General features: G+C 40.0%; 1 protein-coding gene across 3 annotated transcripts; it reads right to left on the bottom strand.

Annotated features, from left to right (window-relative positions):
• Positions 1-14,367: 14,367 nt before the first annotated feature.
• LOC127635537 (SH3 domain-binding protein 2-like) lies at positions 14,368-36,147 on the bottom strand. Of its 3 annotated transcripts, none has more exons than XM_052115629.1 (13): positions 35,920-36,147; positions 25,152-25,291; positions 24,126-24,228; positions 22,440-22,557; positions 22,248-22,315; positions 21,825-21,898; positions 20,216-20,284; positions 19,557-20,076; positions 18,256-18,367; positions 17,411-17,466; positions 16,274-16,352; positions 15,991-16,050; positions 14,368-15,613 (listed from the first exon to the last, which is right to left on the bottom strand). In XM_052115629.1, exons 1-13 carry the CDS (start codon positions 36,000-36,002, stop codon positions 15,455-15,457), a joined length of 1,641 nt encoding a protein of 546 aa, XP_051971589.1. In that variant the 5' UTR covers positions 36,003-36,147; the 3' UTR covers positions 14,368-15,454. The 3 variants fall into 3 exon arrangements, with proteins under 3 accessions (XP_051971589.1, XP_051971590.1, XP_051971591.1); XM_052115630.1 differs by having other exon boundaries at positions 18,256-18,364; XM_052115631.1 differs by lacking the exon at positions 35,920-36,147 and adding an exon at positions 29,097-29,221.
• Positions 36,148-68,933: the final 32,786 nt, after the last annotated feature.

Raw genomic sequence — 68,933 nt, 5'->3', positions numbered from 1 at the left:
TTTTGACAGTCAGTATAAATGTCACAGATACGACTCCAGTGGTTAAAGTAATGTCTTCTGTTATGTCCATGGATCAGTATTTAAGTACTTTTTAACGATAATCCAACATTTCAGTATAAGCTTGAGGAGAGGGTGGAGTTCACGTGGTCTCTCGTGCGATGTATTACCGTTGCCATGATACAGATGTAATCTCACATTCTCCTCTCCTCTCGGTTGAGACATCCAGGATGAGCACAAACTTTCTTATGAGTAAAGAAACAGATAAATACATATCTAAACCTAAACTAACCAAAATACTGCACAGTGTTCCTCCTTCCCACTTGTAAACAGTGCTGATGTTCGGCTGTGACGTACATGCGTCAGTTCTTGCGTGTTTCAAATGCCTATGCGATTACGTCACACACGCTTAACTCTGCTCACCGGAAGCATGATTTGGAGTTAAAAAAATATATCCTTTTTACACCAAAAGTGATCGTGTCGCTTTAGAAGACATTAACTTAACTGCTGACTTTCTGTGATTTTTGGAGTTTCAAAAGAGAAATCACCATCCACTTGCATTTTAAGGACCTACTGAGCTAAGATAATTTTCACATTTTCTTCAAATGTGTTCTGGTGAAAAAAACAAAAGTCATACACAACTGGGATTTCATGATGGAGAGTAAACGATGAACTGAATTAAAATTTTGGGTGAACTATTTATTAATCTTGGTTAAATCTTGTTTATAAAATACATTTTGAAAACTGTAAATTGTTAATGAAGGATTGGACTCTGTAATATAATGTAATAATGTACATTATTTTTTAATGAATTTGCAAAACAAATATCATAACAATATATGTAAACACATTAATATGGCATGTTATCATATGCCTTTTATACAATATATAACAGGGGGTGCTAGGCCTAAAAAAAAAGAGTTAAAGACGCCTACCTATATATGGCAAATACAAGACAAAAAGTGACTAAGTCACTAAATGTATTTTATGTCCTTCAAACAACTGAGATAGTGTTTTCACTTAATGATCTGAAAAGGCCAAGCATACCAGCTCTATTAGTTCCAATATAACAGTGTTTATTATAGATCATTTAGGGAATTGGGAAGAACCATTTGAAGAAAATAAACATGTTGTACTATTATAAGCAGTGCTTGCTAATTACTATTGCCTATATTTCCCTCTGAACCTAAAAATTATATCATCCCACATATCTCATCCCACACCAATTTATCTATGAACATGAATGATCCTTCAAATTGTACAGCTTGTTGAAGATAAGTTTGTAATACATTTAAATGTAATCAGACTTTCAAAGACTTTTGATGGAGGGTAAACAAAATATAGACTTACGTTGAGTTCTTTAAAGTATTATTTACGTAAAAGAATATCAGGGTTGGGCTCTTTTGACTTGGGCCAGTAAGAAATTACCCAGATCACCTTAGCAACCACATTGCTATGCCCTAGCAACCATCCAAAACACCACTGAGGCAAAGAGTTTTGGATGGCAAAGCACCTCTTACATTTTCTTCAGAATGCTCCCTTGTGTTTCTGGGACAGCACAGTGCAGTGTTTCAGCCGCTTCTGCTAAATGAATAAATGTAAATGTAAACTGAGTCTGAACCTAGAAAGGTTGCCAGCACTTTTAGTGACAGCCTACTTGGTGTCAGAGCCCACAAAATATCATGCAAACAACAACTCTGATTTCCCATTTGATAAAAACTACTAAAGGGCTTGTCTGATTGTCAAATCAGAACATAAGTTCTTCATTTGTGGACCTTTATGTCTCAGGGGTTTATATACTGTATATTAAAAATAACAGATTTCAGCTTATTCATTGTGTTTGACTTGTGTCACTTTCATATAAATATATAAAAGAAAAAGCTAGGTAAATATCACAATTGAACAATTATTTTATTGTGTTTTATTGTGTTCATTTATTTCCAATCAAGCTGTAATATTGTCAAATTATGCAAAAGTGTTAAAATATGAATTCATTGTGCATATTTATTATTCATAAAATGCTAACTGTAAAAAATTATCCTTAAGACAAAAGAGTCTGCCATTTTATTTAAAATGTTTGTTGTTCATCTAATACATTTTGATATGTATTTTTGATATGTTTATGTATATACTGGTACAAAATGTATCAAATTATAATACAAGTCTGTGACATTTGTATATCTGTGAAATCGGAAAATCGTCAACTAGAGGATTTACACTAAACAATTTTGTCTGAGCTATCCTCAGTTCAGCCTGATCTCACAGTAAATTTGAAAACAGTATGTTGACTTTTAATTGGCTAAAATCATTCTGTGCTTACCGAAACGAGAAACACTGCCCCCAGTGGCCAAATCGGTAAGTGTTGTTGGTCGAATGGGCACGTGTGAGCTCCATTTTCTGGGTGTAAGTAACATCCATGGAGGGGCACAGAATGTGAGTTGTGAAGTGAGTTGTTTTCAGCTGTACAGGCTGTAACACAGTAAAGATGAATGCACCCCAAACACTAAACCTAACCATCAGTGGAGTAATAAAAGGAAAAAATGTAACCTTCATATTGCGCTCGTCACTCGAGCTGAACCCAGGTCTGCCACACTGCTGATGCATACACTTGCATTAGCCAGAGATGATAAACACATTGGAGCTGATGCATGGTGTTTGTCAATGAGTCTGCATTATGTGGCCGATCCTAGAGTACCATAACTTTCTAAAACATTATGCTGATTTCCTAGCTTACCACTGGGTTGAGCAACGATGATTCTAAATTGCCACTGGACTGTTTTCCATTTCCGATTTCCATTAGAAGCAATTTAAAAATGACTAAATGAGCATTCCAGATGAAGAACAACAACAATATTTAGTGTTAGTTTGAGTAGTTCTAAAAGTCTGCTGGACCAAAAGTGCCCATATTCAAAGAAACACCCCAACATTTTTCTCACACTGATCAAGAAAATTAAGTGGTCTGTGAGAGTACTTTTAATCTCTTCAACATCATTCAGCAGATTTATTGAGGAATAAATTAAGGGGAAATGAGGTGAACACTCCCTTGGTGTTTTGGATTATAGATTGATCTATACATGCCATGGTATAGGCAGCTACAAAATGTGTTTCTAAGCAGATTGTGAGTAATAGCTCCACCAGGGACTGTACTCTTCCCATTTTTGCTTACCCTCCACAATATCCAACATTAAACACAAGTCAGCAGCAGACCTTTCAGATGACTATGCAGTCGTGGAGTGGAATAGTGAATACAATAAAGAGCACTGCTGAACGTCTCAGTTACTGATGTAACCTCAGTTCCGTGATGGAGGGAACGAGACGTTGTGTCGACGAGCTGACACTAGGGGTCACCCTTGGGAACCCAGACATCTCTGATCTCTGAGAAAAGGTCAGTGGGAATTGGCATGTGGTATTTGCATGCAATCCCCCGGACATACGGGTATAAAAGGAGTGTCACTGCAAACACACATTCAGGTTTTGCACTGAGGAGCCGAGCCAAAGACCCGGCCATTTCAGTGGTTGGTTCAGTGTTGTGGAAAGAGGGACACAACGTCTCATTCCCTCCATCAGGGAACGGAGGTTATATCAGTAACCGAGACTTTCCCTATCTGTCACTCACTCGACTTGCGTCGATGAGTTGACACTAAGGGTCTCAATGGAAAACGCCACAAGAGCTGAACCGGGTTACGCAGACTGAACTCTGTGTACCTCCTAGCCAGTGCAGCAAGCTGTCGCGTAACTACCTCCAACACACTGGCAGGCATGAAGTGGTCCCCTACACCCAGGGGATGGCTAACTGCTCAGAAGGACTGGCTGGCCCAGCCGTAGCTTTGTCTCTATTATTCTCCCCAAGAAAAAGGAACAAATTGTTCATCTGGGGGCCATATAAGGTCCACGTTGGGGGGTGTCCCTCCAAATAGGAGGACACCGTGGTACCACACCAGGCCCGAGAGGGGGGGGGCTTCAAAGTGGAATACAACACATGATCTTTCCATGTGATGCCGCGGGACAATGCCCAAGAATCCGCAACACCCCTGGTAGAGTGGGCTCACAGGCCAGCAGGGAGCGACACATACTGGGCATGGTATGCCATCGATAACCCAGTAAGCGATCCTCTGTTTGGAGACAGCGCTTCTTTTCCGCTGTCCACCAAAGCAGACAAAGAGCTGCTCAGAGCTTCTAAAGCTCTGCGTGCATTACAAGTAGATGCGAAGAGCAAGCACCGGACACAGCAACGCCAAGGCTGGGTCAGCCTCCTCCAGGGGCAGTGCTTGCAGGTTCACCACCTGCATTATATGCTGTTCATATCATATTAATAGCCTAACATATCTGCCTCAGGACATTTTGGAAAAATGTGCTGCCTTGTTTGCGGTAGCTTTGGCACTTGTCAGACAATGAGTTTATGAATAATTTCAGACAATATTCTATTCTATCTTACTATAACAGCCTCACAATCACCCCATCAGCTCCAGCACTCCACCATTCTAATAGCCCCACTAACCAGCTTCTTTATCACTTCAGTTTTTGTCGTTTAGAGGCATTGATTCAACTCTATTATTATTTTGGAGGATACGGAGAGCTGTTTCTGACAATTACATACGTTATTGCTATTTGGATCATTTGTAGATAACTCGTTGCTTGGTCATCAAAGTCAGTCTCCCATGGATTCACATGTCAGCTCTTCAACAGAAAAATGTGTAATTAGCTAGCTGCAGTTATACTTTCTTTTTACTATGATCATCCACATTAATGCTGCTGATCTTATCACCCGTCACTGATGCTATGTCTAACAAACGATGTGTGCAATGACTGAATTAACCAAGGAACAAACTTGTGTAACCGGAATAGTTGTGTCCGTTTGATTTTGCCATGCCCTGCGGGACATGCATAATGTTAATCACCTAATTAGAACCAGGTGAGGTTGTGTGTATATAGGGAAGGTTTCCGTTGGGTCTTTGGAAGCGTGTTGACTGGTGGCCGGCTGATGCAAATTCAGACGCTGGCAGATTTTTCAGGTATGCTCGTGGATAGACAATTGGGACAACGGCCCGGCTTACCCTTCTGCTTTCCCCTTTATTTTTGTTGACGCAGGGTTTTTGTCTTGCCCTGTGGCTTTCGTCCGCTGGACTGACCACAGCATTACTGAGGTTCGGTCTAACACCATTACAGCAGATTCACTGGATGCCCAGGCTGCTTGCCCCATGGCACGAGCGCAGATAGATGTGCTTGATGTGTCTCTGTTACCTAAAGAAGAGCAGAGTAGATTCATTTTTTTTTTGTAGAGGTATCAGTGCATTTCTGCCACAAATGAGAGTGATTTGGGGTGTGCGAATGACATTCCTTTAGTTGACGATGCCCCAGTGAGGCAGCGACACGACGCATCCCCCCACTGAGTACGAGGCTGTTCGGGCTCATATTATCCAGTAACTGGAGTCCCAGGTCATTAGGGAGAGTTGCAGTCCATATGCCTCCCCTATTGTCCTGGTGAAAAAGAAGGATGGTAGCCTGCGCTTATGCGTAGACTACTGCCAGTTGAATGCCAAGACCAGGAGAGATGCTTTTCCCTTGCCTCGTTTAGAGGAGTCACTGGATGCGCTGTCGGGGGCCCGCTGGTTTTTCACCTTAGATCTGGCTAGTGGGTATAATCAGGTTCCCGTCACCGAGGGGGACAAGCCAAAGACTGCTTTTTGCACCCCCTTCGGCCTGTTCGAGTGGAATCGGATGCCGTTCGGGCTCTGCAATGCTCCCTCGACGTTCCAGCGGCTAATGGAACGGGTGACCAATTTCTCCTGTTGTACTTGAATGACATTGTAGTGTTCTCATCCTCAATTAGCCAACACCTGGTTGGTGTTGAATGGTTAGAAGTGGTTTTCGGCCGTTTGAAGAGGGAGAATTTGAAGGTGAAGTTGGAGAAGTGTGCCTTCTTTCAGTCTGAGGTAAAGTACATGGGCCACGTTATTTCGAGCAAGGGTGTTGCCACGACCCTAGCAAGATCGTTGTGGTGATACAGTGGCATCGGGCAACCACAGTCAAAGAGTTGCGTTCTTTCCTTGGATTCACCAGCTACTATCTGTGTTTTGTGGAGGGGTTTGCAAAGTTGGCTTGTGGGAGAATTGACATGAAGTAAGCTTAGGTCAGGGAAGATAGGGGGAGTGATGTTCTCTAGTGCCTGGGGAAGAGAGTGTCAGGACAGTTTTGAGGGGTTAAAGAGTAGGCTTACCACTGCCCCTGTACTGGCATACGCTGATTTTACTAAGCCTTTTGAGGGCTTGGGGCAATCGTCTCACAGGGGCAGGATGGTAAGGTGAGACTGGTCACGTATGCCAGTCGTAGTCTTAGACCCAATGAGCATAATATGTCCAATTATAGCTCCATGAAGCTGGAGTTTTTAGGGCTCAAATGGGCTATGACTGAAAGCGTGTAGAGAATATTTGTTTGGGAACAGGTGTGTAGTGGTTACAGACAACAACCCCCTCAGCCACTGGCCACTGCCAAGTTGGGGGCTATGGAACAGTGATGCTGCCTTCGATTTTGCTATAAGGTATCGGTCAGGCAAGAGTAATACAAATGCTGATGCCTTGTCTAGGCTGAACTCGCCAGTTTCAGTGGGGGAATTGGGTTCTGGCACTGTAATTCCATCTGTGTTGAGGAAATCAATGGGAGTGGATTTTACCGCTGCTGCAACCCAGTGTACAATAGTAATGTTCCCGGGTCACTCTCTTGCAGAGTTGGGTTCTATGCAAGCTGCTGACCCAGTAGTTTGCAAAGTCCTGGGACTTTGGAGAGAAGGGAGGTATCCGGGACCCGAGGAACGATGGGAGCTGTCAAGACAGGCTTCGCCAGTGGAAGCGTCTGGTAGAGCAAGATGGGGTCTTGCACTGAAAGGTGATGCACCCTGATGTAAGGAGGAGGCACTGCAGTTGGTTTTGTCAACCATTTTAAAAGTGGAAGTTTTGACACATTTTCACACCATTGAACTCGTTCGGTAATGATGTTACTGACCTGGGTTAGCAGCTGAGGTGGCCAATTGGTGCCAGCGGTGTGAGCGCTGCCAGGTGGCAAAAGATACGCGGCCACCGGCGCAGGGACCTATGGGCCATCTTCTAGCTATATGTTTGTCCTAATGAGATCCTAGCTATTGATTTTACAGTCTTGGAACAATCTAGCTTAGGAGTGGAGAATGTACTGGTGATGACTGATGTCTTCAGCAAGTTTACAGTTGCTATCCCTACTCGGGATCAGCGGGCAGAGACAGTGGATTGAGTATTAGTAGTGGAGTGGTTCTGTAAGTTTGGCATCCCGGGCCGACTTCATTCGGACCAGGGTCAAAACTTTGAGTCTGGGTTGATTTGCCAGTTATGCATTCTCTATGGGATTGTGAAGTCACGCACTACTCCATATCTTTCCCTTGAAGTAAAGATTGGAGCTATACGGGTCTAGTGTTTGGCTGTGGCTGCATTTGGGGCACCCAACACTGTGTTTTTATGGATTGACCAACATGCTGACGATCAGCTGAAGTGGCACGGGTCGTACGATGTCCGGGTGTGCTCGCGGATAGACAATTGGGGCCACGGCCCGGCTTCCCCGTCTGCTTTCCCCTTTATTTTTGTTGACGCTGGGTTTTTGTCTTGCCCTGTGGCTTCTGTCCGCTGGACTGACCACACCCCAATTGAGCGCTGCATTGGGAGATTGTGGAATTTGAGTATCAACTGTGCATCGGCGCCACCATATCGTCTTGTTTCAACTGGGCTGTGACTGCTATGTGAGTCTGTGTTTTGTTTGTGTCATTATTAGTCTTTGTTTTTGATTCATTGGGGAATTTTGATTTTGTCTTCAGTCTAGTGTGTGTGTGTGTGTGTGTGTGTGTGTGTGTGTGTGATCTGTTAACTGTGTGCACGTGTGTGTGTGCATGTGGAATTATCCCATTGTAAAGTAAATTTGTTTTGTTTATGTAAAGTGAGTGGATGTGTAAGTTGATTTACATAAAATTGATTGTATTTTGTGTAGATTATATGTTGTAGTTAAAAGTAATTTATTTGTATTTTTAGTGTTTTGGGTAATTTGATGTGTTTTGAATTTGGTGGTAATTGTGAATAATTTTTTTTTATATTCTTCCCTGTCGATCTGAGGCACTAGTTTTTAATTCTATTAGGGGCCGGAGCTGTGGTGGGAGAGAGAGCACTAACTGCTCTGGGATAACGGGTACCCTTGTCACTGAGTGTTGTCACTGAGTGTTGACACTCTATTTTTGTGTGTTACCTGCATATGTGCGTGGTGCACGAGTGTACATGTGAAATTATAGGGAAGTGGAAACTGAGCAAGTTGTTAGTTCTCTCTGCCATTGACTGTGTGCTATGTGAATTGTATTTGAATGTGTGTTATTTCTTTAAGCTACCAGACCCGGTTCTTATGTCAATGACTTGTGTAGGGTTGGTATGTTTTAGATATTGTTAAATCTTTAAAAATAAAGTATTTTCTATCTCTGCTCTATCACTGTGGGAACGGAACTGTGTGCTTTATTGGGTTATTTCCTTGGGTGAAACTCCCAAGGTGGCGTAATCTGTGCTTAACAGGGTTTTTTAGATCTTTATTAATTACTGGGGTATTTGGGTTGGGCCCACGTCTCCTGACGGTGCTGGGAGACATCTGCGCTTAACCTTCGTAGCTTTTACCCTCTTTATCATTAATAATATCCCCTTCCCCACTTCTTGGTGCCACACTCGCTATATACAAGCTAGCCATAATGGAGCTAGCTACCATTCATTGAAATTAGGTGTACTAATAAGGTACCGTTTACTAAGTGTTGCTACTAAATGTTGCTAAATTTAACAACAAATCTAATCACCGAAGTTAAACTTTGTATATCACGAATGCCAATAACTGCAATTAATTTGAGATAAATGTAGGCCAACTGACACCTGGTTATGTTAGCTAGTGAAGTATTGCTCACGTTAGCTAACTACAATTAGAATCTAACTGGCTATTATCTAATGATAAACATTAACTACAGCTTGCTACATAAAATGCCACTATTGACTAGATTCATGAGAGGTCAGCTAATGTGTTAAAATGTAAAAAAAAAAGAAAGAAAAAAATTCCAGTAATTTCATCAACTTACCAACGAGTGTGCTTGAGAAACACTGAAATGAATGGGGTTCGGTGCTGGAACTATTCAGTGTTTGGAACTATAAGTTGCCCCACGACACACGTCACTTACACATTCTCCGATTACAACAGAAGTCTATGGCAGTGTTGCAACTCTCTTTTTCAATGGCACTGGCCTTCAAGTATTACTTAAGTAAATGTTGCTTCAAGCCTCAAGCAATTATTCAAGACAAACAGTAATAAAAAACTAAGAACAAAGAAATATATAAAAGCAAAAAATTAAAAGTTCTTACAGTCTTGCAGGTGTCTAACAACAGTATTAAAGTAAATAATATATTAACACTTAAAGATTCTAAAGTTATCCAGCCAAGGGCAAACTGTAATTTTCTCTTTTTCTTGAGAATATTGTTGTCTTAGTAAAAACATCTCAGAAAGTGGCAGGTCTGTAATGCTGCATTTACACTGCACAATCTAAAGCATTCTGATTTTTGACACATCTGAATTTTTCCAGTGCATTATACAAACCAACTTTGTTCACTATAACACCTCACCAAGACTGACATTTTGACCAGTGATAGAAGTGGACCGGTATGCGCCAGTACACTGTACCGTCAATAATGCAATTGTGATGTCACCAGCAGCTTTTCTTATGTACCCGCAGCTGATAAGGACAGTGAACGATGTCCTGTTCCAAATCAGATGTTGAAACATTTAGGGCTAATCCCATTTGTCATCCCTACTGTGCACTAACCTGTCTAATTTGAGCGAGGTCAGCGAGTTGGGCAGTGAGGTCAAGGTGGCCAAGGTGGAGGACTCTGGTATGACGGCAAGGTTTTGTAAAAAATTTAAGTAATGTGAAAGTAGCATTGGCAGATTTTAAATTTGATCAGCTGTTGTTTAGCCGGTCTTCTACACACCAAGAGGCAGATGCAAGAGACAAGGAATGAGCAGATGATAAGAAATAAGCAGAGTGTAAAACAGTTAAAGGATGGGTAAGGAGGAGGCGAGAACCGGCTTGTCAATATAAATAATAATTTAATGAAAACTCAAAAACACATAAACAAACACACGGACATGTCCGTAATTCTCGCTCTCTCTAACAATCGTCACCGGCCGCCTTTATCCCTCGCGCGCCTCATCAGGCCGATTGGGGACCGGACGCGCGATATTCCGACCCGGCCCCGGCCCCCTCCGCTCCACATTCCTCCCGGCGTTATCTCAGGCCGGGATGCCACCGGCATGACGTACACCCCTATCCCTTGGGCGGGTGTATCTCGCGTCCCGGTGGTCATCCCCGCCTTCCTCGCCCTGGGAGGAGACAGGAGGGAAAAACAACAACAAAATAGGCGAGGAAAAGGCCAACACGGTGCGAAAGGGAGAGAGAGAGGAGAGAGAGAAAAGCTCACTCACCGGTTCTCTGATGTACCGTCGCGTGGTCCTCGAACACTCCTCCACACTCAGGCGGACGACAGCCGCTCCAACCCCGGGCGAACCGGAGTGAAACCTTCGACCCCCAGCGGGTAGAATGCGCCTCCGCTTTTCTGGCGGCAAATGGGGACCCTCCTCCGCCCCTGGCAGCGGCTCTACCGCTCCGGGCGGTCGGAGAGTTTCTTCCCTCCTCCCCTCGCGGACAGCGGTCTTCCCTCGACCCCTCCGCGTCTCTGGGGACGGCAGGGCACTCCTCCGCCCCCGGCAGCGGCTCCCTCACTCCAGGCAGTCGGGGTATCCCGTCCCCACTTGCCCCGCGGACGACGGCCGTTCCCCGCATCCGGGCGGTAGGGCTACTCCGTCACCCGGCAAATGGCAGTGGCGCTCCCCAGGGTGGACGGCAGTGTCGAGGACTCTGCGACGGGCATCCCTCCTCCTTCCCGGCTTTCGGCACCAATGTAAAACAGTTAAAGGATGGGCAAGGAGGAGGCGAGAACCGGCTTGTCAATATAAATAATAATTTAATGAAAACTCAAAAACACATAAACAAACACACATGACGGACATGTCCGTAATTCTCTCTCTCTCTAACAATCGTCACTGGCCACCTTTGTCCCTCGCGCGCCTCATCAGGCCGATTGGGGACCGGGCGCGTGATATTTCCGGCCCCTCTCCGCTCCACACAGAGTTTATTATATAATTTGTTGCGTCACTATTTAGGCGGCAAAAGCAGCCTCTATGGTGCCACCATATTAGCATTATATACAGTGACATCATTACGTGATGATGTAAATTAACTGGTGAATCGTTTTTTGAACCAGTTGAATTGAAAAGAATTGGACTTTCCACCATTAGTCTCTAGTGTCTTTTTACCAATGCGGCATGTAAGCCTAAGGCAGTTCATAAAGGAGGTGTCAATGTCAGTCTTTGTAAATTATCACATGTTTAACCGCAGTGCGTATTATATATTTATAAATATATTAGTCTAGTTAAATTATACGTTCGTATCAATATTTTACATTTCCTAATCCCTAAACCTAACCACTTCTCAACAATATAATAGATGTACATTTACACACACACACACACATATATATATATATATAAATTAAAGGTGCAATATGTAAACATTTTTATGTAGTATTTTCTTTTTACGAAATTGTAAACGGCTTGTAACGCAGCTTAAAAAATGTGCCCTTTCCGAACTTCCTAGGTTGCCTATTAAAGCCTGTAGACTGATTTTCATGTGAAGGGAGCGGGTCGCTTTTGCCGGGAAAATCCAAAGGATGTGACTTTTATGCACGCTCCCGAGAGCCTTGCCTCAGTGATTCTCTTCCGCTATTCAACAGCGACAACAAACCGCAACACTAGGTAACGTTATCTTAGAGATGGAATCCAGCAAATGTCTGGCTACCAGCACAAAACAAACTCCTACACAAACTCAGAGCAAGCCAAAAAAAATGTCTACTGAATCCCATCTGGCTAAGTGGGAACGTGATCGTGGTCGGAATCTAGAGTGAACATCGGCGGGCATTTGATTCCTGGAGGGAACTCCGTTCAGTTTTGCGAATCAAAACAGACCCTGAATTGGCATTATTCTTATTGGACAGGTAAGCTTACATAAATGCAAAGCATGTGAAATATAGTGCCATAAGGATTGATCTGTGTAATATTAGCTAACTTGATCTTGCCTGCTAACTCTGACAAATTGCAAGCTACCTTGCTTCGTATCTTTCAAATAATTTCAACAATCTTCTCTTTATACTAAAAGTCAGGTATGCTTATTCACAGTAACTTCAAACTACAGTCTCGCATATTCAGACCTATATCCACACTTTGCATCAGCCCTGTTCCAGCACTGGAGAGTCAAATATAATATACAGTCTCAAAGTTTGTAGTAAAACAATCATAACTGTGTAATTTTAATTATGCTACCTCATCTGTCAGCATGATGTCTGTGAATCACGTTCAGTCTCTTTGTACATTACGTCATTGGCTGTGTCTCGTTTGGAATGCTGCGCCCTCCAGAGGTTGCATTTGTCGGCCACATATGTCATTTCTCATTTCAGCGAGTAGGACACTTCGAATGCAGCCTTCGAATGCAACCTTCTTTCATAGGAATTCGGAGGATGCATGAGGTGTATCTTACATGGGGAACTCACAAAACACAATTTTTTGCTTCAACGGGAATGTCCAAAAAAAAAAAAACAATGCCAATTTCCCGTAAATATGATGTTCAAATGCAAGTAATGTTAATTCCCAAGTTGAAGTACCTCAGTAGACGGGTGCAGAGTATATAATATGTATAATTATATTAATATATTATTAAAATAAAGTATTAGACTAAATGAACACCTGTAAAGTCTATTTTCTTTTCTCTTTACATTATTATAACTCTCCTAAAATGTACCTCATACATTCCCTTCCAGAGGGACTTTGTTCCCTTCTCACTCAAAGCGCTCGCGCAAGTTAAAGTGTGGCATGCTGTCATAGCAACCATGTTACGTTCCGTTTCCATTTGTCCTACGAAGGCTGTCTCATTTAAACAAGGCTTGTTTAAAGGAGGACACTTCAAAGGATGCATCCTTCCTAGCATGCAGCCTTCGAAACGAGACACAGCCATTGTTTTGGTCGATGCTCAAGTCCCTATGGAGTGTGTGCACGAGCTCTAGCAACTGGTAGCTGGCTGCAGTTCATTTAACGGCCACAGGTGTCATTAATAACAAGGGTTTCTGAATCTTACATGCTGCACCTTTACACACACACACACACACACACACACACACACACTATAAAGGTATTCCAAATCATGTTTGTAAGCGGAACAGAGTGATTTTAATTGCTCTGAAAAAATATTTCCCTCTCATAAAGACTGTCACATCTCTTTCAAAAGATACATCCGAACTTGAACATGTGGTAACAAGCCTTGCAAGAGCCAATGGCAGTTGACATAACTGACGTCAAACCTGTCATAGCGCTTCTTGAAACAAAGATTTTTCAATTGTTTAAATGAAAAATTTGTAATAATGATACAATTATGATGCCCTTCGTGTCAGTCTGTTGATGCCAAATGTTTCTTATTGAAAACTATGAGCTCATCAGCCACCTCACAATGCAGATGTAGTGGCTAGTTTGGCATCTGCATTAGTGACACACAGTGCTCATGCATAAGCATCAGTATTTATCACACATCCTGCAATATTTAGATTTAATTTGGTCTAATAAATATGATCTTCTTTTGAGACAGACATTTGACAGATAATTTGGAGATGTTAATCTACTGGGTTGTTTCATTCCTTAAATGTACTTATAAAATATCCTTGGTCATTTACACTAGTGGATATTGTCACTGTGATCACAATAAAGACATCAGGGACTATGTATCCGATATCTGAGAACAAGAGCAGTGATTGAAGATCCGGGTTTTTTCTTCTTCTACTAAAATAGGATTACATGAACAAAGGGGATCTGTTCCTAGATCAGTACTTACTCTGAGACTCTTCATGCATATTGATCCCTTATCCAGAGGAAATCACAGCTCAGTGTCGCCATGCTTCAGAAGAAATCTAACACTAAATTTGAATCACTTTCCATTATTATGATTTATTCGACAGACTTACTTTAATATAGTCACATGTATTATGTTGCAAAGAGGCTGTGGCTGAATCCAAAAGTACTTGCTGGATGTAAAAGCTAAAATTAATGAAGAATTGCATATATTTAAAACAGTCACATAAATCATATAACCTGTAAAAGAGGCATTTATGAAACCTTTTATGCATAGTATTGCTACTGTTTTGTTCATTGCTGTAAGGACTGGCAGAAGTGAATAGTGCAATGCTTTGGTGTCCTGGGTGGTTGCTAAGGCATTGCTGGTGGTTGCTACTGTGTTTTGTGTGTTTGCTCAGTTGTTATAATTCAAAGAGTCCACTGCAAGTATTTGTAATATTCTGGTCTCTAAAGCACACATCTTCTCAACAAGTTTTAGCAAGCACCACTGAAAAAACTAAATCTCTATGACATATGAATGAAGTAAATGTTCATAAAAAATTACCAGAAGTCTTATACAATATACAATAGCTATACAATAGTTTATTTTATTTTCAATGTGCTATGAAAGTTTGTAATTTCTCTCAAAGGAGTGCACAGTGTTGAAAGTAGAAAAGTGACATGACATCCAGTTATTAAATTATGTATAATATACAATATAATACACTCTATACAACATCAGCAATATAAAGGATTGAAATATTGCAGTCACATTCATGAGGCTTTTTTATGTTGGTAATAATCCTTAATCATAAGAATATTAACAATGCAATTCGAAAATAAAATTTTCAGTGATGTAGCGTTCTGTGGGTCCTATTATTTAGATCACATTTATAAAGATGACTGACAAAACAAGTTCTCACTCTGTTATGCACAACAAGTTCTCATATAGTCAGGTGAATATCTCAGAATCATGTCTTAGTAATATTTCACTCCAAATGTTTTGAACTGTCTTCCAAATTTAGCATGAAAAGAAATGATCTAATTGATTATTTCTTCTGATTTTGTGGTAAAATATGACCTGCAAATGATATTCACCCAGTCTACAGTATGTACACATCTGTGTACTGACTCAATGCAGTAAATGTAGTCTGAACTCAAACGAAAACATGAAGGCTCCTGAATATCCATAAGCCTTTCAATCAATGTGTTATGACCTCACTCTGATTTCCATATGTATGTAGCTGTTACAAACAAGTGACTCATCCTCATGTGATGTATTGAGTTTATTCGTCATCCACTCGCGTGTATTACGTTTTTATGACCAGCAGAGGGAGCTGTCTGCAGCAGTCTGAAGCAGATCAAAGCACCGAAGTTTAGTTTGTGCATGGATTGCACAGAGCAGGTAAGTGTTTCAGCATAGGTAAGGGGGCCGATGTCACCTGGGTGTGTTGTAGCCATAAAAAGGCACATTTAAACACAGGGAGTAGTTGGGCAGAATGTTGGTGCTGCTGGGCAGTGGGTGAATATAGTAGTGCTCTACCAGTGCGGCTAAAGTAGGAAATGTGATATCTGTCTCCAGGTAAATCCTCTGGTCCTACATGTGAAAAAGAAAGGGCAAAAAACATTAGAAAGGATAAGATCTGTACTAACATTTTGGTCAACATTGTAACATTCGAATATTACAATGGAAATAATTGGAAAATATTAATATTGGAAATAATTATTTCTACATTTACTGCTCATTTTTGGTGAATCAGACTACACTGTTTGTGCTGTATTTTTCACTCTATAGATTAACAGATCAGGCCCATTAGAGTCATTCATTAGGGAATCTGGCTACACTGGTCATACTGTATATTTCGCACTGTTGATTGTGAACAAGAACCCCAAGTATGATCAATTGTAAAAGTGATACTTGTCTTAGAGGTTGTGCATTTAATGTATGTCCCTGCAAAAAAGGCTTATACTGACCTCCTCAAAGAGCCTGTAGTTTCTGGCTTTGTTTATACCTGTGTCCCAAACAACCAGCACCTGCGTCAAAGATGAGAAATGTAATTATATGCAACATACACATACTGTTCACACCCACCACATTTGACAATTGCTAATGCACACAATCTGATTTTAGGGTTATGAATGGTCCCAAAAGTGTTTTGCTCCCGGGACAACAAAGGATGTAATCTGTCGTACTTGGAGAAATGACAGTGTTCCACTATGCATCCACCCTTAATATGTCAAGATGGTTTGGCTGTACCTGGGATGTCTTCCCAGTTCCTGATTTTCGGATGCAGTAGAGACCATTCTGAGGGAAGTTGTATATCTCCTTAAATAATCTGTAATCAGAGAGTAGAAGAATAGTTCATAAAATAATCTGAATCAAAATTGGGATGCAGTGCTTTTCTGATAGGGTGGAAAACAATGCTAAATGGCAAAAATAATGAGCAACTAACTATATATAAAATAAACACGTTTATTGAGTTTAAAAAGGGGTAGAATAAACTTCCGATATATTTTGTAGTTGATGTCAAAGGCTGTGTGTCCAATCAAATTCTACAGTTGTTTGGTGTATATTCATCTATCAGTTGGAAGAAGCGGGCCAAATAAGGCAGGTGCCAATATGGACAGATTGCGTGACATGTCCTCATCCTCAAAAACCATGAACAAAACCATGCAAGGTAAAAGACCCACCGTACATTAAATACTGCAACAACGATAAAAAATCTCGACCACAATGTATTAAAACACCAAAAAAGTACATTCAGCTTGAATGGGAAATGTCATGTGAATTATTTTGCATATTGAATAGAATCCTTTATTTTGGTCACACATTATACAGTGTGTGCATATATACAGTGAAATGTATTAGTTTTTTCACACATCCCAGATAAACTGGGGTCAGAGTGCAGGGTCAGCCATGATACAGCACCCCTGGAGCAGATAGGGTTAAGGGCCTTGCTCAAGGGCCCAACAGTGGCATATTGGTGGTGCTGGGGCTTGAACCCTTGACCTTCTGGTCAGTAACCACTGAGCCACCACTGCGCCTATGCAGCTATGTTTGACGTTACAGATATTTTTATTTAATTTTGTATGATTAACAATTATTGTGTTGGGTTGCCACTTGATGTCCAATGTAAAATCTGGGCCCTGATGCAAAACCAGTTGAGAACCACTTATAGAGGGGAGTCTACTGATACAAAACATGTAGTGTAATTACAACTCTTTTCCACTAGAGAAGAGTACTACAAAGGAAAAATAACTTCATCATTCCTCATGCTCCTGCTAAAACATTCACTTTCTTTAAATGTAAACATTATCCCTTCACAAACAATGCATTTAACAACATATTCTAGTAACGAAATCTTGCAAAAAACATACAAAGTGCTTAATTTACCTTTCAACACTATTTGTCTCTGTCATGTCCACAAAAACTGAGGGAGGCAGTTGCATCTGATGTTGAAAACAAATGAAAAAAGGGAAACGTGTTATTTTTGTAATGCTCATAACAGTTTGCATGCATTCTTGAGATAGACAGCATGACATTATGACAAAATTAGCTTTAATGTCCGGTGACCTGCTTTGCATTTAAATATGACTTATCTTGATGTCTGTTGCAATGGCAAAACATAAGCTAGTTCGAGAAATGTCAATCCCACACAGTCTATTTTAGCTCAGTGTGTCAATGAGGAAGTGACTCATAACATACAGGTTTGACCATTTTTTTTTTAAAGCTGTTCAGTGTCTTACTTTTCTCACAGTGCAAATTAGACTCTCTTACTAAAGATAACCGTGAGCTTGTGTTATGCAACATGCTTTCTATGGTATCTTTAGCTAGTCAAACTAACTGTTAGACACAGTCTTAAGTTAATGGCTATGTTTATGCAAGCAACCTATGGTTCTGCTCTACTGCAGCAGCTGCTGTATGCAACCAACAGTTTAAAGTTCATGGAAAGTGAACATCTTCTCAAAGAACTAGGATGACCAACTGCTCAAGTACAATCCACCAGTGTCAGCGTCACTTAAACATATCTGAATGTCATTATATCAGATAACAAATGATGCTAGAGCTTTTCTTAGAACAGGTGGAGTTCATATTAAGTGTGGAAATATTCCACTGATGGTGTCCACATTTTAAAATCGAACTACTGTTTGTGAAATGTTTCTCAAATAAGTGCCTTTGGATTTCATATTTTGGTATCTAATGCAATGACAGACACTTTTTAAATGAGGAAAACTTACATTTTCATAGTCCTCATCATCTGAGTCTTCGCTATTTCTCCCCTGCGCTCGTTTCTTCAAAGGGTTTTCTTCTACAGAGGAGCGAAAACTCTGTCCATCTGGTGTTGCTCTTCTTAGAAGAAATGATTGATATTTTGTATAAATAATTTCCCACAGTCTTATTGTTACTCAACAGTTAACATATGCAAGAGTTCTGAGGTAAAAATATTTTTTTGCAGTGTGGGTTTTATAGTCAAATTCATCCAGAGCATTTAAATCAGAGATCATGATAAGTTTAGGATTGTTTTCCCTCAAAGAAAATACAAATGGAAAAACACATTTTCTTTATACAAACGCACATGTATCGAATATCACACATTTTTAGCAACACAACTGGCTCAAATTCTAATTGGTATAAAAATCACAAATGAGATCTCTAAAGGGACACTCAGTAATTTTTTAATGCATGTGGTTTTGAACCTCCACTGACACCTAGTGGTGTGGATGCAGAATCATACAAACGCAATAGTTTTCATTTACTGATGCAATTGCAGAAATTCAAAGGGCCTGGGCCTACCCAAATTAGACCCAAGCCCACCTGAATATTAGAGATTATTCTTTGTACATCAAATATACATTTATAAAATAGTTTAAAAAATACATAAAGTCCGATTTCCGAAAGTGTTAAAGAACTGTCTTAATGTGCTGGTTCTCTGTTGTTTTGGGCGAAAAAATTGGGCAAAAACTTTTTCCATCCATTTTTATTGAAGCCCACCCAAAATAAATTTCCTGGCTATGCCCTTGATTCACAGTGAGCCATAATTAATTTAATCCCTGAGTGAAAGTGCACAATTACAGGGCGGTTACTGAGATTAAGCGAGAAATATTTGGCTAGTCATGTCATCATAACATGGCCACCCCCATGAGGGCACCCTCTCCATGTTGAGTAAAACAGCTTTTATAAGGTTACTAATATGAATATAGTCTTCATCTCATGCGAGTGCTCTTGGTTTTATATATACATATGTTTCAAAATTATTATTAATTTCTTTAGAAGTAAATCGAATGAGTATACATTTAAATGGAGAGCAAAACATCTAATAATCTTGTGTCTACTCTAAATTTTCAGAAGAGATCTCAGCATGTCTCAAACTGTGTTCAGTTTGTTGCAAATCTGTAAAGTCTCCTATCTAAAAAAAAGAGCAACATTTCAGCAAAAACATTTTTCCCTGGTTATAGTTATCTGCATTACTTTTAGACTGAACAAAACTCAAACCAGACATGGAAGTTCCTGATGATTACATGGGAATGTAGACACTTACTGGAGTGAGGGTCTACTGGGTTGGGTTGGTATTGGTGGCTTCAGTATCTTGCCAGGAGTTTTGTGACTCAAAGCAGTAGACAGGTGTGGTGAAACTGGCCTGTGATCTGGGGTGGACCTGCCCCCCAGGTGGTGAATAGGAATGGGTGGCTTATTTCCAGTGTTCAAGCGCGCTTTCTGCAAGTTCTCAACGATGGGTAACTTATTCCCCATGATAGATGTATTGGGCTTCTCGCAAATGAGCCTTGTGGAAAAGGATCCCAATGAAGGTTTTGTGCCAGCCAGTGGAGGTGGAGGGGGCATTGGACTCATGGGGCATCTGGTTGGCTGGTGCATATCTGGTTTCTGTAGATGTGGGGCAGGTGGTAGCGGTGGAGGACCATTGTTTTTGGTTGAGCAGGTAGAAGGTTTTTTGAATGGAGGAGGAATTGGAGGTAGCGGGCCCTTAGTTTGGCGGCTGTATCTAGGCAGATCAGGGACAGGGGGTGGTGGGTAAGGTGGAGGTGTAACTGGCGGTCGATCTGGAAAAACATCAAAGAAAAATCTTTGTTCCACTCTGTGGGTCTTCATTGAGGAGAATCAGAATACAGCGAAAATACTGTTCCAAAATGTGTCAATCAAAAATCAAATTAAAGAGATGGCAAAGAAAAAAGCAGTTACCGGGTAACTCTGGGGATCCATTGTGCTCTACGTCCTCTTCATCACTGTCTTCATCTTGCAACACATAATCTAAATTAAATAAAATTATTTTTACTAAATTATATCACACACACGCACATGCACACACACACACTCTCTGTGTTTATAGACAGTATCCAAAATATATATAATTACATTTTATTAGACAATTTGTTCCATAAATGATTATTGTTAAAATATTTTTTATACTTTACTATAAAAATTTTATAGACATATTTGTTAACAATTGAAATGGAAATGAAATTAAAATGAAAGACTAAATATTTGTATTATTATTTATTTATTTTTATTATTAATGTTAAAAGTTTATTTACATATAAATATTTTTTATATGTAATATCAATATAAAATTGTATAATACATTTTAAAGTTTTACATAAGCACATTTTAATAGACAATTTGTAAATAATACATTATTGTTAAATAAATTATTTTATACTTTCAAATAACACATTTTATTGACATATATAATTAGTTACAATTTTAAACTAAATTAAAGTATATATATTTTTTTTAATTAAAAGTTAAAGAATTTAATTTATTATTTTTACATGTAATAAATGTTTAAATAAAATTGTATATAATACATTTTACATAAACATATTTTAATAGACAATTTGTCACATAATTATAAATAAAGTATTTTTATACTTTTCTATAAACATATTTTAACATTATTAAATGAAATGAATTGAAAGATTTTTAAGTGAAATGTTAAATAATTACTTACATTGTTTTTATATGGAATATCTATGTAAAATTATAAAATATACACTACCGTTTTAAAACACTTGACTGAAATGATTCTCATGATCTTAAAAATCTTATGATCTTAAGATTAAGCATAAGGCTTTTGCTTACATTTTTTATATTACCTTTGAAGACAAAAATATAATTGTGCTACCATAACTAATTTATTTCATTATAAAACTAAAATTGAATTAAAAAAAGTTTTTGAAATTGATGACTTGGACCAAATAATAAAGAACAGCAGCCAATAAGTGCTCAACATAGATGGGATCTCCTTCAATACTGTTTAAAAATCATCCCAGCGTGATATCTCAAGAAATTGGTTGAGAAAATGTCAAGAGTTCATTCTAGGCAAAGGGTGACTACATTGAAGATGCTAAAATATGCTAAAAAACACAGGTTTTATTTATTTTGGATTTAGTTTAGTCACAACATTTATAACACAATTAAATATATAAAATAAAGAATGAGTGTGTTTCAAAACTTTTGACCAGTAGTGTACATAAAACATGTTATACTTTTACATAAGCACATTTTAATGGACAATTTGTGATATAATACTACTGTTAAAATAAAATACTACTGTTAAAATGATTAAAATTGCAATTTGTTACTGTTAAATAAAATATTTTGAAATCAAATGTAAAGAATATATATGTAATATCTATGTAAATTATATTTGTTTTACTATTATACAAGCACATACTGTATGCAAATAAACATATTTATATAATTTGTTAAATTGTTACATGAGAATGTTGTCTGTCTAAACCCACAACTGGAGACAACTCTTTTCAAATCCCTGTCTCTCATTTTATACCTGGTTCATCTTCAATATCAGATTCATTGATGTCCAGAGTTTCTTCAGTTGGATTGTAGTCATCCAAGTCATTACTATAAAATACACAAGCAATTCATGAGAAAAGTGACACATAGTTAAAAACTGCAGATGTAGAATTTCTTTAACAAACCCGTTATTATTAGAAAAAGGAAGTGGTGACTTCTGTTATGTGAGAAATTCCAGAGAAAAAGAAGGTAAAAATGGAAGAGAGGTAAAACCCATATTGTGTTTAAATACACTATGTACTAATACAGGCCTACATAATGTACATTGCATTAAAGTAGATCATTTTAGTAGCAAACAGATGAAAGTAAAAGAAAATGTGTGTTTTTTTTTCAGTCATGCTGACATCACAAACTGAGCAATTCATTTGATGCGAGTTGACAGAATGGCAGATGTTACCTTGGAATGTCAGATTTCTTTTTACCATTATAATGGTCTATTTCTTTTCTTAAGTTTCGCATCCATTTCTGTCAGAGATCAAACAAAACAGGTTAAAATTTCACACTCATGTGTTAATGCAATTTAATTGTATTTTTCATATATACACAGTCATCAAAAGGTTGTTCAAATTTGCCTATAGCGAGATATCACCTTTCTCTCATCCTCACTCGCCGCTGAGAAATACCACGTTCTGTGTCTCTTACTGAAGTGGACAATCTTGAAAGGGAAAACATTGCCAGATGTGGTCTCCTCTGCTGCCCGTAAGACTCTAACAATCAATAAAACCATTCTGGTCAGCTGAAAGGGTGGCAATTAATACAATCATTTATAAAATAAATAAACAAACAAATAAAGGTGTATGTGGAAACTGTTCCTATAGAATTTTCACACTGATCTTTTCCATACAATGAAAGATGACAGTGACCAGGGACTGCAATGTTCCAAAAAACGGCTCTTTTATTAAATGTAATGAGGTACTTGGATGCCTTATGTCTGGGAGTGAAAGCATGTCAGACAGTTCTGGGAGGTAGTGGGCAATCAGAATCTGAATATCCTGAGCAACATTTCACGTGATTTGTGTATTCACAAGGTTTGTTGAGGCAAAGCCACAATACTTTTTGATGCACACCTACATAACTAAATAAAAATTATAGTAATATATTCAGTAAATGTGTTTCCACTGTAGTTTATGTGCATGTCTTCTTATTAATTAAAAATGTTCTTATGCACATTTTGGAGAGTTAATTTGCATCTTGTTCTTTCCATTCAACATTTTTTTGCCTAATATCCCAAAATTCATATACAAGTACATGAATGGAAACCCAGCAATTGACATCAAACCTGTTGATACTCCAAATTTGAATATGTGCAATCATAAATCTCATTTGAGAGCTACGTGAGGGGAAGATTTTAAGTTAATAACAACTTAAATTTTGTTCTGTGTAACTCTGTTCCCTAAACAAAGTATAACATACCTTCAGTAGACTTGGACTAAAATGCATATATCGCGTCAGCTACTATTATGGTATTTTTATGGAGCTTTTTTGTCCTTTGTATTGCATTTGTTTTCATTGTATGTGAAAAAAGATATAAGAACGACATCAGGGGGAATAAATGATGACAGTATTTTCATTTCTGGGTGATCTATCTCTTTAAGAAAAAGAACCATATCACTAGTGTCTCAATAAGGCTTATTAGCTCAATATAGGTCTGTCTAATCTAAGAATAGTCTCTGTGCTCTGCTGTATTAATTTAGAGGGCATTTATACCCAACCACAGCAGGAAAAAGTCAGACGCAATAATTACACGTTCAGCCCATGGCACATTGGTCCTGCTCAGGAGGGAACTCAGAGAACTACACCAGGCCCCTAAACAATTTCCATTGCTTTAACTCCATGGAATATACAGCAGCACATTTTTTTTTTTCAGTGAATAGTGACAGATTTTGTCAGCCCCTAACACTAGAAAGTCATGTGGGTTTAGAAGAACATGAGGGTTTTAAATGATGACGGAACTTTTCTTTTTGGGTGAATCTATTTACAGGAAATAGCGATTATGGCCAATTCTTTGCAGAATCGAAACTCAAGCTAAAAATGCCACATTGAAGAATGCACAACTGTCTGTGGACAGGAAGTGGCCAAGGATAATGCAGAGATGGCCACTGGTGAATGTAACATAAATGCTGAAGAGAGGTGGTGTACTCAAACTTTCCACCTATATGAATGACCACAGACACATTAAAACAACATATGAGCAAATGCAGTCGAAGCAGCAAAGGAAACTGATATACACAGTGTGACAGTTTGGTGACTTGGAAAATGCAGTTGTATAACCAACCTGTTATAGCCACTGAGTGAGAATGCACCTTGTGGCACAGCAGAAGTACTGCTCTTGAAATAGTAGATGCAGCCTTTGTGGATTATAATGAATCGAAGAGGCCCTGTCGGATTAGAAGACAGTCAAAATTTATCTCAGCAAGCCACATAAAACATCCCAATAAAAGATTGGTACTATGGTAGAACTTTTATTTTATTATCACTTGAATATTGTGGGCAAAATACAACTTAGTTAGGCCACGTCCACATTAATACGTATGCATTGATTTTGCTACATTTACACTTCTTATCTAAACTAGAATGTCATATTTCTCCAGCAGTTTCAATAACACTCTACATTCACGAAAATTATGATGTTTTCAAATGAAAAAGGATTAGTCTGGATGGGGCCATCCAACCACCCACAATCTCCACCTTCCCACCCCCATAGGCCTCCATTATAAGTGCATTATTGTACAGTAAATGTGTTTTTTGTTTGTTTTTACAAACTGATGGACAATGTTATTTTGAGCTTAAAGTTGCACTCAGTAACTTTTTGCTCATGTCATCTTGGACTTACAGTGACACCTAGTGGTGTGGATGCAGCATCATTCAAAATCAATAGTTTTCAGTTACAGATGCCATTGTAGAAATTCACTATTCACAATCAGCCATGATTAATTTAATACAAGTGTCCAATAACAAGACAGATCCTGAGAATAGGCGAGTAGTATTCAGCTGGTCATGTGATTCTAAAATGGCCTGCCCCATGTAGAATAAAACAGCTTTTATAAGGTTTCTGATATGACTGGAGTGTTCATCTCATGTGAGTGGTCTTGATTTTATACATATGTTTCAAAATTTCAATTAAATTCTTTAGGAGTAAAACTTTTTAATGGGGAAAACATTACTGAGTGCACCTTTAAGTTGTTTTTATACCGGAGTATTATATTAACGCCAGCCAGAAAAGAGTGCTAATTCTTCTCTTTCTTTATCTGAGATAATGTACTGTAAGTTTGAAGTTTCTCTATCACTATGCATCACTCACATTTCATTAGGCTGATCTGGCTGCCTCCTTTTTTGTGAAGGTATCCAGATGTGGTCACTCCTCCTGGCATGGTGAGCAGATTCTGAGCTCCAATAGCCATCATGGGAATGGGCCAGGAGACTGGTGAATCAGACATGTTTCTATAATCAAGAGGAAAGATTTAATAAATATAACTATATATTATTATAGCTCATATTGGCTAATGTGAAAATACCAAACAGTTTGCTGCATATATGAAACAAGTACTACTTGAATTAAAGTGCTATTGTGCTAAATTTCACAATTAGGAACAAAAAGAGAGTGGTATTTCCATGTGTAAAACTTGCCACCAGGATGCTAGGATGTTGCTGTGTGGATGCTAAGATTTGTTTGAGTGGTTAGCATGTTGCTATTCCATTGATAGGGTGTATGTATATTTATATATATATATATATATGATATACTTGCGCAAATGTGAAATATTCCGACTAATGTTATACTTATTTTGTGCAATCTGCCAACCATGCACGCTCTCGCTTTCCCCTTTGAACAAATTTAGCTATCTCTAGTGCAATATTCTGCTTAAGGAAAAGTGTTATACGGACACACTGTGTCCATTCTTGAGGATGCTTGTGATGTTTGGTGCTACTAATTTTAAAGGTAAACCAACTCAGTGATTAAATTACATTTAAAAGTAGATCTCGGCATCATTGACGCACGGAGGGGTAATCACTGACATGCGAGCAAAAGCAAGCGAGAGATGAATATGCATATGCATTTTTTATTTGTGCAATTTATAAATGCTGAAGTCCCCTCGCACCTGTATGTTAATCTAACTCTTGCGGTAATCATTTATCATAGTCATGTAGCCTGTTTTATTCAGTTGTATGCTGAATGGAAAGTCAAACCATTGATGAGACCCGCATCATGACACTTTTAGTGTGTAAATTGGTAATGTTTTGAGAATAAAATAAGTAAACTCGCCTGCTTTGCTTCAAACGTTAAAAGTTCTAGAATTTACAATGTATTTATTTTTATTATTAAAACAGAACCCTGATGTAGAGAGTGTTAAATTGAATAATAAATTAACAGGAAAGTAGAGATGGTAAATAAATAGTTTATAATAAGCTCAACTTTTATTCAGTTTTTTAATGCCTGATAGAAAATTATCCACCTTTGTAGAGCAATACAGTACTTTAGGCAATTGCAGAATTGTCCCATTAGTCACATATACATGTCAGAAAATAGAGTCCTATTTCTGGGCTTAAAAGACACAAAAATCAAATTAATATAGAACATTGTATCTCAAAAGGAATACAATGTGGCCTATGCACTACTTAAAGGGTTCACCCAAAAATCATTTTTCAACAATTTACTCACCCTCAAGCCATCATAGTTGTAAATTACTTTCTTCTTTCAGCCAAACACAATCGGAGATATATAAAAAAATATCCTGGCTCTTCCAAGCTTTATAATGGGAGTGAATGGTGCCTTAGATTTTGAAGCCCAAAAAAGCGCATCCATCCATCAAAAAAGTAATCCATATGGCTCCAGAGGGTTAATAAAGGCCTTCTGAAGTGAAGCAATGCTTTTTTTGTAAGAAAGATATCCATATTTATAACTTTATTAACTATAATCACTGGCTTCCATAACGGCCGTCTGTGCATTCAAAAGAGAGTAGAGTTCTGGCGTATGATGTAGGCGTATTATGATTGAAAAGTGATGACTGCGGAAGCGTGCATTGTTTACAGCAAATGAAAATGGCAAAAAGAAGTGAGTTGTTTGAGCTACACTGTAGATTTGCATTAGTCTTAAAATGGTGCGTTCGTGGGTCTATCCAGTCATTCCAATTGTCCATTCATTGCAGCAAACACACTCAGCCTCTGTTGGCATTACCTCACATTTCCTGCATGAGCACCACCATGTCTCCTGTGCTCTCAGTCTAACAGATTATTTTGTTTGTGCCGTTGCTGCAGCCTCCTCCATCTCCCAGAGTTCCTGGTTTGTGTACTCCGGTTCAAACAAATAGGTCTGGGTAAAAAACTCAATCTTCTCTTCTCTTATATCAAAATCCTGTGACATTTTTTTTTTTTTAAATCATCATTGTTGTCTTCTAATTCATGACCGGTGTTTTGTTTTGCTCTATCCTCTGCACTTCCGCATTCGTCACTTCTCACCGGAGCTTACACTATCCCTACGTCATATGCCAGAACTCGATTCTCTTGTGAACATGCGAACGGCCATTAACGGAAGCCAGTGATTATAGTTTATAATGTTAGAAATATGGATATTTTTCTTACAAAAACGCATCATTTCACAAGTCCTTAGTTAACCCCATGGAGGATGAATTAACCACTCATATGGATTACTTTTTTGATGGATGGATGCGCTTCTTTGGGCTTCAAAATCTAAGGTACCATATACTCCCAGTATAAAGCTTGGAAGTAATAATATGATTATTAATTCATGTCACTTTTTGCCCTCTTCCTCACACAATATGACATCAAAACTATTTTACTATAGCACATCACTTGTAATGGAGGTCGGTTTTGTTCATTTAAAACTCACTAGAGCATTAACCTTCAAAACCTAATCTGTTAGGGAGAGCATTTAATCGCATTTAGCACACACAGTGAACATTTTACCTAGAAAATGCCTTGATAAGTGCAATTAAAGGGATAGTTCTCCCAAAAAGCAGTTAAATTAATGTCTTCTAAAGCAATACGATTGCTTTTGGTTTGAAAAAGATCAATATTTAAGTACTTTTTAACTAGAATCTATTGCTTCTGGTAAACTTCACGAGAGCTCTGAGTCTCTTGTCTTCTCTCGGTTGAGAAATCCAGGATACGCACACAAACAATCCATTGTGAGTTAAGAAACAGATACAAATACATCTAAACCAAAACCAACAAATCTTCTGAACAATGTTCCTCCTACTCAATTGTAAACAGTGCTGCTCTTCCAGGTGTGTCGCATTAGCATTGGTATTCACAAGAAAATGCCAACGCGATTACGTCACACATGCATACCACTGCTGACCGGAAGCAAAGCTTTTAGGTTAAAAAGTACTTAATTACTTATCTTTTTCACACCAAAAGCAATCATGTCACTTTAGAAGATTTAAATTTAGCTGGAGTAGTATGGATGACTTTTATGTTGACTGCCTGTTCTTTTTGGAGCTTTAAGAATTGGATCACCATCCACTTGCATTTTAAGGACCTACTGAGTTAAGATATTGTTCTATTTTTATTCAAACGTGTTCTGCTTAACACAGAAAGTCATACACACCTGGGATTTCATGTAGGTTATGAGAGAATTTTCGTTTTTGGGTGAACTAACCCTTTAACCACATAATGTCATTTTGCAAATATTTCACCACAGTCACGTAATTTTCATCAGATCAGGCTGAATGCTGTGGGACGAGTTACAGTGCTGATGGTATATAAGTAGGGTTAGGGGTTTTTCACAACCTAAGTAATATTAGTAATAGTGCTTGCCAAGCACCATTAATAATCAAACGACATCTAGACAAGTACAAAGGGAAAATATTGAAATCATAATTACAGACATAACAAATTTCAAGGACATTATTCTGCTTAAATCAACAATATGCTCAGTCAAAACACAGAGATGAGACAGTCTATAATAATAAAAAATGAGAAGAAAAAAAAAAAAACTTTAAACTGTGATCCAAGGAGCAATAACAGGAACCAGAACAAAATTCCATCTGAATCTCCACCATTTCCACACAGCATATTAGTAAAGTCAATTCTCTGGCATATCACAACATACAGTAATCAAATAATAGTGTGTAATCATGAACAGCTTTTCTTTATACTACATCCATGATAATAATAACACAACTACACACAAACTTCCTCAATATCCCACCCACACACATAATTCCATATAAGAATGACCCGTTCCAAAAAAAAACACTCCTCCTTTCCTGGTGTTAAAGCTTACCTATTGCTGACACATCTTCTAATGTTCTGCACTGTTCTACTCTCTTTAAACATACTCCTAGACGTAGAAGAGACTTGAGATCACCACAACTTTGAGAACATATTGTTCCCCACCACAGCATTTACAGCTATCTCCAAACCTCCAAGAAAACCCTTGAATCTAGCCAGGACAGGAAACTCCACATATCCTCTGGAAAGTTCAAGCCCCTCCTGGGTGGATGAGTCTACTGCAAGTTTTCAAATGAGTTTGATCTTCCCTTCCGGCACATAACACTTCATGTCTGAGTCAATTTTAGATGGTAAAAGAAGAAAAGTCTATCTGATTTCCTTCGTATTACTCTAAACCTGGGTGGAGTGCAGATAAGACTTATCCCAAGAGACATTTACAACCTAAAAGCTAAACAAAATGACATACAGTTGTGCATCCAACATCTATGATGGTGATTTGACAAGGGAAATCCCATATAAATATATGCAACCAAAGAATTATAGTCTGTGAGCATGCTTGTGGCAAAGAGGATGCTATCTTGGAGATAAGTAGACGTTTACTGGGGCACAGTATTGTGGAGTCAGCAAAATGTACTCCTGACCTTCATACAGACTTGACCTAGGAAATTAAAAGACTAGCAGCAGCATTTTATCTGCATTGTTGTGTACAATCTGCAACTGATTACAGTTATTTTCCTTTTGCCAGCTGTTGTCAATGAGCCCATTTACATGCACACCAATATGCTGATAATTTGCAAAAATTTGCTTATTAAAAAAAACACAAATAAAAACAGACAAAGCAAGAAATCCATGTTTACATGAGATTTGAAATAATCGAGTTATTCTCTGCTTTAGATGCCAAACCGTGAAGAGGTATGCACACAACACTTTGCACATTGAATAAGCTGGTATGAAAGCCATGAACATGAAATCGGTGTAATGGGCAAAAATGTACCATTGTTAATTGGTTTACTCTTACGGTGTTTTTGACATTACACCGATAAAGTAACGCTGTTAAATGCGTTTACATGACCACACATGTTGTCGGCTTATTAAGCATAATCAGTGTAAGATCTTCCATGGAAACATGCTTAATGATAAACCTTTTAAACAAAGATTAGTATTGCAACAAACAGATTCAAATAAACATCTAAACATGTTAATTACATTTTGCTAAATGATTTTTACATGGCTCGTTGTATGTATCACAGGAGTTTCCGGGTGTAACGGTAACCAGCTGGTCCATGATGGCTGTGCAGTGTGTAAACCTCACTCTCCTGGCCAAACAGATGCACTAGCGACCGAGGCAAGAGGCCATATGGCTTTTCTAGGTTTGAAATGAACATCAGCCAAATGCGGATTTTTCATGCAGAGTATTTTGCTGATGTACCAGCCACTGTGGAAGGTGACCTGTAAGACTTCTCGGAGTTATATATTACAAGAAATTAGACACAAAGATTCCTGCACAAAGATAAACAAATTCGATAAGAACACACATTTGGCAGCATTTTTGGTGAACACAGGGGAATTTTTTTAGACTTATTTATTATGATGATTATTGTAATCATCTTTATTATATTTATAATTGTCTTTAGTTCTTAATTTGCACGTCTTTCCGTATACTGATGCTTGCGTGATGGCAAATGGGGCCATTGAAGATGGTAAATGTTTGGATTTGGAAAGGTGGTTATATAGAAGATTTTTTAATCACTTCTATTTTCTTTTAATTTAAAGTGCAATTTTAATTTAGAAATACCTTTTGTTTAAGTTTTTTGTGTTTCAATAAATGTATTTAATTTTTAAAGCAAAATCAATAAAGCAAAAATATTCAACGACCTTGGGGGTTGACCATGTAATCAGATATCACAATATTTTAAATACGATTAATATTAAAATAGTTTTTACATATTACTCAGCCAAAAAGGTAAGTCAAATGTTTCATGAACAATTGTAAAATAAATAAAAAAAAATGTATGTTATGGAGACCCGCACAAACGCATGTGCTCAATTCCATATTGCAACGTTACATATGCGTTGCATATTTGTTTGTTTTTGACTAGTCTATGGGCAATATAAACCTTTTATTGTATTGAAAAACTTTGTTTTTGAAAATAGTAAATTATTTGTTTGTGGTATGTCTCTTTCGAAAAAATGTATCAACCAAAAATAAAAACAAATGGCTCAAAAATGGTTGCATTATAATACATGCCATAAATGATTTCTGTTACCAATCATTTTATTTATTTTACATGAAAATAAGTACATTTAATGCTAAGAAATTGAGAAATCAAACAGTTCTGCATGATATCATAATAATCAGGGCCGGAGTGGCAATCGGGAAGATCGGGAGAATTCCTGCTGGGCTGGTCAAAAATTGGGCCGGTAAGATCCACATATTGATTGACAAACTTTCATCATATGTCGAATAACAATTGCAAGCAGTCTGTAACATCCGGCATTTAAAGGATCAGAATTGCGTTCCGTATTATAGTGGACACAGTCTGTATTTTATCATCTCACACCCAAACAAATGAGAGAGTATCCTGTGAGAGACAAAACTGATGTTGCTGATGTTGCTCCACTTCATCACAGGGAAGGATCATGGAAGATCTATCGAGAACAGGTAAACTACTAATAGCTGAATGGATGAATGTGCTTCAGGAACAAGATCATCACAAAAATTTAAATTATTAAATTAAATGCCTTATTTAGCAACAAGACAACTGTAATTGATAAATGTCACAAAAATGGTTTGGTGGTAATATTACAGGCCAATCATCCATCAGCTATCTAACTCATATATCCATGCTTCACTAAAACCAGTTTGCCTTGACAATGTAAATGGAGCATCCCATTGGTGTTATCAGTATTTAATATAAGTTCTCACAATTTTGGAAGAAAATGTTCTTAGTGCAATATATGAATATAAGAATATACTGTATTTATTCTGAGAGTAAAAACCGATAAAGAAGTTGCCAAATTCAGTTTCAGGACGTTTTAACATATTCAGGAATGTTATGTGGACCTTTAAATATTGCCCTACTTACATTGTGAAAACTGAACATTTCATTGTCCCACAACCACTATGCAACATTTGGAAAGCATTTTCAAAACATTAATTTATTAGCTGGGTTGCTAGTAAAAAGATGTCATAATAACAACTAGTGACCAACTGGGACATGAACGGGTTACTAAAAATCGAATTATGAGTCGAGGTGGAAGCCCCCTGTAAAAACTAGAGCAAGGTTTTAAATATTAAGCAACCAGACACTGCAAGCCATTACTGTTCAATTGATATTTGCAAAGCTTATTAACAAGTTACAGTATGTTGGTGTACATATCTGTACCCCACACCCTCTATCTCAGATTTAGTCTATATGTAGTCAAGCAGGCCTCCATATCTGTTTATCCATAATCTGTATTTTACCATATCGTTTTTCCTAAACTTTCTCCAATTGCTCCAGGATCATGTAATTTCAAATATCTGACAGTTGACTTCATCTTAGGTTGATTTATTGTAAAACGACAATAGAAGTTTGCTAACTGTTTTAAAACCATGGTGCACAGTCATGTATATTTTTCAGCACTTTGTTTTTCAGAAATTTCAGTTCAGTGTCTACAAATCTGTTGATTGCTCAGAGGTTTTATGTACTGTTGTCTGAGGTACATTTTCCACTTATCCTTAGATGGCATGCCCCCGAACCGCCCACAGTCCATTCACTGACCATATTGCACACATAATGAGAAGTACTTGCCAGAATCACAAGCTCTGATTTACCTAGCTGGCTTTATGCAATTCCACACCAAGGCCACCTGCAAACAAAGTTGTTTTTAAAAAGGTATCAGGCTACTACAGTACTAGATTTCAGTAGATTTGCCAAAGTTTACAAGGTTAGTGGCCTCAACATTTACGAAAGATACTTAGAGTTTTGTTTGAGCAGGTAAACTATATGTATATATTCACAAGCAGAGCTTTATATTCTGCTTGATTTCCAGAAATAATTGGTACATATTCGTTTTGGAAGACATTTCTCATTTGTCTGTGTTTTCCTTTCAGCCATTCATGGACTAAGACTGTTGTGCTGTTATTCAGATTACATGTTTCCATGTTTGTCTATTATTGTAGCATCAACGATTTCAGATGCACCGCCCCTAAAAGCCAAATAAAAACTAAACAAGCTGGTTTTTGACTTGGTGTATTGGTTGCTATATTCGGTTGTCCATGTTGCTGATTGCACAGTATGCGTGAATCCAAATTTCATTTGTGTGGACTGTCCGTGTGCAGTCCAGATTTTCTTGACACACGCACAGTCCTCTTCTGTATGTACAGTCGGCGCAGCCTCCTCCGGTTGACTGTACTAAAAGAGAATCACAAAGCAGTCCTTGTGTACATGGGCCAAACACCTTTGTATTCGCTCGAGTGTACATTTAAAGGCAACACATTCAATCAGGTGCAATCCCATTTGGAATGCAGAAAAACAAAGTATACCAGGGCCTTTACATGTGACATTTTGTGGTCCAAGTACATGGTTCTTGGCCAGTATAAGATGCAAAGTTGACCAGACTTCATGCTGATAGTCAAAACATCTGGCTACGTGATACAAATCTTACACTTACTCTCAGTGTGCAGTCTACAATGTTTCTGAAAAGCATCAATCACACATAAGTTTTATAAAACATATAAAAGCATATTTCTTTTTTTATTTCGTAATCTCAGGTTCACAGTCTTACTGAGATGACAGTTCCCTATTATGTTAACTGTTATAAACCACAGGTAAGAGAAGAGGCTGTGGGCAGCAGTTACAGTTATTATTCTTGGAATTTGTCTCTTTCTTCCTCTATTTCCTGTCTCCTAATATGTGCAGATCACTTATAAAACGGATGTCCTTGTAAGTGCAGCTTGAGCAATGATTTAAATAAAACTTGTGATGATGTACGCATGTATCAAAATCCATCAATGACAGATTAAGTTCCTTTCAAAAATCTACCCACACAGGTTAGTGAATGCATCATAGTTTCACACTCAGTGGCATGTGCCCCCACATTATAATGTATACAAAAGTGTATCCTGTTTAAAAAGGTCATGTAAACACCTTTTTTGCTTTCAGGGGGTGGGAGTCTAGAGGTCAAGGTGTGATGATGAGTAATATCCATATTGTGCCACTGAGTACAGAACTTAACCATTGGTTTCTGTGCTGGGGCTGTAACTTCAACTTCCTTTAAATAACATTGGATTAAAAACACTTGCTAAAGGATTGTTTTCTTAAAGCTGAAGTGTGCAATATTTTTAAAGTTAAAATATCTCCCCTATCTCAGCTTAACATTCTGTGACATCTATAAGTACACCATTTGTTAATTTTCTTGAAAAGTGTGACAACGTTGTCTCTGTGGCGCTTTCCAAAAAATGACTCTGTTTGTGTACACATTCCAATCAGTCTGACACAGTTTGGGGTTGGATTGTCTGTTATCTGACCAATGGCAGACAGAGGAGAAAGGTTTGGGAAACTTTTTAAAAAACAATCATTATTTTTGTAATTCAGATTGGTGACATTAACGGTACAGAAATTAGCTCAAATTAAATTCTGCCACAAAGCCACATGAGTTCAACTGTTTACATTTTGAAAATCCAACTAAATATGCTACACTAATAGGAGAGTTGGAGGGGTGCAAGGGGTTTTGTTACTTACTTGACTTTTGTTGACATTAAACTGAGCCGTTGTCATGAAAATCTTCACACACGTCAGTCTGATCACACTGTGAGTTCGACAACTAGAAGTCAAAATTCTGCTGCTAAACTTGGTCTATGCTTCCCAATATTCAAACCATGGCTTCCAGGGACCGAAGGTGGAAGTACCATTGAGCCTTTTCAGGGTGAAATGTCCACAGTGTGGCACCTGAGGTGAGTTGTATTTTTAGTTGTACAGTAAATTATGTCATAAAATCAATAGGAATGCATATTTTATTAACTCAACCCCCAACTCCAACCCTAAACCTAACCACAAATGAAATAATGAGTGAAAACATAATTTGAGAGAGAAAATTCAACCTCCGAATCATGCTCACCATTGTTTAAGCAAAGGCTTTAATTTACTGTTTCCATGGGACTAGAACCCATGTCTCGAAGATTGTTTTCACAATCACTAGCACCACAGGGAACACGTTTGAATTGATGCTAAAATAGTCAGTAAGTCAGCAGAATGAGGTAGATCTCAGGGTAAAAGAACATTCAGAAGCAGCGTTTCGAATTCCCATGTGATCATATTGCACATCTTATTGTCTACAGGCAGTATACAAGCAACATCTACCAACTTTCAAGGGTGTGATACATTGTTTTCTACAATTGTGATTGCTGGATAAACATTCATTCCACCTTTGTGCATTGAAAAGACAGTGTAAACACTGTAAACACGGCTTTTCTTACGATTCACCCAGCCCCACACATTTTTGACCCCAAAAGCAGAGAAGCCAAACTCTACCTATATGGCTACACAGTAGCCAACGATTAAAGAAGTTATTTTCAGTCAAACACTGGACTTTAGATTGACACTTTTGTCAGAAAAGCTTCACACTCCTGCAACCATCCTGACACTAGCCCACAATTTTGACCCCCAAAATTGTGGGACACATTTTTCTGTTAATCTGAAACTAGTTTCACTTTGATTTATATTGACATTTTTATATTTTAAGGACTAGTGAAATTCTCAAGAAGTCAAGAAATTGACAGAAAATAATTTGTGACATAATGCACTTGGTTCGTTCATCAATGTAGCTGTAGACAAACAGATGGTGTTCCAGCAAGATAAAGGTAGCAAGGTAAAAAAAAACCTCATACTTACTTGATATTTTGATTTTGAATGCACATCTTTGCACAAGACTGTTGTGAATGAGCAAAGGATCGCTTTTTTTTCATCAAATTCATTCGTGAAGGCTGTTGTTTGTCACCATGTTCTCTGGTTGATGCTAAGCATACGGTCGGAAGTTAAACGAGTCTGTTTAGGCTTCAGGCACAACTGAAAGAGTGCTGAGAAGCAGAGAAAGCCTATGATCTTAGCATCATGCACACTGCAAGTCATTTCCTCTAAGAGCCCATATTGGTGCACTCTTTGTCTATGTTCGAATGTCACTTCCTTATGGTTGCTGTACTGACAAACTGATTGGCCAGTGAAGGACTGTTCTTGGGATTTGAGGACTTGGGACTTTCCACATCCTTTAACATGAAATTACGTAATCTGATAGACTACTAGTCTAACAAACTTGTGACAGTGTTAGTTGCAGTGCAACAGTGTACGATTCCTTGAAATGTCCTTGAACCGTATACAACTTCTAGAAATATTTTAGAACAGTGTGCAACCTCTAGAAATTTCCAAGAATGGTGGACTAAAATAAATCTTCAAAGGTCAAATGTATGCCTCTTCATATATTCAAGTTCTATAAGACTGCCAAAACCAGAAAATGCTGGCTAAAATGTGTCCAAGCTTGTAATTCTATATGTTTATATTTCTAAAGAAATCTCTATTTGATGATTACCATTTAATTAGATGCATTTAATCAGCTGTTCCTGTATCTTAAGTAGGATAGATGATACCTACTTAAAACTGATTGGCCAGTGAAGAAAATTTTCATTTTGAACTCAACGACATTTATTAGTTCTCTGTTTAATGTCTACCGGTAATCTGTTATTTTCTGTAGAGGTTCAGGTGGTGATACTTTTGTATTTTTGGCCAGCTAAAATATGAACCTCACCTATATCAATTTTCATCAAAGATATGTCCTGTTGTTACTGTTAAACTGGAAGCACCACTCTGGGTTCTGTTTTAGTTGGCCAACAAAAAATAAAACCAGGATGAAACAGATCACTTTGGGGGTATTTACACTTGGTCACTTCATGCTTTTTTACTGATTGGATTGCTATCTGATTGAATAAGCAAATGCCGTTTACACTTGGCAACATAAATATGTCTCCACCAAAGGAATATAAATCCGATCTTCAATTTCTACCACTACATTCAAATAAAACAGAGCTCACTTCAGTGAATATGCTAATGCTAGGCAGCGAGTAAAAAAAAAAAAAGATTTATTACAGCAAAGAATGCAAAAGAAGTGCTGCACAGGGTGTGAAATCTCTTTGGTTGCTTGGGATAATTAAGCTCAAAAACAAAAATTTTCCAAGGCACTCAAATTGTGTAGAAAAAAAGTTAAAAAGCCTTTATTTATTAAATCATGGCTTTTAGCAGTAAAATTGGTGACAGATACACCTAAGCGTTGCGGCTTAAGCCTTCGTCAGGGTGTGTGTAACAAACAAAGTCACAGGTACTTTTTAAGTAGCAGTTAATTAATCAAATAGCAAACACCTGGTCACACTATGCAAGGCAACCTGAAGGGAGAAAAGTTCAAAAATGGAATCATGTATCACACTATATGAAGTTAAATTAATTAAATAAATAAATAAATAAATAAAATCACAAAAATGGTACAAAATCCAATTCACCATTTAAGCCTGGAAATGTAGTAGCTTTCAGTGTATAGATCCAAAAAGACTCTCTTAGTAATAGCTTGTTAACCCTATCTCCTCCTCTTATGGACTTGGGGACATGTTCAATGCCAATTATCTTCAATGTACTTGGGCTACCATGATTTGTATCTCTATAATGTATGGCCATAGGGTATAGAGGGTTACCGACTCGAATAGCATTTTTATGTTCTGATAATCTTATCTTTAATTTTCTAGTAGTCATTCCTATGTAAAAGCATCCACATGGACACTCCAACCTATATATCACAAATTGCAATTAATAAAAGATCTTATTATCAATTCGGAGCCCGAGGTTACATCTCTAAACAGTTTAGTCTTAATCATATTATCACAGTGATTACAGTTGCCACACCTGTAATTTGCTGCACTTAAACTTAACCAGGTATTTGATTTCTTAGAGGGAAGATGGCTTCTCACTAATTTGTCTTTAATTGTTGGTGCTTTCCGGAATGCAATGGAAGGAGATTCAGGCATGACTTCCCTGAGATAAGGATCACTCATAACTATTTCCCAATTACTCTTTATAATTTTCTTAATTCTGTTTGCCTCTGTGCTGTACTGTGTCACAAAATAAACAGAGTTGTCTGAATCCTGTGATTCACGTTTTTGTTGTAATAGTTCCTCTGTACTGATGTTTTCTACTTTATTATATGCTTTGTTAATCACGTTGTTTTTGTACCCTCGTTCCTTAAATCTATGAGTCATGTCTTGTGCCCTGATGATAAAATCTTCTTTCTTATCACATATTCGTTTCAGCCTCTGGAACTGGCCAAAAGGAATATTCTCGGTCATCCATAAAGGGTGAAAGCTGTCTGCTCTTAATATGGTATTTCTGTCAGTTTCTTTCCTAAAAATAGTGGTATGCATCTCACCATTACTCTCTTTAAAGATTTTTAAGTCCAAAAAATTAATCTGAGTATGTGAAAAATGAAGACTCAACTTCAAATTGACATTGGTATTATTTGAATAAGTGTGAAAAGCTAATAAATCTGCCTCCGATCCGGTCCAAATCAATATAATGTCATCTATATATCTGCCCCACCACTCCACATGTTTTAAATATGGGTTTAAGTCAGAAAATACAAAATTCTTTTCCCAAAATCCCCAAAAAACAAATTTGCATAATCAGGGGCAAAACAAGCACCCATAGCTGTACCTTTAATTTGTTTATAGAATTCATCTTGAAACAAAAATATGTTATTTTTCAATGTCCATTCTGCTAATTGCACAATAAAACATGCAGGTGTCCTTTCAGTAGATGATCTCATATCTAGATAGTATGTTAATGCTTCCAGCCCATTTTTATGGTCTATGTTTGTATACAATAATTCAACATCCATAGTCACCAATATAGATGATTCAATAGTTTTTATCGTTTTAATGGTATTTAATACCTGGGTTGTATCCTGAATAAATGAAGGAAGTTTACCAACCAATGGTTTGATAAAACTATCCACAAATTTTGAAGCTGGCTCTGTAATAATTCATTTCCACTGATTATAGGTCTCCCTGGTAGATTTTCAAGATTTTTATGTATTTTAGGAAGCATATAAAAAGTGGGAATCCTTGGATTTTTACAAAAAAGAAAATCACACTCATTTTTTGAAATCCATCCCTCCTCTTTAGCATGTAATAAAATATCAATCAGTTCATTTTTGATTCCTTCTATTGGATTGGATTTCAGGCGCTGGTAGTACTCACGGTTTTGTAATTGTCTCAAAGCTTCTTCAATATACTGATCTCTGCCCCATACCACAACTGCACCTCCCTTGTCCACTCTTTTTACTACTAGATCATCGTTATTGGAAATCCAGTACAAAGCTTCTTCTTCTTTTGAAAGATTATATTGTTTTTTTGAAGTGAAGATCTTGTCAATATCATACATTACTTTCTTGTAGAAGGAATTCAAAGTTGGATTAGATGAACCTGGCATAAATGTTGACTTGGGTTTAAAAGTTGTTACCTTCTTGTCATAAGTACGAGTAGCTGCTTCAGAAGTATAGTACCAAACTTTCAGTTGGAGACTCCGATGAAACTTGAATAGGTCTTTAGTATGGAATTCTTGTTCTAGTCCAGAACAAACCAGAGATTCAGAAGACAGGACAGCGGAAGACGAGACGAGGAAGAAAGAGATCGACCAAGATTCCCATTTCAAGGCAGACACACCAGGAGCCGAACAAAGGAGATGAAGTGATAAACATTTCAAAGGTTACTCTACCGACAAGTTGTATTTCTGTTCTGTCAAAAGGTTTGTCTTTTGCCCCAATAAATACAGCTAAAGAATTCCATACTAAAGTAGACCTATTCAAGTTTCATAATTTTCAGAATTAAGAAAATTATAAAGAGTAATTGGGAAATAGTTATGAGCGATCCTTATCTCAGGGAAGTCATGCCTGAATCTCCTTCCATTGCATTCCGGAAAGCACCAACAATTAAAGACAAATTAGTGAGAAGCCATCTTCCCTCTAAGAAATCAAATACCTGGTTAAGTTTAAGTGCAGCAAATTACAGGTGTGGCAACTGTAATCACTGTGATAATATGATTAAGACTAAAATGTTTAGAGATGTAACCTCGGGCTCCGAATTGATAATAAGATCTTTTATTAATTGCAATACCTCATTTGTGATATATAGGTTGGAGTGTCCATGTGGATGCTTTTACATAGGAATGACTACTAGAAAATTAAAGATAAGATTATCAGAACATAAAAATGCTATTCGAGTCGGTAACCCTCTATACCCTATGGCCATACATTATAGAGATACAAATCATGGTAGCCCAAGTACATTGAAGATAATTGGCATTGAACATGTCCCCAAGTCCATAAGAGGAGGAGATAGGGTTAACAAGCTATTACTAAGAGAGTCTTTTTGGATCTATACACTGAAAGCTACTACATTTCCAGGCTTAAATGGTGAATTGGATTTTGTACCATTTTTGTGATTTTTATTTATTTATTTATTTTTTAATTAATTTAACTTCATATAGTGTGATACATGATTCCATTTTTGAACTTTTCTCCCTTCAGGTTGCCTTGCATAGTGTGACCAGGTGTTTGCTATTTGATTAATTAACTGCTACTTAAAATGTACCTGTGACTTTGTTTGTTACACACACCCTGACGAAGGCTTTAGCCGCAACGCGTAGGTGTGTCTGTCACCAATTTTACTGCTAAAAGCCATGATTTAATAAAGGCTTTTTAACTTTTTTGTACACAATTCGAGTGCCTTGGAAAATTTTTGTTTTTGAAAAAAAGATTTATTATTTGATTCCAAGTGACTTTACACGTGTGTGTCTGTGTGTGTGAGCTGTGTACCCCCCCCCCACACCCCCACGATCTGGAGTTGTCGCTAACTGCTGCAAATTCGCCACTCATTATTTTATAATGGAAATAAGCTTTGAGGCAAAACTCTTCATTGTCACCAAAGGTTTGCTGCAGGTTCACCAATACCAGTAAAAAACTGCAAACGTCTGGCAAATATATGTGGCAAACAGCAAGCTCATTTGCATGAGAAAATAAATTAATGGCGAATTTGCAGCAAATTTGCCAGAACTCTCTATTTTTTCAAAGGGATGTCCATGTGCTTCAGCTGCGCTTATTGTATGTGTTTAGGTTCAGATTCAAAAGCAATCTGCTTCAAATAAATAAACAAAAATGTTTTGTTTCTTCTACAAAGTGCATCAGTTTGTTAATTTGTTATTATTTATTGCGCATCATGAGCCCTATGCAGATACTCAGTAGCACCTGTTATGTTTCAAATTTTCTCTACGGTGACGTAGCACTGTTTAGGCAGTGTAAAGAATACATATGTGGCTTGAACAGCCAGATGCATTTACACTTGACAAAGTTTTGTCTGAAAGCCGGAGGTGGTTTGATTGACCAGATTATATCCATCTCGAATCTGCCTTGGATGGCATTTACACTTGTTCTTTTCTATCCGACCAGAAAAAAACACAAGAAGTGACCAAGTGTTAATACCACCTTTAGCAGAGCAGAAGGTTTACAGCAAATAAATGATTTAACATTAACCACAATCTAATAAATGTATACCCCAATATATACTTTTTATGATAACATTCTGATGCACTATGCGTTAATCCAGTGGTTTTCAACCTGTGGGCCCAAATGTATTGAAATAATAATTTTGTTAATATATGTAAAAATGTCTAAATAATTAAATAAAGAAAAATAAATATTAAACTGTTATTGTGCGTTCACTATTCAAGCTCGCTGATTGGTTTGTTTAAGAATAACACGCCAATTTGTCATATTTTTGCTGCATACAGTAACTGTGTGCTATAACAGATTTAAAAATCAATAGAGTCACTGAAAAGATCAAATATAGATGTTTCTTCATCTACAAGTAAGGATAAATCTTCAGAAATGCCTGACACTGAAAAGACTAAAAATAAAGCTAAACGAAGAAAATACAGTAGTGACCACCTAGCGCTAGGCTTCACTTGCGTGGGAGCGGAGAACGAGCAGCTACCGCTCTGTGTTGTATGCTCAGAGGTCTTGTCAAATTAAGCTTTGAAACCAAACAAACTATGACAGCACATGGAGACAAAACATAGCAAAAATGTGTCCAAGCCTATTGAGTTTTTTGAGAACAAACTTAAAGAGTACCTGTTGTGTTCTCTCAAGTGGGGTTACTAATGCATTGAGTTAGTGTTCAGTGATGCTTAGAGTTTGATTGTGCTGAATCATTCGGTTATGCCTGATGAATCGATGTGTTGATTTACTTGGGTCTGGACAGACAGTTGTGATGAAGTAAAAGTGAAGATAAGTTGATGCTACTCTCTGTGTCAGTGTGATCATTATCAAACATAACATTTGGCGATGAGGATGGCTGATATCGCACTACCACCGCCTGCTCCTTTCCTCACGCTGCCTGGTGAGCCTCCGATTCCCTGGACTCGCTGGTTACAGTCCTTCGAGACTTTCATCTTGGCAGTGGGGCTGACTGACGTGAGCACAGCCCGCAAAAAGGCGCTGTTACTGCATTGTTTGGGAGCCGAGGGTCAGCGTGTGCTGGGAACGTTTGAGTCAGGCGCCACAAGCGATTATGACGGCGACGTTGAACTACTGACCGCACACTTTGCGCCCCCACAGAGCGCGCTCTTGCGCCGTTTTCTGTTCCGCCAAAGACAACAGCTGCCCGGTGAGCCAGTGCAACAGTATGTAGCCAACTTGCGTGGATTGGCCAGCACATGCAAGTTCGGTGCGTTGCAGGACGAAATGATTCACGACCAGTTAATTGAACATACCAACAACGCAAAAGTACGTGAAACTCTGCTATTAGAACCGGACGATTTATCACTGTCCCGAGCAATCACGATTGCATTACAAATAGAGAGTGCAGCTGCATGTGCGTCGGCACTGACTAAACAGCAAACAATCACGGACTACCCAGCCCCCTCCCCCATGCCTACATCAATATTACAGCCTAGTCAGAACGACACATTGCCAGCAGCAGACTCCTCTGCAGTTATGCTACTGAGACGCCCGCAGCGGTCTCGGCCACGCCCACAAACACTAGCGTCACGGTCCTGTGATAACTGTGGATCCTCATCTTATCCGTCTAGAGCGCAGAACTGCCCAGCCCGTGGTCAAACGTGTCGCAACTGTGGCAAACGCTACCATTTTGCTTCAGTCTGCCGCTCTGCTCCAGCTGAGTCACCCACTATCATTCACAATGTCTACTCTGGGCCAGTCTCATTTAAAGCATGCTCAGTGCACCTAAATGATGTATGTATCCCACTGCTGTTGGACACTGGTGCCAGTGTGTCCCTCTTGAACATGCACACATACAGTTGTTTTTTCAGTGCACTGCTACTTTCGCCACCCTCTGCTTCACTCTGTGGCTATGGCGACTCAAAGATTGACCTAGTGGGTTCCCTGAAAGTGACTGTTAGGTATGGCAACAAATTGGTACCCGGCTTTACCTTCCATGTTGCCCGTCGCGGGGCCAATCTGATGGGTCTGGATTTGTTCTCGGCTCTGGGATTCTCCCTGGTGGACACAAAGGGAGCTGCGATCCTGACAGTCTCCATGCCTTGGCAGCAAAAATGGCCGTCCCTGTTTGAAGGCTTGGGGTGCCTCACTGCTTTTGCCCACCAACCTCTCCTGAACCCTGCCGTTAAACCAGTCATTCAACCGCTTCGCCGCATTCCTCTGGCCTTCCGTGATGGTGTCTCAGCTGAACTTAAGCAGCTGCTGGACGCTGGCATTATCGAACCAGTGGATGCATCGCCCTGGGTCTCAAACCTGGTGGTAGCTCAGAAGAAATCAGGGGCCCTACGAGTGTGTGTCGACCTGCGAGCAGTGAATAAGGCAGTGATCCCGGACAGGTTCCCACTGCCTACCTCTGAAGAGCTCACTGCTCAGTTCCATGGCTCAACCGTGTTCTCTAAACTGGATCTCAGACAGGGCTACCTACAAGTGCCTCTCCACCCGAGCAGCAGAAACCTCACAGCCTTTGTGACCCATGCAGGTGTGTTTCATTACACGCGCATGCTGTTTGGACTTAGCTCCGCCCCCAGCTGCTTTCAAAAAATCATGGTGTCCGTATTGGCTGGTATACCGGGGGTGGCCATTTACCTGGATGATGTGGTTATCCATGGGCCTTCTCCGGTGAGTCATGATGAACGCCTCAGCAGAGTTTTTGCAGCCCTAGCTGAACACAAACTAACCCTCAATGCTGAAAAATGTGTTTTCTCTGCACCGACCATTGAGTATGTGGGTTTCCGACTGTCGGCGGATGGCATCACACCACTTCAGTCAAATGTAGACGCTATACTAGCAATTCCCGAACCCAGCTCGGCTGCACAGGTCGCCTCCTTCTTGGGCATGACAGGTTACTATCTGAAGTTCCTCCCACATTATTCTGCTTCCACTGCCCCACTACGGCGTCTGCTGCGTAAGGATGAGCCTTGGATATGGTCACGGGCATGCTCTGAGGCGGTGCAGGCGCTCAAGGTTGGCTCATTTTGATATCTCTAGCCCCACCTTGGTGACCTGCGATGCGTTGGCTACAGCCATAGGAGCAGTGCTGTCACAGATTCAGCGGGGCGTGGAGAAGCCCATCGCCTTTGCGTCGCGGGCCCTCAGTCAGACGGAGCAGCGGTACTCGGTGGGGGAACGTGAAGCATTAGCCTGCATCTGGGCCTGCGAGAGGTGGCACTTGTATCTCTATGGCCGCGCTTTCACCCTGAGGACTGATCACCAGGCCCTGACTGCACTGCTTTCTACATCGGGGACAGGCCACAGACCACTGCGGCTACACTGTTGGTCCGACCGTCTTCGCCAGTATAACTTTGACCTGAAGTTCTCCCCTGTCAGAGACAATGTTGTGGCTGATCTACTGTCCCGCGCTACTCCACCCCACCCTGCCATACACACACACACCGACACGGACCAAGGGGAACGAGACATTGTTCAGATGTTACACACACCCCTCCAGGCCGTCGTATCGTTACAAGAACTGAAGGACGCATCCGAACAGGACCTGATTCTTTCTCAACTCCGTGTCTATATTCTGAACGGCTGGCCTCATGAGATATCGGAGGGGCTTGCAGCATTTTCCAGAATAAAGCAGGAGTTGTCCTGCTGGAACGACACTTGTGTGGCACGCGGCCTCTGCACAGTCATCCCCAGCACCCTACGTGCACGTGTCTTGGCAATGGCTCACGAGGGCCACCTTGGTATTGTGAAGCTGAAACAGCGCTGCAGAGACCGGGTTTGGTGGCCAGGGATAGATAAAGACATTGAGGCCCTGGTGAAAGACTGTGCCGCCTGTCTCTTGAGCGGGAAGATGGGTCACCAGGCCCCCCCACCCTTACAACCTCTTGCTTGGCCATCACAGCCTTGGGATCACCTGCAGCTGGACATATGTGGTGAGATACATGGAGTTCCTCATCACCAACGGTTCCTAGTGGTTGTCTATGACCTGCACTCCAAATGGCCCGAGCTCATTACCACCGGCTCTGTGACCTCTCTGGTCATAATCAACTTTCTGGACTCTCTGTACTCCCGCTGGGGCCTCCCAAATACTATCACTATGGACAATGGCCCGCAGCTGATCTCGGCTGAGTTCATCACATACCTCAAAAAAAAGGGTATTCGCCACATCCGCATGGCATACTATCATCCCCAGGCTAACGGTGACGTTGAACGCTTTCACCAGTCGCTGAAAAACAGCCTCAGAGCACGCCTGTTCCAGGGATGGACCTTCGAACAGGCCATCTGACACACACTGCTGCACTACAGGGCCACCCACCACTCTACAACAGGGGGTTTCTCCAGCTTTCCTCATGCTTGGCCATGAGCTCCACCTTCCCCTCGACAGGCTCAGTCCAGCAATGCCTCAGGGCCTACTACCAAAGGTCAGGGCCTCAGTCAAACGCCAGCAGAGGCGGATGAAGCAGAAATTCGATCTCTCAGCACACGCAAAGGTCCCAGACATACAGGCTGCAGATTTGGTCAGGGTTCGCAGGCCCCACAGAGACCACAAACTCGCTTCGTATCGGTCTTCGCCTCTCAAAGTTAGTCATCAGCTGGGCCCAGCCACCTTCTTGCTCAGTGATGGCACGCGGTGGCATGCAAGCCGTCTACGCAAAGTACCGGCCCCGGCACATACAACAGGTGTCACATCTCAAGCCACTCCCGCAGCTTGGCAGGACAATCCGGCGATTCAGCCGAGACCTCAGATAGCTCCTGCACAGGCCCCAGACATCCCTGTCAACCTGCCAGCTGAGATGTGTGCTTGTCCATCACAGACTGCCCAGCCTCATCCTTGTCTTTCACCACGGCCTGTTCGCACTCGTTCTCAGCCAGGGCACCTACAGGACTTTGTGTCAACATTTCATGTTTGAAAACCTGTAGGAGGGGGGAAATGTTGTGTTCTCTCAAGTGGGGTTACTAATGCATTGAGTTAGTGTTCAGTGATGCTTAGAGTTTGATTGTGCTGAATCATTCGGTTATGCCTGATGAATCGATGTGTTGATTTACTTGGGTCTGGACAGACAGTTGTGATGAAGTAAAAGTGAAGATAAGTTGATGCTACTCCCTGTGTCAGTGTGATCATTATCAAACATAACAGTACCAAAGTAGGAAAAAAACACTTGAAACTGCGTGCTTTGGCAACAACAACAGTAAAGCAGTGGAGGCATCTTATCGTGTAGCAAAGCTCATCGCAAAGGCTGGAAAACCTCACACAATTGGTGAAAATTTTATTTTACTCAAATGCTGAAGCCATATTTATATTTTGAATGCATTTATTATGTCAAATGGAATAGATTGGTCTAAATGTGTGGGTCTGAGCACAGACAGAGCAAGAGCGATGGTGGGGCATCGCAACGGAGTTATTGTGTGCCTGAGAACGGTTGTGCCGCTCATGAGCTCCATCCACTGCAGTTTACATTGGGAAGCACTAGCTACCAAAAAGATGCCCATAGATCTCAAATGAGTATTGGATGAGGCTGTTAAAATAGTAAATTTCATAAAGACTAGGCCCCTTCTGTCACGTTTGTTTCGACTTCTTTGTGAAGAAATGGGCAGTGACCATGTTCAGCTTCTTTTACAAACTGAGGTACGATGGCTTTCACGGGGCAGGGTGCTTACCTCTTCGAATTACGCAACGAAGCATGGATTTTTTTATCCGGCTCAAAATTTCACCTTTCGGTCATTTTCACCTCATTCAAATCACCTCAGTGATTTTTAGTGGCTTGGAAATTTGTCCTACCCTTCTGATATTTTCAATCACTTAAAAGGTCTGAACTTGAGTCGTCAAGGCAAATCAGTGACAGCGTTTCAAGTCCAAAATATAATCAAAGCCACAATAAAGAAACTGGACATGTGGGCATATTTGCAAATAAATCTCTGAATCATTTGAGTATTTGTCAATTTTTTTGACAGAAGAAACCATGAGTCTACCCGCCTCGGTTGCAAAGCTGATTGAAGAGCATCTCCAAGGTCTGAAGAGCCAGTTGCGCAACTACTTTCCATATCCAGATGTTCAGGTTACCTGGATTGAAAATCCTTTTGTAAACTTTAAGCGCAAAGGAGCACGACAGCCTTATTGACTTATCTTGTGACAGTGCTTTGAAATGAATGTTTTCACAAACATCTTTGATGAATTTTTGGATTCATACTCTCTCTGAGTATCCTGATCTTTTTGACAAAGCTCTGAGTTTTTTTATGCCATTTCCAACAACATACTTATGCGAAGCTGGATTTTCTATATTGGTGGAACTAAAGACAAAATACGAATAAAAAATATAAGCTTCACGTCGAGCCTGATCTTCGTTTGCAACTTTCTTCATTTCAGCCCGACATACAGCGCTTAGTAAATGCTAAACAACACCAACTTTCGCATTAGGTGAGTCACTATGATTGTAGTTTATGTGGTTTAATTGTCATGTGAACAAGTCGAGAAGTTTTTTTTTATGTTATCCATTTAGCAAAGTTTGTTTCATGGTTGTTGTTTTCAAAATATTCACACATTGCAAATTACAAATGGTCAGGACTCGGGTTTGATCGCTGTCTTCTCAGTTCTGTTTCCCCTGTGTATTTGTTTTTTTTTATTCTTTTCAACGCTGTTTTCTCTCTATTGATTGTTCGCTGTATATCTGCTCTCGCTTTGCACATGTAACTCGAGCCTGACTCTAGTCTTGGTTTGCATTGTCCAGTGCTCCATGCCTCTGCCGGATTTGACTCTGCTCATCTCGACCCTGCTCTGCCTGTACCCTCTGACTGATTGCTCTGCTGCTGGTCTTCCCGCTGCCAACCTATGCCTGGATCTGGTTTTCTCATTTTCCTGAGCACTGCCAGGAAAATGCCACTGACCCATTATCTGCATTTTCTGTTCATTGCCAGTTTATTCAATAAAGACTGTTAATAATCCGCATCTGAGTCTTCAGTTACCAACCTGACACAAATAATCTGGTCCGTTGAAATATTTTCAGTGGGCTGCGAAACGTATGTGTTTGGTTGTGTGGGCCGCGAGTTGAAAAAGGTTGGGAACAATAGAGGTTTTCGTGGTTCTCAAGAGCGACCCCTAGTGTCACTACATCGACACAACGTCTTGTTCCCTCCATCAGGGAATGGAGGTTACGACAGTAACCAAGACTTATTTTTCCATGGTAAAATTATGCTTTCCGTTTCAAACTGGATGTAAATGATTTGACCAGTTTTAACAGATTTTTATCTTTAATTTATACAATTTGAGAGTGTGCATGTTCATATGTTTAATTTCAGTAACGAAAACAATAAAAAAAAACATTTCTTTCTTTTTGTGTGTGTTTGGAGTCTGTGAAAGAATAATTATTTCTGTATAGAATTTGTTTTTGTCAAAAATAAAACAGTAATGGATATAGCAAATACATCACAGTGCATGATTTTGTAAGCATGGGTCCCAGGTAAACATAAAATGTCATATTTGGGTGCTGGGCTGAGAAAGTTTAAGAACCTCCATATTAGACACCCAACCCCATGCTGCTATGATCTTCATCTTGATCCTCTTCAAACTGTGGTCAAATAGTTAGTAATGGATCAACCTGACCAGAGCAAATATTTCTAAATGAAACAGCAAACCTAAAGACAAAATTATTTGTATACATTAAAACATACGTAACAATACATTTTCTTTAGTTTCATTTAAGAAAGCATGCCTTCACAAACATCCTCTTACAATTAAATTGAGCTGAAATGCCCTACAAAAGGTTCCTTCTCCTTTTTTTTTGTAGAATGCACACAATGTTGCATTGCCTCTTCAGATTTCTAAGATTAACCCACTATAGTTTAAATTAAACCAAGTGTGTTAATTAGCAGAATGACATCCAGACATCATGGAGTAGAATTTCATCCAAATAAATATAATAAAAAAAGAAATACCCACTGAGCTTATCTAATGTAGGCCGAGTTTGTACACTTAAACTGTGTGGATAGTAATGAGCACAAGACCACTTCCTCTCTGCTGCACTTGAATATGCTATTTATGTGTTCCTCCCATTGACAGCTCTACCTCTGATCTATTGCTCATTTAGGCCAACAGCTGAAAGCATTTCAATCTGCCCACTGAATATCTTAACACCTTTCTCAATTGCTCATTATTTGCCAGTTTCACCGGCCAGTATTTCATGCAGTCAAAGCAATGCTGTTGTCCTGCGGGTAAAAAAGGTTGAATAAAGCTTACAGACTTAAGACTAAAAATGGAGCAGAGGGCTCATATCTCTAGCATAGAAATCATAAGAACATGAGGGTGGCTTCTTTTAATTTGAGGCAGCAAGGCAAGTTTACATATTCCAGCAATTGCCCACAACACACTAGCAATCATCTAGCAATGTCCTAGCAACCACAGAGAACACAATAACTCGGCACCAGAACATGGCAGAGATATGGTGGTGGGCTATTTTGACTCGGGGCAGTGTACGGAGGCCCTATTTGGTCCATATGAGGCCCTTGGACACCTGTCATATCTCTGCACCAAAATATTGTACAGACATTTAGGTGGGATCTACTCTGGGAAATGTACTGAGCCCCTTGGTGTGACATTGTGTAGTTTTGCCACAGCAAGCACCACTTGCATTTTAGAAATCTGGTTATTAATCTAGTTTGGTGACACAAGTCAGGGCCGTAACCAGGATTTAAAAATTAGTGAGGTCCATGGTGAGGTGTCAAGATTTTACCAAAATTACACATAAAAATGCAACATATTCTATACATAATTTATTAATTTTTTATTGCAAATGCAGTTAACAATATTAATACTGAATTTTTGTCACATTGAAATACACATTTGACAATAAAGCATTGATTTTGAGTTGGGCAGCAAAATGTACTCATATTAAGCACAGAAAAAACAGTTAACATGTTACATATTAATATTATCCAAAACAATCAATTATTTTCCTTTTGCCGGACTATTATTTATTTAAAAGGTGCACTTAGTAATTTTTTCCCCTTTAAAAAGTTTTACTCCTTAATAAATGAATGGTAATTTTGAAACAGGTGTATAAAATCATGACCCCTCACCTGAGATGAGGACTCAGTCGTATCAGTAACCTTATAAAAGCGGTTTTATTCTACATGGGGCAGGGGCACCCTCATGGGGGCTGCCATTTTAGAATCACATGACTAGCTGAATACTACTCGCCTAATCTCAATAACTGTCTTGTTATTGGACACTTTCACACTTGAATTAAATTAATCATGGCTAATTGTGAATAGTGCATTTCTACAATGACATCTGTAACTGTAAGCCCAAGATTACATGAGCAAAAAGTTACAGAGTGTAGCTACCTTTAATTCACATTTTTCAATTGAAGTTCATTAGAACTAAACATATTTACAAAGGAGAAAAAGTCATAACTTCATCCTTAATTCATGAGTGTCCAGGCTTTAAAGCTTTTTTTATTTATTTTTTTAAAGGCCTTTTAGTTGCCTTCATGACAATTTACCACTGTTCGTGCATAGTATCAAGAGTATAATTATGGTATTAGTAAGATCATGATAATCATAGGTAAAAAAAAAAAATAATTACAATGGTTAGATGTAATTATGATTTGTAAAAAAAAAAAAAACATTAATAATAAAATAAAATCTATGGAATTTGTAATGAAAAACAATATCCTAAACATATGTAGAAATAATAAAAATAACCTCCATAAAAGTGACTTTTATTGCCCTAATATAGGCTACCATATTATATATTTGTAGGCTAATAATGTAAACATTTATTATAAATATATACACTATTTCTGGCAAAATACCATAGTTATTACTACAGTTAATGTCACTACAGTAACTCTATAAGGGTGCTGAGTTATGGAATGAAAAGCCTGTAATTACCATTGTGAATTGAACAATGTTTTAAGTGTCTCATATCAGATGGGTTTACAACAGATGATTCTGTGTCAAATTCAAATGGGTCGCACTGTGTTAACCTTGGGACAGCAGGACGCAAGCGCAGAGCATGCTCGTCAGATTAGTGGGACCGGTCCCGCGTTCACCCTGCTCTGCCCAGCAAATGCGTTGCGCAGCTTCAGGTAGTGCCATGGGGACACTAAATAATCCATCTAACTGTCTAAACTAAATTATACATGCATGAAGACACTCAAAGGAGGTTTCAACTGCTTATTTTTTTATTCAGTCGTACTTACCATCATGAATATGAAACATTTACAGAGGACCCAGCCACAGCGACCTCATTATGGCCAAGCCACTAGCGGAGCAGATATACGCTAGTGGCTTCACCTTTAAATTTTTGTTAGTGTTAAATTTCATGTATCTTGCTGAGAACTTTGACTACATTTGTATCTATACAAATCTTAAAAGTTGAATTGTGTTGTTAACATTACAGACACATTTAATTGTGTCATCAACGTTACATCATATTGCAGCAACTCGGTCAAGAGTTTTGAATTCCCTCACATGTGAAAACATTTTCTATGAATCCAACTTGACATCTAAAGACATTTTAAACACATTTATGCTGAAAATAAATGTAATAAATAATATGAAGATAAAAAAGCTGCAGCTGACTGAGAACAGCTATTTACAGTAGATACAATCCCACAAACAGAGGAAGTACTAATGACGTTGTGTAGTTGTGAGTCTTCCAGCAAGTGGCATGTAATTGAGCACAGTTGAATGAGAACTGACTGTGAGCACCTCATTGTCTAATTGTCTTCCTGGTACTTACCACCATCTTCCACCCACAAGGGACATTCAAGCATATTTACATAAAGAACAGACATGAACATTTCCAAAAGAGAGAGAATTAGATACAAAAACAAACAAACAAAAATGCAGATTAGTAGCTAAACTTTTCCATGCACATTTTATTCAAATGTGTTAAATTAAAATATTCAAATTATTGAATTTAAAATAACACATTTTAGTGTAAAGTTCTATACATTACCACACAACAATCATGTTATACAGCATTTGTCAAAGGAATATTCTGGGTTCAAGTAAGTGCCTTAGTGTAACCTCAATATGGCTTTTTTTTTAAGAAAAGGAGGAACGAGTCAAAATAAATTTTGTGGTATTAAACATTTTATGCCACAAATGCTGTCGACTGAGCTTAACTTATATTGCACCTGGAACATTCCTTACAATGATAGTGTTAATTATTTGAAAGTATGTGATTAATGTAACATTGAAACCAAAATCTAAAAATATGTTAGTATAAACTAGTATGTAGATATTATCATTAATCAAGATTAATAAATGCTGTAAAATACTGTTTATTGTTAGTTCATGTTGACTATCATTAATAGATACAACCTTATTATAAAGTGAAAAATGTGAATATGCTTACTAGATCTATGTGTTTTCCAAAACAGACCTTAAATAAGAGTGAATGGAAAACAATGAGTCAAGACCAATGACACACATTTTCCACTTGAAGATTTACAAGAACTGTAAACATTAATTGTGGAGGAAATGCTACAGAACACAGAATCAGCAAAGTGTCATTTGTTGTAAGACGTCAACAAAGATATTTTCATCGCTGATCATCACTCTAGTCAAAGTTAAACTAAAATATCAAAGATTATTCCACACTAATATGTAGCAGCAACTTCATTTGTAGAACTGTCTGACTGATAAGGTTGTGTGCCAGGATCAACATTCACTCTAAAGTTGAGTAAACTTTAAAAAAAGGATGATTGTGTGTTCCATGAACTCAATACAACAAGTTCAGCAAACTCAAAATATTGAATAAATTAAGTTCATAAGTGCATTTTTAAGTACAGCTATCCATAATTTTTTATATTCTTTAAAATAATACGAAAAGACAATCTTTATTAAGCAGATCAATGTTTCTGCATAAGATTATGATTCAGCACCTGTCAGGTACCAAACTTTTAAAATCAAAGTTAACTTAATAATAACTGAAGAAACTTATTGAACACTAATCACCCAGATGTTAGCTTAACCCTTTCTGTGCCAGAATATTATATTCATATCAAAATTGATATTATAGTCATAGTCATATAACATCACACACCTGAACTCTATAAACTATTTTGAAGAGAATAACTAGGGCTTTCAAATGATATAAATATATTTATGATTATTTAAGGCTAATCATCCTTTATCAATAAGATTTCAGACAGCCATTTTTACAAAAATCTTCTCTGGCCACCATACTTCATCAGACAACTGCATTTTCAACATTTTAATTACAAGCTAGAGGGAAATTTAAGGGTTTGAAATATACTTAATGTTGTGGGCAATGTAGAATAGCTGACAGTTTAGAAATATAATCTATTGTTTAAAGGTTATGATCATTCTAGTGATTAGTGGGAAAACTGAATAAAACAAACATTTAGAATGTTAAGATACATTTCACGACCACTCCTCAAATACTCCTTTTGAACACCTATAATAATACATTGAGATTGCATCTGAAATTGAAGGACACAAACACTGAAATATAAATTTTATGTGTTCAATAAAACATACACTTTATTTAATTTGAACATTAGAATTACACACAAATTACACAGCAAAAAATACAAAATCAAACTTTTAAACTATCTACAGTAAATACATTTTTATTAAAGAGTGCAGGAACAGAATATATATAAATTCATAAATACTCAACAACTGCAATACCTGTGCTGAGAAGAGAGGGAGAAAAGAGGGGAGGATGACAACACCAGTAAACACTGCCCAACCTAGGCTTCTTCACGAAACTGGTCACACTCAGCTGAGTGCCAAGTCTGAAAACAGTTCCTATCACAAACCAAACAAAGTCTTTTGCCATTACATTCCAGCGTGCCACAAGCTACTTTAGTTTTATTTTCAGTCCTACTTTTCCAATAGCATAGCCAATGTCTCTTAGAGGACTCTTAAAATTTAGGGACATGGGCTGCATGGAGTGATGCAAAGGAGACACTACAGGCTTTAGTGTATGCTAAAGGAAACTTGCGTGAATATCGATACCTCCCAGCTGAAGAGCCAGGCTTTCTCTGAAATCTATCTGGGTTAAGTTCACCGGTCTACGCTCATCCCTTGGTGCTGCGTGCTTAGTGTTGCCATTCCTTAAACAATATGACACTATTGATGATGGCAATGTCTATGAAGTGGAAAAAAAGAGTCTTCCACCACTTCTGAGTTTCTTGTAGGACAACGTAAGATTTTATCATTTGGTCTGACTTATCAACACCACCCATGTTTTTGTTATAATCGCTGATGACAGTATGCTGGAGGGCTACTTCTTTGGTCCAGTCGCCGTAATGTAAGGAATTATCTTCAATTATAGAATTACGATGAGTTTTCTTATTGGAGTCATTTTATTCTCATGGCTTATTGAAAATAATATCACACGTAATTATGTACAGCTTTGAAGCAAAACCTTTTAGAAACAGGGATGAGATTATTTATCAAAATATACCACAGTCAAATCATCTTTGAATACAAACAAAGTTTATTGCTATTCTAAACATAAATCTAATCTAACACATACAGTATATACATGAGACAGGTTAATGAGAAGAGTGACAGAATGTGAAATAAATGATCAATACAGTGAAAGTGAACTTTATAGAGTCTGTTGACAATACCTTTAGAACCATTTAGCCTTATTTGAGTCTACATCGATTTTCTATCGGATTACCCAAAGTATTTAACTAATACATCAGCACTTTGAGCACAATATTGGAGATGTACTTGCATGTCGTGGTGTTTCCTTGCAATTCTTTGTGTTGCTTGGTTCTTGGCTCTTGGTCGAAAGTTCATTTTCGTCAATGATTTGGACCTCTGTAAGATTGGATAGTTCTATCGGGAAGACACGCAGGCTTGAGTGAAGTTTGAGATGCCATTTACTTTATAGATGTAAAACGGGAGGTGATGCATCTCTGTCTTTGGCGTAGGCCCCGTCTGGCAGTCCGAGGTAGTTGTACCCGGAACCATCATGTCCTGCCGGAGATAGGAGGCAGGGGCGAGGAGCCTACCCCCCTGTGGGACAGGGCTCAACTGGTGGTGGTGGGGAGGTGGCGGTTGCAGTGTTAGCACACCGAAACAACAATGTGATAGATTGTGAGCGGACTTCTAAAGCATTAGTTTACGTGCGATTGGCTAGGAGTTACCCAGCTAATGATGTGATGATGTGCACCTGCTGGTCTTTCCGCTAGAACTCTTCCACTTCCATTTATTGTCTGTATGAATGATGAAGTTGGCTTTAGCAAGACTAGGTATTGTATAAATCGTAGATTTAAATGCATTCTATACATTTTAGAAGGCTAAATCGGCAGTACTGTTACTTTGTGTAAAATGTTCCTGGATTAAGATGAAATACTCTAGCACTAGAGTCGTACAAATCGTCTAGGTTATGTATGTAAACTCCGTTCCCCGATGGAGGGAATGAGATGATGTGTCGGAGAAGCGACAAGTCTCTCTTGAGCGCCGATATATACCTCTGTTCTATGAAAAAAGGCCAATGAGAAATTGGCAGACGATATTTGCATATCCCGCCCCCGGACATACGGGCAATTAAGCGGGGCGAATACGGGAGTTCATTCAGGATTTTTCTGAGGAGCCGGTAATGGTCTGGCCACAACAGTGGCTCGGCTCAGCGACGTGGTGGGAAAGACACAAAGTCTTGTTCCCTCCATCGGGGAACGGAGGTTACATACGTAACCTAGACGTTCCCTTTCTGTCACTTTCTCCACGTTGTGTCAGAGAAGCGACACTAGGGGTCCCACTTCAATCATGCCATGCGCTGAGCCGTGTACGTGAACTGCTGATACAGGAGCGGGCAGGTATTCTTACGTGCAAAGGCGACCAGCTGTATCAGGCTGCACGTACCCTTTCCCAATGCCCCATTAAAGTCATCAGAATCCTTCTTGTTACCCTAGTGAGGGGAACAAGGTGATGCTTGCCAACCTGAGAACGGGCCAAGCCTGGCCGGGCCTCTTTTCTCTCTATGTTTCTCGCATAGAGCAACTATGACCGGGGCCCTTACATGCATTAAGGGAAGGGGGTCTTACCCTGTTTCCTATTCTTTCAGGGGGAGAAGACCCTGCGGAGATCACACCTACCCTGCAGGGGAGGCAAAGAGTGGCGAATACATCACATGGCCACTTATGTCCTATGTGGGAAAGTTTACGCAGTGGTAGATCCAGCCTCGTGGAGGGGGGAAGCTACAGCACGGCGACCGAGGCAGCTGGAACTGCCTAAGGGAGACATGGGAGTCTGCTCGTGAGGGGACAGTACTGCGGAATTACACACAGGGGGAGTCCGAACAGGAGGCCTTAACCTGTGGAGCACCTATTCCAGTACAGGGTAGATTGAGTACCTGTAGTGGCTTGGGTCGGCGAGTTCCTCCACTCAACTGCAGACCCAAAAGGGCTAGGGAGGAATCAACCAGGGATCCGAAAGATGGGGTCTCCTGGGAACAAAGGTGCACTATTTTACCTTGGCTGAGGGAAAGGGTGCTAGGCGCAAGCGATTCACCCGGCCAGATCGTCAGCATGTTACAGAGTTCTACGGGCTCGAACCTGAGAGAACACGGGACGATACTGACTCAAATCTAGCGATAGTGATAGGTGTTGCCCACCCTGCTGCTCTGCAGATGTCTGCTAGGGAGGTGCCCCTGGCCAGTGCCCACGAGGACGCAACACCCCTGGTGGAGTGAGCTCGGACCCGCAAGGGGGGGGCACGGCCTGGGTGTGATAAGCCAATGAAATGGCGTCGACAACCCAGTGGGCGAGCCTCTGTTTGGAGACAGCGTTCCCTTTCTGCTGTCCCCCGAAGCAGACAAAGACCTGTTCAGAACGCCTAGAGCTCTGCGTGCGGTTCAGATAGATACGCAAAGCACGTACCGGAACACAGCAACGAAAGGGCTGGGTCTGCCTCCTCCTGGGGCAGCGCTTGCAGGTTCACTACCTGATCTCTGAAGGGTGTGGTAGGAACCTTGGGCACGTAGCCCGGTCGCGGTCTTAGGATCACGTATGTGTCTGCCGGACCGAACTCCAGGCAAGTATCACTAACAGAGAACGCTTGCAGGTCCCCGACCCTCTTGATGGAGGCGAGTGCGATCAGCAGGGCCGTTTTGAGAGAAAGGGCCCTAAGTCCAGCTGAATCTAGTGGTTCGAAGGGGGGTCTCTGGAGGCCCGTGAGGACGACCGAGAGATCCCAGGAGGGGAACAGGCTTCGCCGGGAGGGAGTTAGGAACCTGATAATTAAGTCGTGCTTACCTAGAGACTTGCCGTCTATCGTGTCGTGGTGAGCCGCGATGGCGGCGACATACACCTTGAGGGTGGAGGGGGAACAGCCTCCTCTCCAGCCTCTCCTGTAGGAGCACGAGCACTGACCTAACCGCGCACCTCTGTGGGTCTTCAGCCCGGGAAAAACACCAATTTGCGAATAGGCACCACTTTAGAGTGTAAAGATGCCTGGTAGAGGGGGCTCTGGCTTGGTTGATAGTATCTACGACTGTCAATGGTAGACCGGCTAGATCTTCCGCATCCCATCCAAGGGCCAGACGTGGAGGTTTCAGAAGTCTGGGTGCGGGTGCCAGAGCGTGCCCCGTCCCTGAGAAAGAAGGTCCTTCCTCAGGGTGATTCGCCAGGGAGGGGCTGTCGTGAGAAGCGTGAGGTCCGAGAACCAAGTCCGAGTGGGCCAATAGGGGGCCACCAAGGTGACTTGCTCCTCGTCCTCCCTGACCTTGCACAGCACCTGTGCAAGAAGGCTCACTGGGGAAATGCGTACTTGCACAGCCCTGTGGGCCAGCTGTGTGCCAAAGCGTCTGCCCTGAGGGGAGCCTCTGTCCGGGCATACCAGTGGGAGGTTTCTTGGGAGATAAACGGGTCTACCTGGGCCTTGCCGAACCGGTCCCAGATCATCTGGACCGACTGGGGGTGGAGCCTCCACTCCCCGCTGGGCAAGCGTTGTCGTGACAGCGTGTCCGCTATCACATTGAGGTTGCCGGGGATGTGAGTGGCGCACAGTGACTTCGAGTCGCTGCTGGCTCCAAAGGAGGAGATGACGGGCGAGCTGTGACATGTGGTAGGAGCGTACTCCACCTTGGCGATTTATGTAGGCTACCACTGTGGTGCTGTCTGACCTGACTAGGACATGTTTGTCTCGAATTAACGGAAGAAACTTCCTCAGGGCAAAGAAAACAGCCAGCAGCTTTAGGCAGTTGATGTGCCAACGCAGCGGGGCCCGGTTCCAACGGCCTCCCAGTTTGGAGGCGACGGTTGTGACCAGGACGCGTCGGGACACCTGCTGCAAGGGTACTCCTGCCCGTAGAAAGCAGAGGTCTGTCCAGGGTTTGAAGGTTTGGTGGCAGGCGGTGGTGATTCGCACACAGTGCAAGCCACGGCACCATGCTCGTCTCGGGACTCGAGTCTGAGGCCAGTGCTGAGTTGGTCTCATATGCATCAACCCCAGCGGCGCGGCCGCCGCGGAGGATGCCATATGCCCCAGGAGCATTTGGAAACATTAAAGGGTGCCTGGCTTGAAGGAAGCGAGACATTTCAGCACCGACTGTGCACGCTCGTTGGAGAGACGTGCTGACATTGAGACTGAGTCTAACTCCATGCTGAGAAAAGAGATGCTCTGAACCGGGGCGAGCTTACTCTTTTCCCAGTTCACCTGAAGCCCCAAACGGCTGAGGTGCCTAAGCACCTGGTCTCTGTGCGTGCATAGTAACTCTCACGAGGTGGCCAGGATGAGCCAATCGTCAAGGTAATTGAGTATGCGTATGCCGGCCTCTCGGTGTGGGGCAAGGGCTGCCTCTGCGACTTTCGTGAAGACGCGAGGGGACAGAGACAGGCCGAAGTGGAGGACTTTCGTACTGATATGCCTGACCGTCGAACGCGAACCGTAGAAAGGGTCCGTGTCGTGGCAGAATCGAGACGTGAAAGTACGCATCCTTCAGGTCTACCGCTGCAAACCAATCTAGATGCCAGACGCCAGACAGAATTTGTTTCTGGGTGAGCATTTTGAACGGGAGTTTGGACAGAGCCCGGTTGAAAACTCGCAGGTCCAAGATCGGTCGTAAGCCGCCACCTTTCTTGGGTACAACGAAGTAAGGGCTGTAGAAACCCTTCTTAATTTCGGTTGGAGGGACAGGCTCTATCGTGTCTTTGCGATTTTCTCACACAGGGACTTGGCATGTTTGCCGTATACTGCGGAAAAAATGGACGCCCGCGAAGGGGGGCGGAGGCCTGACAAACTGAATTGCGTAACCGAGTCTAATGGTCCTGTGTAGCCAGCGTGATGGGTTGGGCAGTGAAAGCCACGCCTCTAAACTCTGTGCTAGGGGCACCAAGGGGACGAGTATTTTGGACGTACCTGGCGGGGCTTCGCAGCGGGGCGGAACAGGTAATATGGCGTCGGTAGGCAGTGAAGCATCCCGAGGCTCTGGTGCTGACAACTGACTCGAAGCACTTACCTTGCTACGCACACCCGGCAGGGGGCGGGTTCGTGACTGAGGAGGTGGTCTGATGTTGGCGTCCTCTGGACTCGTCTGAACCGGCCGGCCGGGGAACAGTCGTGGGGCTGAAGGCGGACTGTGGCCGCATCCAGCATGCCGGGACAGTTGAGGCCTGGCGGCAAAGTGCCGTGAGAACGGCATTTGAGGGCCAGGTGACCTAGAGACAAAAAAGGAAATAGCTCTAGTATTGAGAATGTAATGAATTTAACAAAAGATTGCCGGGGAGGCGGGAGGTTTCGAGGGGATTTACCTGGCGAAAGCGTCCCGTTTTTCTACCCAGATCGTCTTTCATCGCCCGTGGCACCTTCCCCAATCCCGTAGGAAGGAGTCGAGGTGTGGGGGGCGGCTGAAGTGGCTTCCTCTCACTACAAGAGAAAGCAGAGATCGCAACGCTGCCGCGGTTATGTTCTCACACTGAAAACATAACCCATTGGAGAGAATGCTCATCCCGAGCTCGGACGGAAACAAGCAAGCGTGCTGGGGAGGCGGGGGGTTTCGAGGGGGTTCACCCGGCAAAACGGGTGTCCCCAGATCGTCTTCACCGCCCGCGGCGCCTGCCTCAATCCCGTAGGAAGGAGGCGAGGTGTGGGGGGCGGCTGAAGTCGCTTTATCTCACTACAAGATAAAGCCGCGACCACAATGCTGTCATGGCTATGTTCTCGTACTGAAAACATAGACCATTCATAAAAACACTGCCTGCGTGTGATCGCAACCCAGGTACGCGAGGCAGTTTTTATGACTTCTGACGAGAAGTGGGGAGAATCAACCGCATCCATCAACTTTAAAAAGACGCGTCCTGAGAAGTACGTTCAACGCCACTGTGTTTTGCTCTTTTTAGAGCAAAATTACTCTTTTAGAATAACTCTTTCGAGTTGTCTGCGCTGTCGAAGCGCCCAGGGGCAACAAATGCACAGCCGTGCAAGGAAGGATAAAGCCGCTGTTATGCGCAGTCAGATCCAACAGCATTCAGAGCATCAGAGGATTAAACAGGAACTGGTGTGTGACTCGCAGCAGACTGCATGCACGACTATCGGCTCCGAAGAAATTTTCTGAATGAACTCCCATATTCACCCCGCTTAAATGCCCCTATGTCTGGGGGCGGGATATGCAAATACCATCTGCCTACTTCTCATTGGCCTTTTTTCATAGAACAGAGGTATATATCGGCGCTCAAGAGAGACCCCTAGTGTCGCTTCTCCGACACAACGTGGAGAGAGCGACAGAAGGGGAACTGATTTTCTTTTGGAAACCTTTCAAAGAAAAGTCTGCTTTAACTCTGTGTGGAAGTTCAGAAGGCCATGCTGAGTGGCCTTTTCTGAGCAATGTTGATGCTTGGTCCTTTAATTTATGATGTTGATGAATTCCAGGGTTAAAAAGGTTGAGTTTTTCCAAGATTCAAATCATGTTGGTGCAATTCTTTTGCATGTATAATACTACAAAACTGAGGACCAGTTGGTCTCCATACAGACATTGATTTCAGCCTTTAGCATTTGTTGGAATTCAGGATTTTGCATGAGGGATACATTAAAGTGCCAACTACACGATATCCTTTTCTTCATTTGTGGAAACACCTCTGTAAAGGGATTTAATTGGAAAGGAGGAGGCGAGAACCGGCTTGGCAATATAAATAATATTTTAATGAATAACTTAAACCAAAAGACAAACACACACGACGGACATGTCCGTAAACTATCTCTCTGTCGTCGCACCACCGTCTGCCATCGGCCTTTATCCCTTTTGGAGGCTTAATTAGCCTGATAAGGACCAGGTGTGTATAATCACGACCCGGCCCCGCCCTCCGCCCTGCCACATTCCCCCCTCGTTAGAGACATGAGAACATACATTGTTCATCGTTTGAGAATTCTTTGGGATGCATTTTGCATGAGTGGAGTTTGACCACTTTTGTGCTCATGCTCTTGACAAGTGATTTAATTTCCGTATTTAATATTTGTATCTCACTAACCTTTTACATTTTTGTATTTAATTTTCGTTACGGCCCCACTGACCACAAAAAACATAAAACCACCTGCCTAATATTGTGTAGGTCCCCCTCATGGCGCCAAAACAGCACCAACCCGCATCTCAGAATAGCATTCTGAGATGCTATTCTTCTCACCGCTATTGTGCAGAGTGGTTATCTGAGTTATCATAGACTTTGTCAGTCTGACCCAGTCTAGCCATTGTCTGTTGACCTCTCTCATTAACAAGGCATTTCCATCCACAGAGCTGCTGCTCACTGGATGTTTCTGGCACCATTCTGAGTATATTCTAGATACTGTTGTGCGTGAAAATCCAAGGAAATCAGCAGTTACAGAAATGATGGTTGATGTGAACATTAACTGAAGCTCCTGAACCGTATCTACATGATTTTATGCACTGCACTGCTGCCACACGATTGGCCAATTAGATAATCGAATGGATGATTGTTGGTGCCAGACAGGCTGGTCTGAATATTTCTGTAACTGCTGATCTTCTGGGATTTTCACGCACAACAGTCTTTAGAATTTACTCAGAATAGTGCCAAAAACAAAAGAACATCCAGTGAATGGCAGTTCTGTGGACAGGAATGCCTTGCTGATGAGAGAGGCCAACAGAGAAGTCAAGTAATTTTTATTTGTATAGCGCCTTTCACAACACACATTGTTTTTTCACAACACACAAAGCAGCTTTACAGAAAATCGTGCATTAACAGAAAATGAAACCATAATATCTATAAAGTTTTAGAGTCATCATTGTGTAGTTTAATTAAATAATGAAGTGTGTATAAAATTAAGTAATGAAATAATAATATTTAGAAACCCAGTGAGCAAGCCGAAAGTGACTGTGGCAAGGAACACAAAACTCCATAAGATGTTAGTTAATGGAGAAAATAACCAGGCTCACTGTGAGGGCCAGTTCCCCTCTGGCTAACAGCATAAATATAATGCCAATATTACTTATTTATGTGCAGTGCAAGTCATGGTTTAAAATGAGTAAACAAAGTAAGTGTTAAGGGCCAGTGTTTAAACAAATATTTTGTATGAACTGTAAGATTAATGACTAATGTCACTGAAGTTCATCCTAGATTAACTGCAGAAGTTCACATAGATACATTGTCCTTTGTTAATTGGCTGATGAAGGCTTTTGTTAGCAATTTATTGATAGTCTATGTATTCCATTTCAAGAGTGTAGTCAATCATTAGACCAAGGTGATGCAGGCTGAGATCAGTGAGATGCTTTGCAGTTCAACCAGCTTTTAATTTCGGTGAGGTCTATCCTAAATGCAAGGTTCAGGCAATGGCATATGAAGTATCCCATGCCTTATGGTTGGAGTTGGCATCAGTTCATCCTCTGCATCAGGCTGCATTATGTGATCATCACTCAGAGACACGTAGCACTGGAGTCCGATAAGCAGGAATGGAGCTGGATCTGGCCGGTTCTGGTGACTTCGGGATAGGAGTCCCGAGATTGAGACATGGAAACAAATAGAATAATATTAGCGTATATGCCATTTAATTTTTTGCAGATTTATAGATCGTGATCTGTGTTTCAGGTTCCGGCAGACCTAACTAAAGCAGCCTAATTGTGTGGTGAAGGATAAATTAGGTGTATGTCTGGCTAAATAGATGTGTCTTTAGTCTAGACTTAAGGGAGACTATTCCATAGTTTAGGTGCCAAATAGGTAAAGGATCTACCTCCTTTTGTGAATTTCGACATTCTAGGCACTCTATCCAGGGCCAATCTGAAGAGGGGAATTAAAGCAGCCAAATACAACTTCAAATTGTGGATTGAGGACAATTTTACGAACAATGACCCCTGACGTATGTGGACAGGCATCCATGACCTCACAAATTACAAACCAGCAAACAGTACCCCCCAACCAGTAATGCCACCCTCCCGGACGAACTGAACACCTTTTATGCTCGCTTTGATCACGGAAAATCCGTGATCAATCTGGTGTAAAAGTAATATGACATTGTAAAGATTATGATTTCATTCATCATATGCAAATAGGTCTCATTTGTATACATTTGACCTGTGTGCCAACAAGATGCAGACAGACACCTTCACATAACTTCCTGTGTGACTTTATATTTTGAAAATGTCTCTCATCTAGATATTAGATAGACATGCTGTACTTGAAACTGCTCAGAATGGTGTGTTGAGTGTAATGAAGGTTGCAGAGCTAATGCTGAATTTACTGCTGCTGTCTCAGGTTCACTTTATTCTTTTTGTGTCCTCTCTCTGTGCTCTCTTTATAGTAGTAAAGGAATATTCCACCCCAAAATGAACACTCTTTCTTTATTAACTTAGCCTCATGTTGTTCCAAAACCATTTTTCTTTTTACTTGGAACACAAAATGTGTTGTTTTACATGTCAAGATTGCTCTTTCTTCCTCAACAGATTCAGCATCTTGCTTTGGTACAGCCCATGCCTTTAATGTTAGTTCGAAAATGGCACTTTAGAACTAGTAATGGAGGCTTGCTGCTGTCAAGCCCTTATTGCAGTAACAAGGTAGTGTCTATGTTTGTGTGTGTATGAGAGAGAAAGAGAGAAACTGAGAGATTTTGTAACCTCAGCATTAACATTGCTTCAAATCGCCAAGATGTTCTGTATATAGGTTTTCCATTGCTAAACAACTGTTTACAACCCCACTGAGATGCAGAGTTGCATTGACATAAAGGCTCTGTTTGTTTCTCGTGTGTGTGTGTGTATGTGTGAGAGTATGTGTGAGAGCAAAAGAGAGGGGAAGCGTGAGGGTGCTTTCCACAGATATCAAGTTACTTCGGATAATATGGAAAATGTTGCATAGATCAAGTCACGGGGGTGTGTTTACATCAAGGCTTTGTTTGACACTAGTCTCTGTGTGTGTGTGTGTGTGTGTGTGTGTGTGTGTGTGTGAGTATGTACTGTATGTGTGTCGGTGTTTGCGAGTGTAGGTGAGAGCGAAAGAGAGAGAGGTACTGCAAGGGCGCTTTCAACAGAAATTGAAATAAATGTAAGAAATTATAGATATTGGCTAAGTACATCCAGGGACAGATTATGACTTGCTAAGGCCCTGGGGCCTATTATCTCCAAGGGACCCCTCCACCAAAAGTTGTTGAGTGAGGGGGTGGGGGGGCTTGTTGTTCATGCCCAAAAGGGTTTTCAAGCGGGGGGATCACCAAACTAGATTGCGCCGCCTTAAATCACAGGGCACCCCCGGGCAGTCAAAGGCCCCCTGGTAGTCAAGGGCCCCTGGGCACTGGCCCCATTGCCCCGGTCGGTAAGCAGCCCCTGAGTACATCAGATAAGAATGAAAAACAATATCTTTGTTTTGATGGTTTTGTTGTAGTAGACTGTACTCTCTTTGAAATAACTGAAATAATTTGGCAAAGTGATATGGAACCGTTACGCTGTCAAGACCTGGAACTACTTCATATTTGTGCGTTTACTGAAAAATAATTGTACACATTAAAATGTCTGTCAACCAATCAGAATCAGACCCCTGTGGTATAAAGTACTTTTATCTATTGTAATTGTTTTTTGTAAAGGATATTGTGCACCTCTTTCCAACTTTAAAACTGAGCTTTAACACTTCTAAGGAATTCTGCATAGAGGAATGGGCAAAAATGTCTTGAGAGTCTTGTTTGCAATTATAAGTAATGCCAACAAGAAGTCAAAAAGTAAAACAATAAATAATAAACTGAGGCAAAAAAACTGAACAAAACTGATTTATTTGTGTGGCTTTCCAAAAACAAAGCCACATCACAGGAACCAATTTGTATCTTTAATGAACATCAAATAGTGCATAGAAGGTGTGAATGCAGAACCACTAATAACTCCCCCTTGAACTTAGTTAAGTCAGAGCAAAGCCACAACACCCATGATTTAACCTTTTGAGATAGAAAGGCACAAACTAATAAATACCATCTCCTTTGACAAAGGTAAAAGAAAATGATTGTCACTTTTTTCACTGTCTTTGATTTTTCAGTAAATAAATATTTAAACTCTCACTAGTATGTTTAAGTGCAGTTTGACCCCATTCTGACCTCTGATAGCTAAAACAACTGTGTGTGTGTCGCTCTGTTGTTTGTGACTTTCAACAAAGTGATGAAAGATTCAATAACAGCTAAGCAGATGCAGAGAGGAAGTGAAAGCTCGTGTCCAAATCGCGCCTTCCCACACTTCAAAGTGCCACTGACGCATGTCTATAGCCCATGCATCTAAACAAGTTTCTATTATTATGCACTTCAACGGAAATATTCTCTCTCTCTCGCACGCACTCTCTCTCTCTCTCTCTCTCTCTACTCTCTCTCTTTCGCTCTTTCTCTCTCTCTCTCTTTGGGACAAATAGATGGTATTTCAAAATTAAATAAAACAAAATAAAAAACAGTTATTTCAAGTACCTCATCTCACTTATTTCTATTGAATTTAAAGGTACACTACTGTTTTACCCCTTAAGAAATGAATAATATTTTTGCCAAATACTTTTAAACTCTTATGAGATGATGAAGTCTTACGTAATTTGAATGGTTTGTAAAAGCTGTTTTACCCTACATGGAGGAGGTCGCCCTCTCATGGCGGTCGCCACGTTGACAGGTCTTGACCAGCCAAATTGTACTGTTTACATTTTTGTGTTGTTTTGTTTTTATTATTGGACCTTTTCATGTAATTACTAATTACTTTATAGTTTGAGAAAGCGCAGGATTTTCCTTGAAAAATTGCCACAGATTTGCCACTCTCACTATTATTTTCTTGTGCTTGTGATTTGCCACAAATGTTTGCTAGAGGTTTGCAGCTCTTCACTGGTAGTGGTGAACCTGCAGCAAACCTTTTGCAACAATGGAAATGTTTGCATCAAATTTGCCATGAACTCTCGATTTTTGTAAGGGTTACCCTGGGCTTACACTGAGTCTATATGTAGTACAGAGGCATCTTGTTTAGGTCATTTGTACCCATGGAACTGCAGATTTGTACTTCATTGTCATGTAGAAGCTTTGAGATGTTTTTTTTTTTTGTTCTCTCTCTCTCTTTCAACATATCATTCTGTCTGCTTACTGTAATTGTTATCACGCACTCACGATGGCTTACAGGACTCTTGATTCACCCAGGATATTTAAATAGTTAATTCCCTAAAATAAAAATTATCTCATTATTTACTCAGCATCATGCCATCCCAGATGTGTATGACTTTCTTTCTAGAAGAATATTTGGAAGAATATTTCAGCTTCTTGGGGTCCGTGCAATATAATTAAATGATGGCCAGAACTTTGAAGCTCCAAAAAGCACACAAAGGCAGCATAAAAGTAATCCATATGACTTCAGAAGTTTAATCTATGATATGTTAGGTCTGGGTGAGAAACAGATCAATATTCAAGTCCTTTTTTACTATAAATGATCCTCACTGCCCAATCCAGGTGGGGATATTTATGAAGAATGCAAATCACCAAAAACAAAAGAAGAAGAATGTAAAAGTGAAAGTGGAGAGTAAAAAAGGGCAAAAATATTTATCTGTGTTATATTGCTTCTGAAGATATGGATTTAACTACTGGAGTCATATGGATTACATTTATGCTGCCTTTATAAGCTTTTTGAGCTTCAAATGTTTGGTAGACTTTACCTTTCATTGTGAGGACCTACAGTGATGAAATATCCTTCTAGAAATCTCTGTTTGTGTTCTGCTGGTGAAAGAAAGTCATACACATTTGGGATGGCATGAGGGTGAGTAAATGATGAGAGAACTTCTTTAAGTTGAATATGGCTACACAGAGATCTTCTGCTAGTCAATATCGCCACCTGTTGTTGGAAATACATGCTGCAAAAAATTGCTTTTAGAGGAGCGTGCACACTTGAGCTCCACAGAAAAGATAGAGACTTATTACTACTGTAACTTTATGGTGAATTCAGTGAGAGTTGTTCATAGTTCGAAATTGAAACTGTAAATAAACTGAATGAGTAGCTGATTTGATTTCTGTTTGCTGTTAAGCTATTTTTGTTTGTGTTGGTGTACTTGGGTGCTTTAGCATCAAGACCTCAAAGCAATACCTTAATTACAGCTCTCTCATGGTGCATGTTGTATATTCTCGACTGATTTTAAACATTCTATTCACATTCACATGCCTCATTATACACAATGAAATGCTTTATGTTGGAGTAGGGACATTGTTTCACAATCTATATTTTTTTCTGCAAGAATAGCTCCAACATCGTGCCATTACCAGGTGCTGCAGTATGTGTTAAGGTGATGTGCACTCCCTACATCCAAAGTTGTATAATTATCCATCCTAAATTATGTTTACAATATGACAAGGAATACAATCGTGGAATACATACAGTAAGGCACATAATATACAGTAATCTTGAATGAGATTAAGTACACAGGTTCATTGATGATAATTTTTCTTTGCATTTGCCATTTCAAAATATTACAAAAAATGAATTTAATATATGCATATTTTAAATGAAATAATGTTAAAAAATAATTAATATATGTTCCCATCTGTCACTCACTCGAAGTTGTGTCGATGAGTTGACACTAGGGGTCACTCCTGCGGAGCCCAGACATCTCTGATTTTGAGAAAAGGCCAATGAGAATTGGCGTATGGAATTTGCATGCCACTCCCCTGGACATACGGGTATAAAAGGATTGATGCTGCAAATACACATCAGATATCTTCTTCGGAGCCGAGAGAGCAGTCACAGAGCTGAATTCCTCTGCTGTTCATTCATCTCTACAAGCTGTTGGTTTTACGGCGCTTGCCAGCGGTCCTCCCCCTCGCATACTACGTTGCGCTGAGCACACACCCCTGGGCGCTTCAGCAGCTGAAAAAGAGATCGTGAATAACTTCGTTTATATATATATGTATATTCCCATATACATATATATATATATATAAAACA

Source organism: Xyrauchen texanus, chromosome 43 (genome assembly GCF_025860055.1).
Source record: "Xyrauchen texanus isolate HMW12.3.18 chromosome 43, RBS_HiC_50CHRs, whole genome shotgun sequence".
Lineage (NCBI taxonomy): Eukaryota > Metazoa > Chordata > Actinopteri > Cypriniformes > Catostomidae > Xyrauchen > Xyrauchen texanus.
The sequence above is the reverse complement of the archived record's forward strand: the minus strand, read 5'-3'. Positions and strand labels throughout refer to the sequence as shown.

Bases quoted from the DNA above. Each gene is read 5' to 3' on its own strand.
- LOC127635537 (XM_052115629.1), bottom strand. From the start codon at position 36,002: ATGAATTTGATGAAAAAAAAGCGATCCTTTGCTCATTCACAACAGTCT. The intron at 20,077-20,215 runs GTAACTGCTTTT...ATGTTTTTCCAG, and splicing joins TGGATCCCCAGAGTTACCCG to ATCGACCGCCAGTTACACCT. The intron at 15,614-15,990 runs GTCAGTATAAGC...TTTCACATGTAG, and splicing joins ACTACAGGCTCTTTGAGGAG to GACCAGAGGATTTACCTGGA.